This window comes from Camelus dromedarius, chromosome 27 (assembly GCF_036321535.1).
Source record: "Camelus dromedarius isolate mCamDro1 chromosome 27, mCamDro1.pat, whole genome shotgun sequence".
In the NCBI taxonomy this organism is placed as follows: Eukaryota; Metazoa; Chordata; class Mammalia; order Artiodactyla; family Camelidae; genus Camelus; species Camelus dromedarius.
In genome coordinates, this window is record NC_087462.1 from 5,735,534 (window position 1) to 5,790,182 (window position 54,649).

General features: G+C 51.4%; 5 protein-coding genes across 15 annotated transcripts; 2 read left to right on the plus strand and 3 right to left on the minus strand.

The window, feature by feature from the left end:
• Positions 1–2,755: 2,755 nt before the first annotated feature.
• Positions 2,756–9,371, minus strand: PLPPR2 (phospholipid phosphatase related 2). Of its 4 annotated transcripts, none has more exons than XM_031437205.2 (9): positions 9,320–9,371; positions 8,379–8,458; positions 7,676–7,864; positions 7,403–7,538; positions 6,300–6,571; positions 5,191–5,367; positions 4,536–4,658; positions 4,195–4,246; positions 2,756–4,071 (listed from the first exon to the last, which is right to left on the minus strand). In XM_031437205.2, exons 1-9 carry the CDS (start codon positions 9,360–9,362, stop codon positions 3,728–3,730), a joined length of 1,416 nt encoding a protein of 471 aa, XP_031293065.1. In that variant the 5' UTR covers positions 9,363–9,371; the 3' UTR covers positions 2,756–3,727. The 4 variants fall into 4 exon arrangements, with proteins under 4 accessions (XP_031293065.1, XP_031293066.1, XP_031293068.1 ...); XM_031437206.2 differs by having other exon boundaries at positions 9,263–9,351; XM_031437208.2 differs by lacking the exon at positions 9,320–9,371 and adding an exon at positions 8,768–8,833.
• Positions 9,372–11,404: 2,033 nt separating this feature from the next.
• On the minus strand, positions 11,405–17,473 carry CCDC159 (coiled-coil domain containing 159). Of its 6 annotated transcripts, none has more exons than XM_010978301.3 (13): positions 17,350–17,473; positions 15,722–15,840; positions 15,398–15,624; positions 14,645–14,678; positions 14,255–14,343; positions 14,065–14,146; positions 13,683–13,878; positions 13,023–13,090; positions 12,868–12,944; positions 12,417–12,538; positions 12,110–12,192; positions 11,643–11,756; positions 11,405–11,478 (listed from the first exon to the last, which is right to left on the minus strand). In XM_010978301.3, the coding sequence occupies exons 1-13, from the start codon at positions 17,358–17,360 to the stop codon at positions 11,474–11,476; spliced, it is 1,227 nt and encodes a 408-aa protein (XP_010976603.1). In that variant the 5' UTR covers positions 17,361–17,473; the 3' UTR covers positions 11,405–11,473. The 6 variants fall into 6 exon arrangements, with proteins under 6 accessions (XP_010976603.1, XP_010976600.1, XP_010976601.1 ...); XM_010978298.3 differs by having other exon boundaries at positions 11,417–11,478; positions 11,582–11,756; XM_010978299.3 differs by having other exon boundaries at positions 11,417–11,478; positions 11,582–11,756; positions 17,343–17,473.
• Positions 17,474–17,615: 142 nt separating this feature from the next.
• Positions 17,616–20,038, plus strand: TMEM205 (transmembrane protein 205). Of its 2 annotated transcripts, none has more exons than XM_010978303.3 (4): positions 17,616–17,771; positions 18,323–18,431; positions 18,535–18,698; positions 19,670–20,038. In XM_010978303.3, exons 2-4 carry the CDS (start codon positions 18,332–18,334, stop codon positions 19,973–19,975), a joined length of 570 nt encoding a protein of 189 aa, XP_010976605.1. In that variant the 5' UTR covers positions 17,616–17,771; positions 18,323–18,331; the 3' UTR covers positions 19,976–20,038. The 2 variants fall into 2 exon arrangements, with proteins under 2 accessions (XP_010976605.1, XP_010976606.1); XM_010978304.3 differs by having other exon boundaries at positions 17,651–17,870.
• A 1,179-nt stretch (positions 20,039–21,217) lies between these two features.
• RAB3D (RAB3D, member RAS oncogene family) lies at positions 21,218–30,718 on the plus strand. 2 transcript variants are annotated; one of them, XM_010978305.3, is made up of 5 exons: positions 21,218–21,391; positions 22,735–23,010; positions 23,663–23,781; positions 23,864–23,988; positions 27,807–30,718. In XM_010978305.3, the coding sequence occupies exons 2-5, from the start codon at positions 22,783–22,785 to the stop codon at positions 27,992–27,994; spliced, it is 660 nt and encodes a 219-aa protein (XP_010976607.1). In that variant the 5' UTR covers positions 21,218–21,391; positions 22,735–22,782; the 3' UTR covers positions 27,995–30,718. The 2 variants fall into 2 exon arrangements, with proteins under 2 accessions (XP_010976607.1, XP_010976609.1); XM_010978307.3 differs by having other exon boundaries at positions 21,218–21,339.
• A 2,782-nt stretch (positions 30,719–33,500) lies between these two features.
• TSPAN16 (tetraspanin 16) lies at positions 33,501–45,089 on the minus strand. The gene is given in 7 exon segments (XM_031438222.2): positions 33,501–34,258; positions 36,135–36,287; positions 38,048–38,080; positions 38,082–38,134; positions 41,079–41,088; positions 42,859–42,992; positions 44,866–45,089. Coding segments are annotated over 7 exon segments (642 nt in total). The 5' UTR covers positions 45,011–45,089; the 3' UTR covers positions 33,501–34,144.
• Between the last annotated feature and the right edge of the window lie 9,560 nt (positions 45,090–54,649).

Genomic DNA, 54,649 nt, shown 5'->3' on the forward strand with positions numbered 1-54,649 from the left:
TTTGATTGCCTCTCTCCCCACTAGAATGTCAGTTCCACCAGAGTAGAGTCCATCTTTCTTTAACTGCTGGGTCCCCAGCTCCTAGAATAGCACCTGGCATACAGTAGATGCTCCTAAATGTAGCTGAGTGAGTACATTGCAGAGATGCAGACATTCAGTGTATCTCTCATGAACACAGTACTTCTTTCTTTCACTTCTCCAGATCCCATTTTCACATCCTGATAGAAGGAACCTTACCATAGAGGGACTCCCTGAAGGAGGCAGGACTGAAGGGTGAGGGTACAGGGAAGTGGACAGCTCAGGTTCAGTGTGTGCTTCTCCTTGGTTTATCAGCATCCTCCAGTGATTAGTTCATTCATTTAGCAAACATTTCTTGAGCATCTACTGTGTGCCTGGCCAGCTCTGTTCTAGGCACAGGGGTTCAGCAGTGAAAAGACAAAAATTCTCTGTCCTGGAGGACTGACATCCTAGTGAGGGAGGAGATAATGGCCACCAAGCATAAAGAGAAGTTTAAATAGTCTATGAGCAGATGATAAGTGTGTGAAAGAAGAAAAAAAGTTAGCACAGGGAAGTTAGAAAGGCTAGTTGTTTGGTTCTTGCAATTGTGAATAGGATGGTAGGGGCAGGCCTCACTAAGGAGGTAACATTTGAGAAAAGGTTTGAAGGAGCTGAGGAGGTGAACCATGCAGATATGTGGGAGAAGACCATTCCAGGTGGAAGCACCTGCAAGTGTAAAGGCCTGGATGCACTGGGAGAACTTTGGCTTTTACATAGAGTGCCATGGGGAGCCCTGAGAGGGTTTGAGCAGAGGAGGGTTGTGGTCTGACTTACATTGTAAAGCAGAGCTTGGTTTTGGTCCCTTTGAGTTTGACAGGCTATGAGACCCACTGGGTCAATTAAAGAAGCCCTTTGAATAAGAAAGCACACTTTAGTCTGGAGTTTCTACCTAAGAGTTTCCAGCCTAGGGTGGGGTGTGGGCAAGACCAGGGCTGCTGTCTCCTCTGGCGGCCCCGACTTTTCCCTTTCCTAGCTCGTGCTTAGCATCAGAACCATGGACAGCGCCAACTGGGTTGGCTGGTGGGCGCTGTCCACCGTGCTGAAGTCTTGCTTCTTTCCCTGCCCGCAGTGGTAGCAACTGTGCAACAGGAGGGACCACGGGTCTCAAGGGTGCAATCCCTGGAAACAGGAGCTCTGGGCGGTGAAGCAGGGGACTCCATGATTCTGTCCCTCTTCTGCCTTCAGCCCTCTCATGCTCCCATCTAATTCCCCTGGGGCCCACAATCAACCCCACCACCTCCCCCACCTCCTCTCCCTCTGCCCCTCGCTGGCTCAGCTCCAGCCACACAGGTCTCCTCACTGTTCCGTGAACACAGCAGACACGTTTCCACTTCAGGGCCTTGGTTCTTGCTGCATCCTCTGTCTGGAACTCTCCTCCGCCCCTGACCGCGCATATTTGCCTGGCTCCTCTCCCTCCCTCCTTCACACCTCATCTCCAGTGCCAACTCCTCCAAAAGAACTTCCCTGACCACCCTCTTTAAACTGCAAACCGTGTCCCTATTCCAAAGCTGCCCCATTGTGTTCTCTAGCTTGAGTTTTCTCCTTATCACTTATCAATACCTAACATATCAGAGATTTCAATCCCTGACCTAAATCCTTGATCCTAGAGTTTGGAGTTCAGAATTTTTCAGATTTTCAAAAGACGTAATGCTATGTACTAACACCCCTAGTTGGACCTGGGATGACATTCGAAACCAAACACTATCTGCAACAAAACATAAGAATATTCATATAAAGTTAAATTAATAAAAACTGTAATAACCTTATGTCAGTTCAGGCCAGATATTGCCACAGATGAGTTATGAAAACATTTTTGGTTTTCAGACCTTGAAATTTGGAATTGTGGTATTATGTATAACTTATATACCTTGTTTATTGTCTGTCTCTCGGGTGTTAGAACATGAGTTCCATGAAGGCAGGATCTTGTGTCTGTTCTGCTCACTTGCTGCAGCCACTGTGCTTAACTAAATAGCACCTGGCATGTAGTAGGTGCCCCACAGTGTTCGTTGAATGAATAAGTGGGTGGATGAGTGAGTAAACGAGGAACAAAGGAAAGCAGACTCCAATTCCTAGTTTCTGGTTGACTCTGCCCCGCATGGCCTGTCTGAAGCTGCTTAGAGCTAAAATGTTTGTGGGGAGAGGGGGGTCTGTGGCTCCCTGTTCCTACTACCTTCCCTGGTCTCTGTTGGGTCCTCAGGGGTTGGTTCTCAGCACAAACTCATGATCAGAATCCCTGCTGTAGTCCATGTAGTTCAAGGGTTCAGCTTGGAGGTTCCTATCATCCTCAGCATCCCCTTCACCATTAGAACATTTAGGGTCCCCTCACCCTATTATTCCCTGTGTTCTCTGCACCCTGGTCATGGTCAGAAACAGACCAGCCATCTGGGGAAAACAGTCAAGTGAGGTCCCTCACAGTGTGTTTGTGTGCCTTACATGTGGCTTGTGGGGCTGCTCGCATTTGACAGATGAAGAAATAAGGGCACAGAGAAGTTAATGAACTTTCCTGAGGCCACACAACCAGAAAATGCTGAGCCAGGATTTGAAGCCAAGTAACAGATCCCACAGCCCTACAGTGCTTCTCCACAATCGCCCTTAGATACTGTGACAATACCTCCACATCCAGCCTCACTGATACCTAGACCCACAATTAAAGTCTTCCACACCCTGCCACCTGGGAGAGGAAGGCAGGTGGCCAAACTTCTGTTACAAACAGGTCTTTATTAAAGATGAGGAGCGGGCAGGAAAGGGGGGGGCAGTGTCTCCCCTGCCCACAGCCTTTGGCTGCCTAGGGTGGAGAACCCTCTCTGCTCCACCCATGCCTCTGTGATGGCACAACTGTATGAGGCTGAGGCATAGGTGGCAGTGTGAAGAACAGGGGTGGGTTCTAAGGGGAAAAAAAGTCCTTTCCCACAGCCCTAATAAATAACAGAAGGATTTGAGGTGGCCTGGGCACAGAGAAGGGGAGACAGCACCCTGAAACCCAAAACCTCTGAACTGGGGCAAGCCCTGCATAAGTAAGGAGTCAAGAGGACTGGGTGAGAGATTGCATGTGGGGGAGGGGCAGAGAGGAGAAGGGGCACCCCAAGGACCTTGCCATGGGGGAGCCTGCCCCCTACCCTCCAACTGGACTCTGATTCTGAGGAGAGAGTACCCAATGACAAAGGATGACCCCATCTCCCTCCTCTCCTTTGTATATGCTTAGACATGGGTGGTCCCCCATTGACTGGAATCATACCCACCCACCCTAAAAATTCTGAGAACCAAGGACCCTTATTGGTTGTTCAAACGCTGAACACTGGCTGGAGTTGCCCACTTGCCTGAGGAGTCTAAGAAGTAATGGGGAGGCTACTATTGGCTGGAGTAAACTCCTTTTGGTTAAAATTCTGAGAACTGGGGGGGCCCCACTGGCTAAGCAATGGCCGGGGGGGGGGGCTTTGGCCCTTAAAAGGTCAATCCTAGGAGGCAAGAACCCCCCACCCAATTTTGCCCACTTGGAAGATGTCCCATTGGGCAAGAGAGGCAGGGGGTTCCTCAGATGTCCTTCCAGTCATCCTCTGATGTCTGGGCCTGGCTGGTTTGGGGACAGGGGCTTTGGCACTCACACAACACACGCACACACATGTGGCAGGGAGAAATGGGGACCGGGTAGATTCTGGGTGGGTGTCAGGCCTCACAGCAGGTGGTCACGGCTGGCAAATAGATAAGGGCTGAAGTTGTCCCGGTGGAAGGGGGAGGGATAGAGTCCGCTAAGGGTATACAGGTCCCGCAGCAGGGGCGTGGGCAGCAGCAGCTTCCGGCCACGGCCACCCCCCCCACCTGGCCCCCCAGGCCCAGGGGAGGAGGGGGAGGGGCCCTGGCTGGGGGTTGGCGCTGGCAGGGGCAGGGGCAGAGGCAGGGGCGTCGGCTCAGACCTCAATCGAGGGCGGGGCACACGGGGCGACGAACACATGGCTGGAGCCCTGGACGACACGCAGCTGGGAATCAGGTGGCCACGGCGGGCGCAGTTCTGCGGCTCTGGGGATCAGGAATCAGAAGTCAGGGGATTAGAGGGGGGCCACAAGAGCACAGGTGAGACCTCTGTGGCAGTGACTGCCATCTGGAGGTCCCCCCACTTCCCCGCGTTCCCTTGACACTCACTGGATGGGGTGAGCCGTGCCGGTGTCGAATGCGGCCTGCAGGCCTCAGGTTCCTGAAGCAAAGAGGCAGAGGGAAGGGGCTAGCGGCCCCCTGGGCCCCGCTGGCCACAGCCACGAGGGGCTCATCGGGCAGAGAACCCAGTGGAAAAGACGACCAGTTTTCAGGATTAACCAGGTCCCCTTGGGAGGGAGAAGGGGGCACACCTGGATCCACAGAGATAAGCGATCTCTCTACCTATCCATGGCCCTGAGACCCCCCATCTCCTGCCTGACTGTCTACCTCCGTGGTTGCCCTCCACCCACCACCCTCTCCAGCCGGGAGCAGCCCCCAGCCCCCCTTACCTGGGCCACACTTAACTTTTCGAGGGGGCTATCCATGGTGGGGGCTTGGCTCAGGTCCTCCCAAGGAGAGAGCCTTCGGCCAGAGGGTGGCCGGCTCTGGAAGTTGTGCACGACACAGGTGACCTGTGACAGAGGGAGAAGGGTGGGCTGAGGTCTGAGGCTAATAAGGTAATTACCATCCCCATTTTTCAGACAGGGAAACTGAGGCTCAGGTTTTCAAAAACAACACTTTAATGGTGCTTACTATGTGCAGAACCCTGTTGTTCCCACTTTGCTAAGGATAGATACTATCATTATTTATTCCACAAGGGTGGGGATAAGCAAGGCCAAGTCGTGTACCAGCAGGATCTGATCCTGCCCTCATTTGAATCTTTGATGTTTTGGACATTATGGGCTTTTGCATTAATTTTTAAAAATGCTTCATTAAAATAATATTTATCTTTATTATTGAGTGTTTTGGCACTCTTAGGTTCTGTACTCAAAGCGAGGGCCTCACTTGCCTTATCCTGGTCCCAGTGCCGTTATCCCATTTGACAGATGAGAATGTCCAAGCTAGGTAAGGTTAAGGGACTAGCCCAAGATCACACAGAGTCCACACCCTTCACCATCATATGGTCCTGCCTCTTGGGACAAGGACAGATGTTAAGAGGCTCACCAGAAAGGTGGCGATCGCCGCCCCGGTCAGGAAGCCGGCCAGCACGTCGGACCAGTGGTTGCGATATTCAGCCACGCGGACCACGCCCACCAGGAAGGCGGGGCACAGCAGGGCCAGGCAGAGTGAGGGTTTGACCAGGCGGGAGCCCTTCACACGGAACACAAGTGTCACGTACATCTGCAAAAGCCAGATGGGTCAGAGGACACACGGCAGTGGCAGTCGCCAAACGCAACCGAACACTGCGTTCGAGGCTAGGGAGCATGGCCAGAATCCTGAGGAGCCGATGAAGGCTCTGGCTAGGGGCTCCAGGGAACAGAGCCAGGGGGACAGGGGCTCAGGGAGTGGAGTCATGGACCCCCAGTGGGCCCTTGCAGGGATGGGGTTGTGACCAGAGCATTAAAGAGCAGTGGGTAGGGGCTCAAGTCTCTGGAGGACCAGTCCCAGATGGGGAAAGATGCATACTGGGTTGGGGTGTGGCCACAGAACCAGAGAGTGGAGTCAGGGCCCAAGAGGCAGGTCCAGGAGCTCCAGGAGGTGGTCCCCAAACCCCTGGGGACCATAGGGTTAGAAGCATAATCCCCAATGCTAGAAAAAGGAGTCAAAGCAACAGGGGGTGCAACCAGGGAAATGCAAGGGACAAAGTCAGGAAGTTCCAGCAAAATCGAGTCAGGTGCATGGCCAGATCAATAAAGGGCAAGGACAAAGTGAATGACAAGAGATCCAGGGAATGGAGTTGAAAGCTCACTACCCAGTCACCCAGCAAATATCCAGGACCTATAGCATCGAGGGGACATAACTTGGCGTCAGGAGATGGAGTCCTGCGCTCCAGGCCCTGTGGTCCAAAGAACCAATAACCTCCTTCAGGCATGCCACTAGTAGGTCAGGAGGCGTGGGCAGATACCAAGTGATGCAGTCAAGACTACAGCCAGACTCAAGCTAGGGGCGTGGCCAGCGGGTGAGGGGAGGAGTCAGAGCCTGAGCTGAGTAGATTCCGCCCCAGGGGCGGTGTCACAGCAACGAGGCGTGGCCTCAACCCTGTAGGCTCTAGCCCTGGGGGTCCACTGCCCGCAGGCCGCCCCGTACAACCCTGCCCCCATTTCGGGGCTCACCGCCGTGTAGGTGACGGCGTAGGCGCAAAGGGCAGCGTCCTTGCAAGGGAAAGCTCGGCGCGCTGCGGCCACCAGGCTGGGGCTGCCGGCACAGGCGCCTTGGTCAGTGACGAAACGGTCGGGCCCTGGCCGGTCCGGTGACGGTGGCAGGCAGCCCAGGGCCGTGTAGTTGGGGCGGCACACGGACAGGAAGTGCGGCGTGGGGTTGCCGGTCACCACCTGCCCCGCATTGGCGAAGATGGTTGTGGTGAAGAGGCCGAAAGAGTAGACCCCTGCAATCGGATGGGAGAAGGGGTTCATGCCAGGGCCCTGATGCCCCAGTGGCTGTCCTCCTGTGAGTCCTCTATGGCTCATCTGGGCCCCTGTCTCCTTGTTCCTATGCCTGCCATTAAGGCACACCTGGGACTTCCCCTAACACCATACCCCATAATAGTGGGGCCATGTTCCTCTTCCCTTGGGACCACCATGATGGCACTCTGGGCCTCTAGCCTCTGTCCCTCTGGGATTACCACTATGTCAGGAGGGGACCCTCCTCTGGAACACATTATAGCTGGGCTGGGACCCCTCAGTAGCATTACATCAGGACTGGACCCATGCCTGGGACCTCCTAGGACCACACTGATGGCAATTCTGGGCCTCCTATACCTGTCCCTGGACTCGCTATTGATTGCTGAATTGATCATTTTTCTCCTGGATCATCAATCAGCCAGAGCTGAATCTCCAGCCCTTTGCCACAAGGACCACTACTTTGGACAAGCTCTGCCCTTCTGCTACCCCAAGTCCACCAATTGTGGCTGGGACCAAATTCATAGCACAACCAGGGTCCTCATCTCCCTGCCCCTGTGGCCCCCTGGCATTTGTCCTATGTCTTTTCTGCCTGAGACTCTCCTTGTGGCAATTTGGGGCCCTCCTCTTATAGGTGTCAGCATGGCTTGCTTAGACGCCCCCCCACCATGTCCCTAGAACCTCCACTATGTCTAACCCCTTTGCCGCATGAAGTCACTATCATGGCAGTTCAAGGCCCTCTTCCCCCTGGGATTCTTATGATGGCTGAGCCCGGCCCATATGCCTTCATGTAGCTGACCCCTGGCAGAGTCACTCACCCAGAAAGCGGACCAGCCTCCGCAGCGGGGGGCTAAAGCGGCAGCAGGCCCCGGACACGATGGTGCTCTCCCCAATGATAGGGATGGCTGAGGGCGGTGTGGGGAAAAAGGCACGCGCCAGCTCCCCCAGCAGGATCTGTGGGCAAGACCAAGGTGTTGGGGTGGGGGCTGTCTTCCTGGCCTTCAAGCCCAGCCCCCATCCACCTCCACCTGGCCCTCCTGCCTCCTGGGAGGCTCTCCCCACAGTCCAGGCCGGGCTACCCCAAGTCTCACTGTAAGTGTGGGCCCAGCAGTGACCAGCGCATAGACCAGTGCCGGAGGCACTCTGCTGGCAGCCTCAGGTCCCGGGTAGGGCTTGGCGTATGTACTGTCATAGCAGAAGAAGCCCTGGGTGTGCACAGGGAAGGTGTCCGTGAACTCCAGGCGGTAAGCAAGCAGGACCACGATGCCCAGCAGCACCGACTGTCGCCCAGCCAGGGCAGGGAGAGAGATGGAGAAAGGAGAGAGAGGGTCAGGCCTGAGGTGGGCCACGGAGATGGAGACACAGAGATGGAGACAAGAGACAAGAAGGAGAGAGACAAGGAGAGATGAAGAGGAGATAGGAGATGGAACTAGGGAGAGGGAGAGAGAACAGGGCCAGTGCTCAGAGAGACAGTGGGTGTTGGAGGGACTGACTAATAGAGAAAGAATGAATACTACTGATATAAGTACTAGCAGCCTTAACGCTTCTTGTGGGCAGGGCATCACACCAAACCTCTTCCATGAATTAATACATTTTACTTTCATAGTAGCCCCAGGAGAAAGGGACTCAAATTATGCCCATTTGACAGATGAGGAAACTGAGGCTCAGGAGGGTATATGAGGTGCCCAGAGTCCCACTGTAAAGATGGGCAGAGCTGGATTGGAAGACCGGGAGCTCCACTTCTGAAGGTGCCCTTGAGGGTCTGGCGGGGAGGTACCAGCGCGTGATCCTCACCTCCACGAAGACAAAGCAGGGAATAATGGAGAAGCTCCTCTTCAGCTGAGGTCTCCCTCCCGCCATAGTGAAGGCTGGGCCTGTGGAGATGGGAAGGGAGTGGGGCCGCCAGGGCAGGGCCTCGGGGGAGGCTCACTGTCCCTTGCTCAGGGAGTCCTCTGGCCACACCCTAGCCCCCATCCCTGGAGCTACAGCTGAGGAGCCTGGCTCCGCCCCCTGAGGCTTCTGGCCACGCCCCTGCAATCCAGGTCTTGCCCTCACCCTTGCTCATTGGAGGCATGGGTCTCCCCTGACATGACCTGCTCAGCTCAGCCTCTGCTGGGGACCCCACAGGTTGTATCGTGGTCTTCTCCCCCCACAGCCTACATAGGAGGGTCACACCCCCATACCTTTTAGGAGGGCACGTCCTCCTTAGCTTGTGGGACCCCTTCCTTCAGTCTTTAGCAGAGACTTCTCCAGCTTAGTGGGAACCCCCCCAGCAAAGAAGGGACCATTTAGAAGGGTCCTCAGCCTCACTAGTTTTCAGGAGACCCCATCCTCTTTCCCTACATGCTTTACATGAGACCCATACTCCCTGTTCCCCACCTCCACCAGGCCCCTCCCCTGAGCTCCTTCCCCCATGGCCCACAGAGTCCTCTCTCTCCTGTCCCCATGGGCTGTGCCTGACTGGTTTGGGCTGATGGCCAGGCCCTCCTTCTCTCACAGATGCCTCTCCCTCCCTCCGTTCTTCCCCCTCCTCCCAGTCTGTCTGCCTCCCTGTATCGCAAGGGGGGGGGCTATCTCCCCCTCAGTGCTCTCCCTCCCCCTAGTCAAACCTCAGTCCCCAGCACTGAGGGGCCAACACAGCCACACCTGCTTGATCCCTTCTCCCAGCCTGACCTCACCTGTGAAAGGGCCCTATGGCTTCCCACAGGCCACTGCTGCCACACCCACAGACTCACAGCCGCTCCTGGTGGCCAGCAGGGCAGGGATGGTCACCCCCATTGCACAGATGTGGAAATGGAGGCCCAGGCAGGTGAGGGTAGGCACTCTGAGTCCAGTGCCCCATCCAGTGGCTTGCTCTGCAGTGTGACATGTGGGGTGAGCGTCATAAGAGATCCCAGATGCCTGAGATGCCCACCTGATCATGGCTCCCTCCGCCTCCCAGAGACACAATCACACACACTGGCTCCCCCAGAGTACACAACTCACCAAGAGCCTCCATCCCAAACACCACACACACACACACACACACATACCGTGGCAGAGCAGTTGTCCATCCCACCAACAAGGATCAAGGGCCTGCTCGGTTCCAGGCACTGCCCTGGTTACCAGCCTTGTGGTGAACAAGACAGGCTCGCTCATTCAGACAGGTGCCCAACACCCACTACACATATAACTGCACACTCACACACAGCACAGTGTGCACACGGCCTGTCACAAACACCCACACAGATCAAACAATCTCCCCCAACACACTGGGAGTCACTGGGTCACAACAGGAGGTCCTTCACACACCTCACAGCCCCACATACAGCCCCACTGGAGCCCTCACTCCACCACCATCAGGAACATAGACTCGAGGCTGCCAACACACTTAAGAGCCAGATCAAAAAAAGTCACCACACACAATGGGGGCGTCACAGAACTGGTCACAGTGTCACACCCCCAATTACAACGCACTCAATGACACACATTAATGGTCTCTCATCCACACTGGTAGTCATAGGAAAGCACCGCTCCATCCACAACCACAGCCACATGGCCACACAAGGGCACATACATGGACCATGGCACAGACTTGCACACAGAGCCACACGAGAAAGGCACAAGATCACAGCCACATACTGGAACACAATAACGGCCCCCCACACACCATCCGAAGGAACACACAACAGCGGTCACACAATGACAGTCATAGGCACACAACCATACAGAAACCAAGACAGCCACACAATCACTGGAATAGCAGTCACACAGCCACTCAAAGGTGGCCACAACCACACAGCCAGCACACACACACACACACACAATCAGAGTGATACCCACGGACACAGCTGCACAATGACAGCCACAGGAGACACAACCACACAGGCACCCCTGAAGCCGCACAATCAGTCATACAGCCACACTCTGACACATAACGACAACCACACAATCACCGCCAGCCTCATCTGGGTCCCCTCCCCGTGGTCCCCTCCCCCAGCCCGGTCCCCAAGCCTCAGCTCGCAGCCTCCCCTCCCCCTCCCAGCGCTGGACCCACAGGAGACCCGACCCACAGGAACCGAACCCTGGCCAGACAGACAGACCGCGAGGGTCGGAAGCCCGCAAGAAGGGGTATAGGGGGCACCCCGAGCCCTTACCCCTCACCGGGTCGAGACTGCCTCCGCCTGAGCCCCGGCTCCGCCTAGACGGCCCGGCGCGGCGGGACGGACTGACAGACAGAGGGCTGGCCAGCGGGCCAACGCAGAGATGGAGATGCTGCCTGCCGGCCCGGCTGCGCCGCGCAGACTCAGCGGCGGGGCGAGGGGCGGGGCCTCCGGGAACATCATTTGCATAACCCGTGGGGCGGGGTCTCGAGGTGTCTCATTAGCGTGATCCGGGGTGGAGCCTCGGTTGTTCTTGGGGGCGGGGCGTGTCAGAATAGATTCAGGAGGGAAGGGAGATTGGAGGTTGAGAGGGAGGACCCAGGCAAGTGCTGAGAGGAAAAGGAGGGTAGGGTGTCAGAGCATGACCTGGGGCCACGACCCTCCCTCCCTGGGCCTCAATTTCCCCCATTTGGGCAGTAGGGACAGTAGGCCAGATAGTCAGGACACCCCAGAAAGGAAGGCTGGTGGCTTGTGTGGAACACCTATCTGGCCACTCATATCTAAACAGACTGATCCCTGACTTTGCCATATTGTAAATGCAGCCTCACACTGTCCCCTGACCCTAGGCCTACACATCCCACACAGCCCCTGAAGTCTCCACACCCTCCCCAAGACTGGGTAGTAAATTTGAGGTGGGGTCACTCTCAGGCACAGGAAACAGCAGGAGCAACAGTCCACAGGTGGAGGAGGGTCTCAGCTAGTTTATTTTCTCTCTGGAGGGGTCTTCGGGAGAGCAGTCCCAGCTGCTCAGGCTGTGGAGAGAGAGGGTGTGTCAGAGCCTGGCCTAGTCCAGGGGACCCCAAGGATGGAGGTCAGGGAGCAGACGCCCAGGTTGGGAGCTGGGAGGGTCCATACTGTGGGATTCCAGGGCAGGCCAGGAGGGGAAGGCTGGGGTGAGGCAGGGGAGGATCCACACCAGGTGGGAAGGAGCGGCTCTTGCTGAGCGGTGGCTGGGAAGGGTCCTGGTCTGAGTCTGAGTCTGAGTCCCAGGAAGGGAGTGGAGGGCTCAGGCATCGGTGCCCCTTATAACCTGCAGGAGGGACAGGTGCAATTCTGGCATGAATCCTGAACGGGATCCTTGAGCGACCTCTGAATAGGGGCCCAGTGCCCTTGGTATTATACTTAATGATCTTTGATCATAACCCTTGAATATGATATAACACCAAAGTATGGCCTTGATGACCCTTGCATTTTACCCCACTGACCCTTAAAAAAGATCATGGTGACCCTGAGAAACCCCTGGATGAAACCTCCAGGAACTAATGCAACCCCAGAATAAGACCCAACAGATGTGACCCCCAAATATGGCCTCTGAACATGACTTTCCTGTGTGAAGTTGGAGAATGACCCTCCCACCCTGGAGCAGTGTGCAACCCCCCTCACCCCTGAGGCTTGCGGCCTTGGGGCGGCCCCCTGAGGATATGGCGAGGCCATCAAAGGAGTTCTGTAGCACGTGCACAGCAGACCTGTGGGGAGATGGGGATCTGGGGGCCCTGGGAGACTCTAGACTGCTCAGGGCTGGGGTAGGGGGGCTGTGGTGGGGGCAGGGGCAGAGATGAGTCTTGGGAGAAGAGGGAGATCTAGACTTAGGTGGGTTCCAGATTCTGGTTGTTGCCTCTTGATCTATTGGGAGAAGGGCAGGACAAACGAGGGTCATGGGTCAGAGGTTAGAGTGGGAGCTGGGCATCACCATATGTCACCCAGTTCCTTCTGGAGGTCATCCCTCCAGGAGCCACTGCCTCCTGGTTTCAACTCCTCAGTCTCTGGCCAGTTGGATGTCTCATACCCCTGCTGTTTCATCTTGGTCAGGACCTGAGGCCGGGGGGAATGGGAAAACAGTAGTAATAACAATGATGATGGTGAAAGGTGTAATACAGCATTTATTACGTGCCAGGGTGCCTTAAAAGTGTTTATCACTCAGTTAATGCAACTACTGGGTCAAGTAGGGCTGTGTTGTTATATCTATTGTACAGATGAGGAAACTGAGGCCCAGAGAGGGGAAGTGATTGCCGACAGTCACAGAGCAGTAAGTGGCAAGGCTGAGATTTGAACCCAGGCCTTCTGGCTCCAGTCTGATGGTAGAGGCCGACAGAGATCCCCATGCCCCCAACTCATGCAAGGTCCCTGTCCTCTCTGCTCACCTTGCGACACTTCACCTGTGTCTTCTGCATCTTTTGGATGTTCACCAGGTTCTGTGTGATTTCCTCTTCCTGTGCCTCTGTGGGGAGAGGGGACTCAGGAGGGCTGGAATTGCAGAAGGACCCCCCTCCCTTGGCCATGGGCTTTGGGCACTCACGAAGCTTCTGATAAATGAAGGTCACCTCCTCTCGCACCAGCTCCAGCTCCTCCCACAGGAACTTCTTGCTGAGGGGACAGTGCAGCCTAGATCCACACTCTCTGTCCCACCCCTGGCCTCCCATTTCCTGGCCTACCTGCCTTCCCAAGGCCTCCTCCATCTCCCATGTCTCCAGGTGTTCAGTCACCATCTCCCAGGCTCTGCTCTCTCCCCCAACCTGCCTACCCACCTTTCCCTTCCTGGCTACTATCCCCCACCTCCTAGCCGTCCCCAGCCTCCTGTCTTCTCCTCCTGACCTCCAGCCTCCCACTCCCTCAGTCTCCCATTGCCTGGCTTCTGCCCCTCAATCTTCAACATCCCCAGCTTCTTCCCCCACAACATCCCCTCCCCTCCCAATTTCCATGCTACACCCCAGCATCTGATCCCCTGGCCTCCCTTCCCAACCACTTCTTGTCTTCCCTTCCTCTGGCCTCCAAGTCTCCCACATACTCCCACTTCCTTCCATCTCTCCATCCCCTCCTCTTGTCCCCCCAGGCTTTCCCTGGCCCCCAAGTCTCCCTTACTCTGGCCCCTCCTACTTTCCCATCCTGCTTGTGGTTCCCTCTCCCTGGCCTCTCTTCCCTCCTGCAGCTTCCAGGCTGCCCTCCTGGCAACACCCACCTGTCCCGGATCTCCTGGGCCAGCAGCTGCAGGCAGCGGGTGGTGCGGGCCCGCTGCACCTCCTCGCTATCACGCAGGCTCTTCTGTAGCCCTTGCAGACCTTGAGCCAGGGCCCCATATAGCTCCTGCCGTCCCTCCTCCAAGTCCCACTTGTGCCCCTCCTTGTCTGTCTGGCGGCTCGTGGGGGCCAGCACCTCTGCAGAGACGGTGGGTACTTAACTGAGCCCCACCCCCACCCCGAGCCCAGTTTTAAACCCAGATTGCCCTAACCCTGACCAGACCCCAGCCCTGAACCCAGACTCACCCAACTTCTCTCCCGCTGGCCTGACCCTGACAGGACCAGCAACCTCCAGACTGACCCTGACCCTTGGCCCGTCCTCACCTTCAAGCTGTTGGATCTTGATTTGCTGCAGGCAGCTCTCCTTCTCCAACAAGGTCACTGAGTGGTTTAGGAACTCAAAAGCCTAGGGGAAGAGGTCAGGCAGGTCTGGGGGGCAGGGAGTGCAGTGGAGTTGGAGGGGTGGGAAAACAGAGGCAAAGATCGCCAGAGGGGGTGGTTCAAGGTGGCTCACCTTGGTCTGGGCCTGTAGCTGGCTCTTGAGTGACTCCAGTTCACATCTCAGAAGCTTCTGGGAGTCGGGGATCATCACGGTGGGCTTAACTGTGAGCAGAGGTGAGGGTCAGCCAGGGCTGGGAGGGGCAGAGTCAGGGGTAAGGTCAGGGTGGAAGTCAGCAGAAGCTAAGGGTAGGGGTGAGGCAGAGGACAAGGTAAGGAGCTGGGGGAGGCTGAAGCAGAGGTAGAGGCAGGAGTAGGGGTCAAGGTCAGAGGCAAGAGTCAGCTGACAATGGGGCAGGGATGAGCAGGCAGCAATGGCGGACTTCCACTGAGGTTGCGGCAGAGGGTGGAAGTAGAAAATATCAGGGCTTCCACCCACAGTCTGGTTGGGAGGGAAGGTTCTCACCTTTGGCTTTGGAAGAGCCGGTCTCCGAGGACTTCTAGAGAAGGGGGACATGAGGGCAGTAGAAATTCATCCCTGGGCTGTCTCCCTGCTCACCCCAACTCAGCGTGTGGGAGTTAGACACGATTTGGGTTGGCTGAGTTCTGGGTGTTCCAGACCTCCGAGTGCAGGCAAAGCTGCCTCCAGGCACATGCAAGTACCCATCCACTCACTCACCCCCACCCCCAGCCTGCACATGCTCAGAAGTGCATTTGTGTGACAGGTCAATGGGCTGCCTCTGGTAGCATGGGTCTTCTGAGCCCTGTCTCTGGCTTGGGCTCAGGTAACGGCCCTCCTCTTTAAGGGCAAACAACATCAACAATGTCTGCAGGGAGCACCAGTAGTACATGATGTACAACGACACACAGTCATGGAAACACAACCAGACACATAGCCTCAGACTCAACCATGCATGCGAAATCCTAAGACCCAAGGCACCCACTCATGTCCATCTCAGACACACAGACACACAGGCAGTCACACCCAGAGACAATCACAGACAGGACCCCATTAAGATACACAATCATGCATCCGTTTCATTCATTCAAGACATTTTCAGTGCTGCAGCCCTGCTGAGCACTGGGCGCTGTTCTGGGTGCTGAAGACATAGGGTATGAGGGCTCTTGAAGTGGACTCTCTGCCCCCACAACCCCCTCCCTAAGCCCTGCAGGGGTAAATTGCAGTGTGGCAGGAAGGGGTTTCCCCGGTGAGAATGACCTTAGCGTTGCTGTGATGCCTCTTTGGAAGGTCCTGGTCATTACAGTGCTCCTGTGATTCTGAGTAGGGGAGTGGGGGAGATCCATTTGACTGAGGCCCCGGATCCCTCCCTGGCCTCCAGTCACCAATTGTGGCTGTGTTCTCAGATGCAGGGGGCTCCAAGGTCTCTGGTTCTAGGGTCCTGGACCAGTGAAAAGTATATTCCAAGGTCTTGTCTGAGGAAGAGCCTGAGAGGAGGGTGTAGAGTGAGGATTTCCTGAGGGCCAGCCCAGAGTGCTCCAGCCTATCCTGCTCCCCAGCCCCAGGGGCAGCCCCTCAACGAACCCCAGCACTTGTCACACTTCTTGTTAGCAGGCAAACACTCGTTGGAGGGTGAGGGATGTGAGCAGTAGCAAGGCACGGAGCAGTCAGGGTCCAGGGGTAGGCCGGCCAGAAGAGGGTTGCTTTGAGTAGAGGGGATAGAGGGGGCTGCACTGAGACCAGCTCCCAGGTCCTGACTCCCAGACCCTCCCTGACATCCCAGAGATGCCTCAGCCTTGAACACAGGGCCTCTTAGTTATGGTAGGAGACAAATCTGGGTGAAAGATGATTCCAGCCCCGGGGGTTGGGCTGGGCAGTGAGAAGGGATCCAGAGAGGGGGACCCAGAAGACCCCACAGGAGGAAGTGAGGCCTGAGAAGAGCCTAAAAGAAAAAAATTCTCAACATTGGGCCCTAAAGGAAGGACATCCCTGGCAGGAAACAGCATGTGCAAAAGCTTGGAGACCTGGAACCATGCTCTCTGTGCTGACAAATTCAGGGTGGCTGGAGGCAGGGTCCAGGAGGAAGGAACAGGAAGTTAGAAAGGCAGCTCAAGTAATGTATGGGAAGCCAAGAAGGGGAGTTTCAAACTGGCTCCCCAGGTAAATGGAAGCCATTGAACATGAGCAGGAGAGGCAAAGGGTATCTATTCAATAAATGTTAGCCGAACTGGGGCCCAGGCCTGCACTAGGTGAGGCTGGGAACAGGGAAGAACTCAGCTCTAGGTCTCACAACCACACCCCCTGCCCTTCCAGTGTAGTCATGGCTGGCACAGCTGAAGAAACCTGGGGCAGGTCTGTCTGGAAAAACTTCCAGGTGAAGGGCATCTTGCCACAAGTCACGTTCAGCCAGAAGGCCACACTACAGGCCTTTCTCTTTTTCTGTCCTTGCTGGGCCCTCTGGTGTCTTTCCCCTGGCCAAGTCCTCCCGAAAGACTCCTATACACCTTTCAAAACCCTATTCAGCATCTCCTCTGTAAAATCTTTCTTAACTCTTTTTTATGTTCGTATTTTCTGAGCATCTTACTGAGTGCTGGGCACTACCCTAAGCCCTCGCTGGGTCTTCACACTCACCCTGTGATGTAGGAGTTACCATTCTGCCTGATATGTTCTAAGCTACCCCTTTAAGAGTTACTTCCTCAGGGATGTCCTCACTTCCAGAGGCAGTACAGCATGATAATTAAGCAAGGAGACCCTCCAGCTTGATGGCCTGTTTTCAAATCCTAGCTCTGCCCCTTTCTCAGCTGTGTGATGTTAGATGAGTTACTAAACCTCTCCGTGCCTCAATGTCCCCAACTATAAAATGGGATGTCATACTATCCATCTTACTGCGTTGTTGTGATTAAGTAAATTAATCCATGCCAGCGCCTGATATGGTAGTGGGAAGCTCAGTGTGTGTCCTTGAATGTCACACTGAGAACCTGGGACCTGGGGGACTTGGAGGGGAAAAGGGAAAATGCATTTCTGAGTAACAATTGCAGGCAGGTCCCCAGTCGAGCCCCCCTCCCTCCCACAACAGCTGTTTCTCCCTCAGTCCTTCAGGTTAGAATTCGGGGGGAGGGGGCGGGGGTCATTTGTCTGGGCCCCGCCCCCCCGGGCCTTGAATCCTGGTCCCGCCAGGCTCCCGACCCCTTCCACCCCCACCTACCACATACCACCTGCTCATGCTCTCCCATCGGGGACTGTGAAGCCAGTCCCCAGCTGTGACGGTGAAATTTGGTCCTGTGGGGACACCATCGCATTAAAACGCGCGGAGCCCAAAGGTAGAGTCACAGAGAGGGGTGTGGCTGGCGTTTTAGCTCCGCCCCCGCAGATGCAGCCGAAGGCCTCATTGGCGCCTTCTGGCTTCCGCAGCTCTAGGAGCGGCGGTGTAATTGGATAAAAGCCTAACGAGGGGGCGGGATTCCAGGTTGGTTTTTGTTAATCGATTAGTCGATATCTAAGAGGACTGTACAGGAGGCTGCAGATCTCCGATCTGATTGGCTTCAAGCTTAGCGGGGAGGCGGGACGAATTCTTGTTTCCAAGAGGGGAGGTGGCCGAGGAGGTCCGCGTTCCAACCGGGAGCGCGGGAGTGAGGTACTGAGCCCAGTCTGCCAGGTCCCCGAGATCCGGCCCCGGAGCCTCTGGTCTCGGACTCTTGAATGCTCACGGTCGAAGTCCGGGTCCAGTGGTGGGGTCGGTGTCCTCGCGATGAGATCTGGGGTTTCCTAGGATTAGATGGCGCCTCCGGAGGGTGCTTTGGGGATCTTCAAAGTGATGTCTGGGATCCTGTTACGAGAGGAGGGCTATCTGCTGTTAGAACTGGGTCCCCGGGGTGATACTTGGGAGTCATTGGCGGGGGTGATCTCTGAAGACCTAGGGCTCCGATCTTGAGCTGCTGGGGCTGAAATTTGGGGGTCTCGGAGGTGGCTTGGTTGTTGGGGACCAGAGAGCCTTAAGATCTTGAGGGCTGACATTTGGAGAGATGGGGTCTGGGGATGTCGTAGGACTGCCTTGGGCCTCTCCCCCACCCCTATTCCTGGGCTTCTACCTCTGAAACTGTGTTAGATTGGCTGTGACCCTCTCACAGGGTCTAAAGGCCACAGGACAAAGGTAAAACTCTGACCCACACGGTGCCTCCTTCCCAGGCCAGCAAGATGGAGGAAGGCGGGGACCCAGGAAGCCTGACTAAGGTGGTCCATCTACTGGTCTTGTCAGGGGCCTGGGGCATGCAAGTGTGGGTGACTTTCATCTCAGGTAGGGACCCTCGGCCTGGACATGGGTATCCAGGGTGGGGACAGGGATGAGAGGGGGAACCTGGAAATGTCCTAACAGGCATGTGGTCCCCTGTGCCCCACAGGCTTCCTGCTTTTCCGAGGCCTTCCCCGACATACCTTTGGCCTCGTGCAGAGCAAACTCTTCCCTTTCTACTTCCACATCTCCATGAGCTGTGCCTTCGTCAACCTTTGCATCTTGGCATCACAGCACACCTGGGCTCAGCTCACATTCTGGGAGACCAGCCAGGTATGCAGGCTTGGGCTTCACTACCCTCTGGAGAGTCATTCCCAGGACCCAGCTGAGCACCTATGGCTACACCTTTAGGAGAATTAAAACAAAACCCAAAAAACTGCCCCTCCTTCCCGATGGATACAAAGCTGGGCTCTGGATACCCTTGAGCAGTGCACATCCTGCACAATGATCCCCAGCAGCCCCATCTATTCCCCAGTGTCTCTCCTGGCTGTTGCTCCCTCTCCTCCCCCTAGCTGGGCCTGCAGCCAAGCTGCGGTGACTCAGCTGGGCCAGGGCACTGACCCTAGCTCATTGTTTAAAAACCAGCCTGACTGGGAATTTAGAGTCCCCCACCCCCATCCACACACTTTCCCAGCCACAAGGCAAGGAACCATCTCTGCATCTCATATTTCTCTATCCTGCCTTCCCCCTGCCCCTATTATATTGCTCAGATGTGGGCAGGTGAGGCCTGACAGGGGGTTCGTTAATCCTACAGACACAGGAGGGATTATGGGTAACTGGAACTTCGAGGACATTTAATTCACTCCCTTATGGGCCCAAAGTCAGCTTCTGGGGTCTAGACTGGGGCCACAGAGGAGATGGGGAATGAGGGGACAGTTATGGTGCTCTGTCCCTACTTGGAAAAGAGAGGTTCTGCCCTGAGATACCCTCAGTTTGGGGGAACAGAAGTCAGGAAATAGGCTGTGTTCTAGAAACTTCCAGTCTGGGTATCAGAGGAGAGGAGGTTCAGAAGATTTGGGGGAGAGGAGACAGCAATGGAGCCTTTCCTCAGGACCTGCTGGTTTCAGGGTATGAGTGTTGGAGCTCTGTTTGAGGCTGCTAGTCTGGGTTTGGGTGGGGAGGTAGGAGGCCTGGCTTTGACCCAATGCTGTCCCCTCTGGGCTTTGAGGATGCAGAATGACCCTCCTTAGGTTCCCTCCTGCCTCCCAGGCATGGCTCATCTTGTCCTCCCTCCGCCCCACCAGCTCTGCCTGCTACTCCTGAGTCTCACACTGGCCACCATCAACGCCCGCTGGCTGGAACCCCACACCACGGCCGCCATGTGGTCCCTGCAGAAAGTGGAGAAGGAGCGGGGCCTGGGCGGGGAGGTGGCTGGCAGCCACCAGGGCTCTGATCCCTACCGCCAGCTGCGGGAGCAGGACCCCATGTACAGTGCCCTCCGCCAGATCTTTTTCCGCTACCATGGCCTGTCCTCCATCTGCAATCTGGGCTGCCTCCTTTGCAATGGGCTCCACCTCGCAGGCCTCGCCCTGAGCCTCAGGAGCCTCTAGTACCCACTGACTCTTTGTCTCTGCTGGGGCCCCAAATGTCAATAAATCCTTCTTTGGAAATGACTGCTGTCATTTTGTTCCAACTGGGAAGCAGCGGGGAGGGGCAGGCAAGGGTAGAGCTGAGGGCTTCTGCTTCTGGATTCATGTGGCACAGTGATTTGCAATGTTAGCTGTTGCCGCCCCTCAACTCTTCCTATAACGGTGCCCATTTGTTGAACACCCACTGTGTGCCAGGCGTGGCGCTACCCATTGCATGTACCACCCATTACTGTGACAACAGCTGGTTCTGATCCCTAGAGGACAAGCGTATTTCCCACCCCATTGACATTGGGGGTGGCCATGTGACTTGCTTTGGCCAATGAAATATAAGCAGAGTCACTTCCAAAGAGAAGTATGCAAGCCAGTGCATGACTTGCCACATCATCCCTTCACTGCAATGAGCAGTGTGAGTGAGAAGCAAACCTTGGGGGTTGGCTGCTGTGGAGGCTGTAGGGCTGCTTGTTACTGGGCATATGCCAGCCCTTCCTGACTGGTGCAAGTCATCTCAGTTCATCCACAGCAGCCCTTGGAGGCAGCTAATGTTCCCATGAAGGAATGGGGGCTTAGAGAAGTTCAGCAAGTGGCTTCAGGTGGAGTCATTGGGATTTGAACCCTACCAAAGCCTGAATTATTATAACTGCAGATCCTGTCCTGCTGGCTTGAAGAAAAGTCTGAGACCTCAGCTGAGCCTGGATGCCAAATTTCCTTATCATGTGGCCTCAAGCAAGAGGCTGCCCCTCTCTGATCCCCAGTTTATCTGTTAAGGGATGTTAATTATAAGGGCCCTTAAGAGTATTTAGAAAGGGGGGTCTAGCCCACTTTAGGGCCAGGCGCTGCACTTGACAAATACTAACTCAGATCGAAACGTTCACACAACCCTATAAGGTGGGTGCTCTTGTTATGGACCACGTGATGGATGGGGAAAATGAGACCCAGAGAGGTTAACATGTCCAAAGCGACAGGGCTGGAAAGGGGTAGAGCTGGGATTGGAAACAGGCTCCAGAGTCCGCGCTCTTAGCAGCTGTGGACACAAGTAGAAGTTCTAAGTATGGTTTAGTTAAAATGAAATGTTTATTGTTAAGGGACGGATTTTCGACAGCTGCGCACGCGGTGCTGCTTCCAGCCCCTCCCCCGCTCTCCACAAGCCCCGCCCCGCCCTTAGCCGGGAGCGGCCCCTCCTACCCCCGCCTGGGCGGAGCCGGCGCGGGATCCGGGTGGCTGCGGGCAGCGGCGGCGGTGGCGGCTGCGGGGTCGGGGTCGCAACCGGGGCCAGGCCGCAGCGAGTTTGGAGGCAGAACCCCCGCGGGCAGCACCCCCCACGCGAGGTGACCCCTTCGGAGGGAGCGCAACCAGACCCACACCTCCGCGTCCCAGCAGGTCTTGGGGCAACAGGGGCTTAGGGGGAGGGCCCGGGGCCTGGGAACAAAGGCAGGCGGCGGGGGACGCCTCTTCCCTCGCCCCCAGCCAGCTGGGCTCATCGGGGAGCCTTAATGGGGCGCGGGCGGGGCAGACAGCCCAGCTGGGGACTTGAGATGGGACCATATGGTGATGGGAGGAAGCTCCTGCACTCTCCTGCACTGGCTGGGGCGCCCCACATCTAGTGATGGGGGACAAGGCTGAGCCCTCCGGGTTTCTCACCTAGTGCCAGGCGTGAGGGAGGGTCCGCAGATGATCAAAAAAAGTGGGACCAGAGGCCAAACAGGTGGGCTGGGGCTGGGGGTGGGGTGGGGCGGGGGACCCAATCTGGCAGCCCTGCTCGGCATGGGGAAAGTCTTCCTGCCTCTTCTCTTCCCCTCCTGAAACTCGTTCTCCCGGAACATGGGGTGGGGCAGAGGGCTGGGCAGGAAAGGGGAGGCCGGTTGGGTCCTCCTTTAAAATGGAAAAAAAGCCACACGGGCAATTGAGAAATGACTTTACCAGGGGTTCCTCTGCCGGTTGCCCATTCACCCAGGCCTTCTGGAGCCTCTCTGAGAGGCTCAGGGAGTAGCCGTAAACTGTTGGGGGAAGCTGAGGCCAAGGGACGCAATGAGGGCTGAGGGGATATGCTGGACCAAGATGAAGCAGCCCAGCTGTGGGGACAGGTGGCCGGGAAAGGCAGGACCAGGTGGTCGTGGTGGCGGCTGGGGTGGTTTCCTTGGATTTGGGGACCGTCGCTCTGGCCTCCATGGGCTGGAGCTGGGGTGAGTCAGCCCTACCAGGAGGGAGATGGGCCCGGCCCTTTTGACAAACAGAAGATGGCAGTACCTACTGGGGGGTAGAGCTGGGCTTTAAACCTGGGCTGTATCCACTGAAACCCCCCTCCCCATGGGGGTCATGGAAGGGGTTAAACATGGCTTCGGTAGGAGCAGGCAGGTGGCCAACACCTGCCAAAGTCAACACCCAGGCCCTGAGGTGGCGGGGGCTCTATCCAGCTGGCAGCCCCTCCTCCCTCCAGCTCACACCTGGGCCACGCCGGCTGCTCACCCCGGGGCAAAGTCCACACCTGTACCTTCCACAGGGTCTGTTTCCTCAGCCGCCCTACTGGGCACCCCATGCCTCCTGCCCCAAATCCAGGTCCTTGAATTTGACAAACATCCCCATTGTCCAGAAAAGGACACTGAGGCTGATAGAGAGCAAGTGCTGCATCGAGGGTCACCTGGCTTCCAAGTGACAGAGTCAAGATTTGAGCCCAGGTCCGATGTAGACACTGGAGCCATTCCTGGCATTTTATTTCCCTGCAGGGCTGCAGCCCTCCCCACCTCCGCCCCCTCAGGAGGCTCCCTGTCAAGATGGCATCAGCGGGAGACCCCCAGACGGGCCAGCGGGATGCAGCAGACCAGAACTTTGATTACATGTTCAAGTTGCTGCTCATCGGCAACAGCAGCGTGGGCAAGACGTCCTTCCTGTTCCGCTACGCCGACGACTCCTTCACGCCCGCCTTTGTCAGCACCGTGGGCATCGACTTCAAGGTCAAGACGGTCTACCGCCATGACAAGAGGATCAAGCTGCAGATCTGGGTGGGCCAGGCAGCTGTCTGTGGGTCTGTTGGCCAGGCAGGACCTAGGGTTCCTCATGGGAAGTCCAGGCGACAGTGTCGGGCTGTGGGGATGGGTCCCAGCTGAGGGAGAGTGGCCCAAAGTCAGGGAGGGGGCTCGGGGTAGGTGTGAAGAGTGGTGTGATCTACAAGATGAATTCATCAGGGTGGGGGGGACGTGCCCTGCCCTGTGGGGTCTGAGGGGGAGACAGTACTCACCCAATGTGGGCTGCAAGTCCTGGTGACCAATGGGGAAGAGGTTTGGGTACCCTTTCTGGGTAAGCCAGGGGTGCCCCCACTGAGCCTGCCTGCTCTTCAGAGCCATGCTCCTGCTCCCCCCCAAAAAAAATCACTCCGGCTACTAGTGGTTGTCATGGTAACGAGCACCAGGCTGCCTGCGTCAAGGTGGCGCGCTCTGGCCCAGGTGGTTCTTGTTTGTTGTCGTGAAGTTGGTTCTTGGAGATGAGGTCAAAGAGGTTGATAAATCCCTGAGAGGCTACTGACCCCTTAGACTGGGAACCCCTCAAGGTAGGGGTCTGTGTTTCTCCCATCAGACTGGGGCTGTGACAGGGTCCTGCAGGGGTGAGGTAGGAAACAGAGTGACTTCTAGATGCCTGACCCTGCTGTGTGCCCAGGACACGGCCGGCCAGGAGCGCTACCGTACAATCACCACAGCGTACTACCGCGGAGCCATGGGCTTCCTGCTCATGTATGATGTTGCCAACCAGGAGTCCTTTGCCGCCGTGCAGGACTGGTGAGTGCTTGCTGACCCCTCCCGACCATTGCCCTCTCCCCCTGACCCTAATCTCTGGCTTAACAGCCCTCAAACTCCACAGGGCCACACAGATCAAGACCTACTCCTGGGACAATGCTCAGGTCATCCTCGTGGGGAACAAGTGTGACCTGGAGGACGAACGTGTGGTGCCCACTGAGGAGGGCCGGAGGCTCGCCGATGACCTTGGTTAGTGCCCAGCCTGGGCCACAGTCCCTGGACCTCCCAGAACAAAACCCCCATCCCCGTGCTCGAGTCCCAGATCCTACCACAGTCATCAACCCTTTGCCCTTTGAAGATCTGCCCAGAAGAATACCCACATGTATATCACCTTCTCCATTTAATTTCAGAGGATTCACCCACAGGTACTCCTTACTTCCCCACTGCCCTGGGAACCCAGACTCAGCAAAACCATTTCTGGAAATTTATCCTACAAACATCTGCACCTATGTGGGAAGTGGCAAGTATATCAAATTATAGTACCGTTAGTAGTAGAAAACCTTGACAACTTCCCAAATATCTCACAGTGGAGAAGACAGCTACACATGAAGTATAGTGCTGTGGTGGAATATTACACAGCTGTTAAAAAGGATGGGGACATTCTTTATGTTCAGGGGTCGCTGTGGTATATGGTTAAATGGAATAAGCAAACTGCAGAATAGTGGTTATGGCCACTTCCTTTAAGTCCAGGGATCAGCAAACTTTTTTTTTTTTAGCAAACATTTTCTTAATGGGCCAGGAAGGAAATATTTTCAGCCCTAGGGTCTTTGTCATAACCACTCAGCTCTGCCTGAAAGCAGCCATAGATAATACGTCAGTGACTGAGGGTGACTATCTGCCAGTAAAACTTTATTTACAAAAATGGGCAACAGGCCAGACTTGGCCTGTGGCTCAAAGTCTGCCAACTCCTACATTAGCCTATAAAATGGGTGAGAAGAAGGATGTATACTTAGGTTTGCTGAAAGGAACTCCAAGAGGATACAGAAACAGTGGTGAGCTTTGTGTCTGAGAACTAGGAGGCCAGGGCACCTGGGTGGGAGGGGAACTTTTCAGTCCACCTCTCTGAATCAGGTGAATGGATTAGTGATTCAGTTTAAGCTAGAAGAAAATCTTGTCCTGGAGTATCCTAGTATTCTAGGCCCTCCCCTGGACTTCCCTTGCGGGAGGCAGTGTAACCACTACAGGGGAGGGTGGGTTAAGGATCCAGACTCTGGAGCTAGAATCCCCTTCTGCAACCCACTAGCTGTGTGACCTTGGGCACCTCGCCTACCCTCTCTGGGCTTCTATGTGTTCATCTAGGAAACAGGTGAAAACTATGTCTCCTTTTTAGGGCTGTTAGAAAGATTCAATAAGCAAATGCTCTGATTGAACATTAACTCGTGTTATTTCTTGATTGCTTTGTGATCTTGTACTGGTGACTTCAGCTCTCTGGGCCTGCACTTCCCCATGTGTGAAATGCAGATAATAACAGCCCCACCTCATCAGGTCGTCAGGAGGGTTACACGAGGTATGATGTATGAAGCGGTTCTAACAGAGCCTGGCAAACTCTTAGGTTGCATTCAGGTGTTAGCTAGCATGATTGTGAACTATTGCTGATGCTTGTGCAGAAAACCTAAAACATTTACTCCGGTCTTTTATGGAGATGGTTTGCAGACCCCTGGACCATAATGGTCCTCCTTCTTCCTTTCTTCTTTTTTTCCTTTTCTTTTTTTCTTTTTTGTTTTAATCTTTTAAATTTTTAAATTCTTTTTGGTGGAGGAGGTAATTAGGTTTATTTATTTATTTACTTTAATGGAGGTGCTGGGGATTGAACCCAGCACCGCATGCATGCCAAACACAAGCTCTACCCTCCCCCTCTTTTTTTTTTTTTTTTTCTTGCCATCATTTATTGGAGAAACTGGGCCTTTGTTCTGTGGAATGTCTCCCATTTGGGGTTTGAGTCTGCTCCCTCATGGTGCCATTTAACCTGCTCCTCTGTCCCCTGTGTTTTCTGGGAACCTCAGCCTGGGTCTGATTTCCAGATGTGCTGGGGATTCAGCTTTGGGGGCCTGGCCCTGGGCTGGAATACTTGAGGATGCTCCCCACACCTCCTTGCAGAAAACAGCTAGTTCCTGGGGGTGAGGGGAGACTCCCACTCTCCATTAAATTTAAAATATTACAATACAAAGTGGGAGATAGAATTTGACCCCCATGTTGTAAGAAAAAGGCCACATACTTGCACACACATGCACATACCCTCTACAAACTGAACCCCAACAATTGTGTATTTATATTTTCAAAAAGAGTGGAAAGTTGATCATCAAAGCGCCAATAGTAATTGTTTCTGGGTGATGAGGTTACACTTTTCTGTCTTGATATTTTTCAGTAGTTTCTAGTTTCTCCAGTGAATTTCTTCACTGAATATTTATAATCAGAAAGAAAAAAGTGTTCAAAAAGAAAAAAGTCCTCAGCTTATTTGAGGCAGAGCCAGACACAATTAAGGAAATGCCAGCTTTGCCTAGGAAGACAGGGGGGCGACACTGATGATCACCAGGCTTAGAGGAGAGATCTGTGTTGGTTCCCTGCCTCTGTCATCCATCCATCTATCCATCCATCCATCCATCCATCCATCAATCCATCATTTATCAAGTACTTTTGAGTACCTGCTCTGTGCCCAGCACCAAGCTGCAGACGTGGACAAGGCAGACAGAAATCCCGGCCTCTTGGAGCTGGTTTTCTAGTAGCAGAGACAGTAAATGGATAATTACACACATAAATAATTACGAGTACATTTTTATAGTGCAGCATGATACAATGCTGGGGTAAAGACCGTTTACCCTGTTCTGTATGCAGTAGGGTGGGTGTTTGTCTGAATTCCTGGCCTACCTTGGCAGGGATGGCAGATGGGGACACATGGGGGACCATTCAGGGTCAGCTCCCAGCAGGCAGATCCTGAGCCAGCCTTTTAGGGGTGCAAGAAGGACTGTTATGTACACCCTTATTTGTAGGTTGAGCGGTCACTTCTATAGCCCAGGGACCTTGGGCAAGTCCCCAAAGCATTTGTACCACTTCTCACCTCTAGGGGTATAAACATTTTTTGAAAAGGAGAAACAGGTTATGACAGTCACTGTGATGCTAAGAATATATTCAAAACGACCTCACCATCATCTCCCTCCCCAGAAGTCAGCCAGCCTGCCCTCCCTCCTGAGGCCCCAGGTGACACAATAGGAATGTTTAATCTTTATTATTCCCAGCCAGGCAGCCTGGCTGTGCTACCTGGGTGAGTTTACATGAATGACTGTTCTTCCGTGCCTCAGTTTCCCCAACTGTAAAATGGGCTGTAAAAGTCTGAACCTCAGAGCATCCTTAAATGAGTTAGTTTACATAAAGTGCTTAGAAAAATGCCTGCCACGTCATAAGCGTGACGTCAGCACTGCCTATTAACATTAGTATCACCATTTTTAGTGCATTCTGTAGGCCAGGGACTGTGCACATGTATACTCTCTACAAAGTCTGAAACCCGCCAGCCCCTGGGCTGAAGCCAGCCCTCAGCCACTGCTCAGTCCTCTGTTTCATTTGACCTGGAGCATTATTTTCCAGAACATGTGAAATACTTGGCTGCATTAAAAAAGTCCACATAAATATCTGGCTTTGTGGGCAGCCTGGCTGTGCCTTCCTGGGCAGCAGACATTGGATGGAAAATGAACCCCACTCACCCGGGCACCCCCATACCTGCTGGACACCAGAATGTTACAACCAGGACTCTGGCCACCACTGCCTTGTGACAAAGAGATGCGCAAAGTAGTGCAGGCAAGAGCTGTTGCCACAGATTTTTATCAGCATCCAAAGCATCATTGTTCCCACTTTACAGACTAGCAGACTGAGGCTCAGAGAGACTAAGAGACTCAGCCAAGGTCCCACAGCCGCACAAAGGGCAGAACTGGGCTTGGAACCCAAGTTCGGGTGATGCCACAGCCCAGGCTATGCCCCTTGAGGTCTCATAGGTGTTCCCCCTTATGTCCCTCCAGGTTTTGAGTTCTTCGAGGCCAGCGCCAAGGAGAGCATCAACGTGAAGCAGGTGTTTGAGCGCCTGGTGGACGTCATCTGCGAGAAGATGAATGAGTCCCTGGAACCTAGCTCCAGCCCGGGCAGCAATGGGAAAGGCCCGGCCTTGGGGGACACCCCACCCCCGCAGCCCAGTGGCTGCAGCTGCTAGAAATGGTCCCCCATCCCCCCACCCCCTCCTGCCTCGGCAGGGACTGTGACTGAGGCATGAGCCACAAGGGCTGTTTCCAAGCTCAGGGCGCCCCCTCGCCTCCCCTCAGCCATCCCCAAGTCCTGCATGGCTCATTCGCTGGCCATGGCCACCAGCCTGCCCAAGCAGCCGCTGTCACAGGCTCCAGACCCTGAGGACCCTGCACTGTGGGCAGAATCTGGGGATATGGGCGTGCACGAGCTTGCTGCTTTCAGGCGTTTTAATGGGGGTAGTGTGGGCAGCGTGTCCCTCCCCACCTGGTGGAGGGACATCCACAGTGCCTTCTGGGTCAGAACCACTGTCCACTCCATTCCGTGTTGGTCATGGCTTGGAGTTCACGTGCTGGCTGAAGATGGTTCATCTGTCTCGTGCAGTGTGGGTTCTCATCCCTGGAGATGAGGAAGGCGGCTCTGCCTGTGAACCTTCTCAGACCTCAGGGCTCCGAGGCGGGGCAGTGGATTTTGGCCCTGGGAGACCCCTCCCTTCTGACCTGCAGCTTCTCTGCCTGTGAAAGCAGTATTAAAGCGGCTTTTCCCATTATAAAGGAAGAGGGGGTCAGCCCTCCCCTGCCCCACTCCACTCGGCTTCAGGGACCCCAGAAGTGCCTTCTGAGCTTCCCCAGAATTCCACATCACTCATGTCCCTGCCACTGTTTCAACTTATCCACTGGATCCCTGATCCAGAATGGGATTTTGGAACTATGGGCTGCATCGGGCCAGGCAGAGAATTACTCAACCCCTGGCATTCCTGCTGGGGGCTTTTTACCAGGAGTTAACTCAGGAGCCAGGAGCATGGGGCTCTCCTACCCAGACCTGCCACCCCACTGCCCCCGCCCCGGCCTTCTTTGCCTGGTAATGTTTTAAGCAAGGTCTTTCCACATCTGACATCCTGCTAGAAAAGGAAATTGAGTAACATTCCTGTAGCTTGAGCTGCCGGGACAGCTTTTCCGATGTGAGGACTTTGGCTCCTCCGACTTGAAAACCCTAGACCACTCATGGCTGGCTTCCCAAGCCATGTCACCGCAAGGGTCCAGTGATGTTTTCTGCTCATGGAGGAGTCATCTAAGGAATGCTTTGGGGTTGGGCTGGAGAGGCGAGGAGGCAGGGTTGGTTGACGGCTGTTGCTGCTTGCACTAGGCGATACACCTTGGGAGTGGCGCGCTGATGGGGTATGGGCGGGGAACCGGTCTCCCAGGTGGAGGCACCAGCAGGGAACTGGCCCAACTGGGGTCCTCAGCTGCCAGGGGCCCCTGCTGGGAAGTGATGCGCAGTTTGGAGATCTATATCTTGATGCCTCCCCGCCCCCCACCCAACTCAGCAGCTCTTTCTACCCACCAGAGTCCAAATTCTGGTAGCATGCCACCTCTATCTGCCCTGCAACACTAACACTCCAGAACCTGACACTGTGCGGATGGCCAAAGCGAATGATTTGTGTTCCCGTTGGCAGCCTCCCAGCCTCTGCCTCCAAAACAACTTCCCGTAGCCTTGAAGAACTCAACCTCCTCCCAGGAGTGGGGAAGATCTGGTTCAAGTTCAACATAGCTCTTTATAGAAGCTGAAGATTGAGTTTATGTCTACAGGGCTCCGTTCACCCCATACTGGGGGCTGTTTTTAGAGCTTCAAAGTGGGGATATTTGTCCACCAAGTTAGACGACTGTAGTGGGAGGGACAAGTTCCTGGAAATGCATCAGGTGAGGGTACCTGAAGCTTTGGGGTGGGAGTCAAGCATGTTAGTTGCTTTAACATAAGGGAGAATTTAAAGCAACTATAAAAAGGCTTCTTAAGATGCACCACCGCCTGTCAAGATTCTGTTGGACTGGCCAACAGACTGTAGCCAGAAAAAATACAGCAGGTCAGAGTGCCATTATCTGAGGGACAAGCTGACTTTTCCCATGTGATAAAACACAGCTTTGGCTGCATCTAGTCCCTGACCTGGCCTAAGGTTTCTGTTTACATAAGATTTTTCAGTAGTTCAGCTTCAAGTAGTGACTGAGACAGCTGCCTCTGGGTTCTCTCGAGACTGGGAATGATGTAGAAGAATTTTTTTTGTTGTTTCCTCTAAAAATAATGCAAGTTTTTATTTTACGATGTTTGAAGGGGAGGTTTCACTCCTGATGGTCTCTGGGAAACTGAAACATACATGAAGATCGCTGCAGGGGATGGAAGTGTGTTGAGTTTACAAACAGAAATTAAGCCAAAGGCTGTGGGAAAACAACTTCCCAACTCCAGGGAGGCTGGGATCTGGGGAGGTGACTTGAGGCTGTTTCCTGCATCCACGCTGTGCCTTCTTATCACCTGCTTTCAGGAACTTGTCTTTCCATAGGCAGTTTCAGTGGGAAATTGCTATGACTGCTATTTTGGGTTTGGGTTTCTAGTTTTTTTTCTTTCTTTCTTTCTTTTTCTTTCTTTGGCTTCTCCAGGGACCATGTTCTTGTAGCTTTCTCTCCTACTCAACCAAAAAAAAAATAAGTAAGGGGTGAACATTTCGGTCTCTCTGTTGAAGCACTGATTCTGCTAACTGGCTTCTTCCCAATGATCCCAAAATACTCTATGGCTCAAGCTTTGGACCTGGCCATTTATATCCTGGATGTGGTTCTCCCATATAAGCCATTCTTTGATGTCCACTCAGAAAGGTGTGCATTTTTCTCCACAAAAGAAAAAGAAAATTAAAGTCATTATGTCCATATGTGGTGGTTCTTTTATTTCCATTAGTGAAATGCAGTTTCCAGGAAGAGGATGGTTGAAACACAGCCAAGTAGATGGTTGGTCAAGGGCTGTGTGTCATATAGTAGAACCCAGATCAGGCCAGGGAGCCTCAGATGTGGGGCTGCCTCTAGCTGGGCCTCGTGGCCACCACCTTGACCCTGGAAAGTTTCAGTGCATGGAGGGCAAGGAAGTTGATGTTTCCTCAACCAATTCTGGCAAGAAGTTTGGTCCCCATAGCAGCCAGAGGGCACCAGTGAATACCTGAGCCAGGTCAGGTCCCTTGTCAGTTCGGAACCCTCCATGGCTCCTACCTGACTCTGACCCAAAAAGCCCTGCATGATCTGACCTGTCACCTCACTGCTCTCCCTGTCACTCTTCCCACTTGCCCCCTACACTTGCTCTGCTCCTCCTTGCTGCTTTGAACACACCAGGCTCCTGCCTCAGGGCCTTTGCACTGGCTGTTCCCTCAGCCTGGAGTGACATGGCTCCCCTCATGCTTTTTGTGCAAATCTCACCTTCTTGTTGACTCATCTCCCTCCCCACCCCCCTAGTTAGTGCTGCAACCCCTCCCCAGCATTTCTGATGCCCCTTTCTATGTGTCCTCCTCCCCATAGCCCCTAGTGTCTAAAGTACTATATAATTTACTTGCTTAACTTAATTTTATGTTTATTTATTTTCTGGGGGGAGGTAATTCGGTTTACTTTTTTTTTTTTTTAATGGAGGTTCTGGGGATTGAACCCAGGACCTCATACGTGCTAGGGATGTGCTCTACCAGTGAGCTATACCCTCCCCTCTTGTTTAACTTAAACAAGTGTTTCTTCACTATAATATCAGCACTTCAAATGCATGGATTTAAAAAATTTTTGTGGCCACATCCAGCTCTTTCCTGTCTGATACAACAGAAAAGAAATAGTTGGATTTTGGTCCTGGTTTTTCTTGGCACACAGCTCCTAAAACCCTTGGAATCTCCGGAGTGATAAGAGTGTCTTTTGTATACAAATGAGAAGACAGCCTAGGCTGGGGGCCCCTGGGAAACTTCAGAATGGAAGCTGGTCACCAGAAAGACCAAATCATGATTAGAGGGTTGAAACTATCAACCCCAGCTCCTGGGAGTGAGGGTCCAGGGAGGAAAGGGGCTGGAGATCGAGCCAATCACCAACTGTTGGTGATTTAATCAACCGCGCTCACATGATGAAATCTCCATAAAAACCCTGAACAACAAGGTTCGGAGAGATTCCCGTTTGGTGAACACACTGAGGGAGGGTGGCACACCCACAGAGGGCATGGAAACTCAGGGCCCCTTCCCCATACCTTGCCCTGTACATCTCTCCTATCTGAGTTACATCCTTGGTAATAGTAAGTAACTCACTTTCCTAAGTTCTGTGAATTATTCTAGTTATCAAACCTGAAAGGGAGGGGGGATTGCAGGGGCCCCCTGATTTTGTAGCCAAGTCAGAGAGGAGTATGGCATGTCAGAGGGGAGAACAAGCCTGACTCTGTGTCCCACGTTTCTTTTACTTTAACCTCTGTATTCTCTTGCTAGTTAATCACTAAAGGGACATTGCCTATAAGCCCATCTCTGGGAATCCTGCTTCCCAGGTAATGACCATTAAGTGAAAATGCCTTTTTAGCTCACAGGAAACATTGTGACCAGGCCCACCTGTGAAGGCAGGAAGAAATTAACAACCCCGAGCGCAACAGGAACCGGAAATGCTTGGCTTTACTCCCGCCCCTTTCAGTAGAAAAGAAGCCTGAATTCTAATGCAGGCAAGATGGCTCTTTGGAGGCACTAGTCCATCATCTTCCCGGTCTGCTGGCTTTCCGAATAGGGTTGCTCCCTCGCCTCAACAACTTGTCTCTCGATTTATTGGCCTGTTGTGCAGCGAGCAGTACGAACTTGGATTTCATAACGAGTACTCTGGGGACCCAATACTGGTGACCGGCATCTGAGGTGGAGGGCGGTCTTGTGGGACTGAGCCCTTAGCCTGTAGAGTTTAGGTAGGGTTGGAATTGAACTGTAGGACACCCAGGTGGTGCCCACAGAGAAGTGGTGTGGAAAACCCCCACACATTTGGTGTCAGAAGTGCTGTGAGTAAAAACGGTTCTTTTTTTTTCCTTCCAGTTTTATTGAGATGTAATTGACATGCAGCTCTTTATAAATGTAAGGTGAATAACATAATGATTTGACTTACACACATCGGGAAATGATTACCAAATAAGTTTAGTGAACATCCGTCACCTCATAGACACAAAATTAAAGAAAAAAAATTTTTTTTCCTGATGTGAACTCTTAGGATTTACTCTCTTAGCAACTTTCCTACATAACATACAGCAGTGTTAATTCTATTTATCATGCACATTGTATTCCTAGTACTTTTTATCTTATAACTGGGAGTTTGTACTTTTTGACTGTCTTTATCCAGTTCCCTCTTCCCCCCATGCCCTGCCATTGGCGGCCATGAATCTGATCTCTTTTCCTGTGATTTTGTTTGTTTGTTTGTATTTGAAGTATAACTGTCCAACAACACCATGTTAGTTCCTGTTACACAGCATAGTGATTCGCCATTTCTATCCATTTCAAAATCATCACCACGATAAGTCTAATGACCGTCTGTCACCATACAAAGATATTACACAGTTACTGACTGTATTCCCCACACTGTACATTTCATACCCCTGACCCATTTATTTTGCAACTGGAAGTTTGTACCTCTTAATCTCCCTCACCTCTTCCTCTCTTCCCCCCACACCCCTCCCCACTGGCAACCGCCTCTTTGTTCTCTGTATCTATGACTCTGTTTCTGTTTTGTTATATTTTAAAATTTCTGGCGGGAGTAGGGTATAGTTCAAGTGGTAGAGTGCATGCTTAGCATGCATTAGGTCCTGGGTTCAATCCCCAGTACTTCCTCTAAGAGTAAATAAATAAACCTAATCACCTCCCCCGCAAAAATTTTTGAAAATAAAAATAATTTTAAAAAATTAAACCCTTCTAACGGCTTTCCATCATACTCAGAATAAAAACCAAACCCCTCTCTGTAGCCCACAAGGCCTTGCCCTCATCTCCCCCTACCACCCTCCTCATCCACCCTGCTCCAGTCATAAAGTCCTCCTTGCTGGTCCTTGAAAAAGCCAACCTGAGGGCCTTTGCACCAGCTCTTCCCTCTGTCTTCTCCCATATACACACACATGGCTTTTCCTCACCTCCTCAGGGAGGCCATCCCTGATTCCTTTCCCTATCTCATCACCCTCTTTTACTTCCTTCTCAGCAGGTATCTTAAACCAAACAGTCATCCATCCCCACCATGTCAGCTCCGCCATGGCAGGCATTTTGTCTTTTGTCACTGCTGTGTCCCCAGTGTCCCGAACAGTGCTGGGCACACAGTAAGTAGGGGCTCGATTAAAGAGCTCAGTGTGTCGCAGAGGAGCTGGGCCATACCTGCACTGCTGCTGCCCCCAGGGAGACCCCACTCAGGTTGATGCTCTGAGTCTTGGTTATTTTCAGGAGCTTAGGGGAACAGCCCTGTGGATACAAACATCAGAGTAAGCAGGACCTGGTCAGGGACTTGTGGATTCCAAGTCCCCATCAACCCCCCGCCAGGCAGACTACCAACATTCCTCTCAGATTCAGGGAAGAGAAAGGGACACAGTGACAAGGACCTTGGCTCGTTCTTGCTGGACTGCTTCCCCCACCCCAACATCTTCCCTGGCCTCCTCATTCCTTTACCCCACTCCAGAACATACCACTTCCTCCCCAGTGTCCATTTGTGCTAACATCCTAGTATGGTGATTAAGAGCAGGACCAGATGTCCCAAGCTGTGTCCCAAGCTAGCTGTGTGACCTTGGAGAAATCACCACACCTCTCTGTGCCTCGGTTTCCCCAAGTGTAAATAGACCAGTAGGATCTGCCTCACAAGATTTTTGTGAGGTTTAAGACAGAATCTACAGCAGTGGCCTGACCCATAGTCGGCATTCAGGAACTGTCATTTCCGAGAGCTCTTTACATATGAACAGAAGGGCTAACTGCATCCACCACCTTCTCAGCCATTTACATGTATTTTCTCACTATACGCCCCATAAGGTGGGCACTAGTCTATTCTCTGTTTTACAGATGAAGAGACTAAGGTTTAGAGAGATCAACAGACCAGACAGTGAATGGGCAGAACAGCCAGCCACTTGCAGGGGATGGGCCCCCGCTTCCCTTCCTGTGGTCGCTGAGATGCTCCTCTTTCTTCTGGAAGCTTGACTGGCCTTGAGCTCAAAGGGTCAGTGTCCCCCTTTTATTTAATGGGCATTTATTAAGTGCTCGCTCTGTGCTGGGCACTGGACTGGGTGCTGGAGACCCAGCAACATACAAAATAGACATTTCCGCCTTGATGGGGTTGAGGGGAAAAAACAGGTAATACACAAGTACAGTAATCACATTGTCAGGTGGTGATTAAGTGCTGGGCAGACCCTGAGGCAGGGTAAGGAGACAGAGTGTGATGGTGACTGTGGCAGTGTCCTTTTATAGATAGGGGGTCAGGAACAGCCTGACAATTGTACACAGGCTTGAAAGGGGTGAGGTAGGAAAACATTTAGAGGAAGAGCATTCCTGGAAGAAAGAATAGCCTGTGCAAAGGCCCTGAGGCAAGCATGTGCCTGGTCTATCTGTGCAGCAGCGAGGAGGCCAGTGTGGCTGGAGGGGAATGAGTGATGGAGTGAGTGGGAGAGGAGGTCGGGAGCTGACAGGCAGGCTGTGCAGGCACAGTGAGCCAGCGTGTAGCACCATGTCCATCTCCGAGGCTCTGGCCTGGCACCCAGCAGGAGCCATTCAATATGAAGGGATGAATTAAGAAATGACTCTTATTTCTTCCCTCAGGGGGAGAGCCTTGGGTTCATTCATCTGCAGCAGAAGTTAGGGGTTTGGAAGCTAGGGATGGGGTTTGAAGCCCAGCTCCACCTCTCTCTGGCCATGAGAACCTCTCGGTGCCTCAGTCTCCTCATCTGTAAAATGGGAGAAGGGCAGTCCCCACTTCAAGGGGTGCAATGGAGACTGAATTCACAGCAGGAGTGCCCAGTCACATGGCAGCCATCACTATGGTTAGAACGATTGTTTTCCATTATAATTGCTAGAGCTTAATATCTTGGTGAGGGAGGCAGTGTGGCCCCGGCAATGGACGCAGGCCAACACGGATCCAAATTCAAGCTCAACCAAAGCCACGTGACCTTGAACCAATCCCCTCCCCAGGCCTCAGTTTCACCATCTGTGAAATGGGGATAGTAACCTTAGGTTGTGTGGTCGAAATGAGCTGAAATTGTGGTTGAAATCACTGGCGTTTCTGCCAAAATGCAATTTTTGTAGAAGTCACCAGCCCTCAGGGTCTACCCAGGTGACGCGCAACAAAATCTCAAGTTACTTTCTGGTGGATGACATCTGTGGACACATTGCGCCCATCACAGGCCACGGTCTCAATGGATTTACAGCAGCTCCTGGGGTAGGTGTGGCCAGTGGTCCTTTCAAAGGAGGAGCCAGCAAAATCTGTGTAGTTCCTCACTCCACAGCACTTTAGCTGCAGCGAGGAGAATAGACACTTGAAGACTCCCTTTCAATGATCAAAATAATTGAAAACAATAGAAATAATGGTCTACTATTAGAGCAGTCACCACGTTCCAGAGCCTGTGCTAAATACCTCCTTTCACCACCCCGTCATGGCTCCATCTTATTTGGGGTAAAAGCTGAACTCCTCACCATTGCCCACAAGGCACTGCACGATCTGCCCTGTCACCTCTGGGCCCTCATCTCCCCTCTCTTCCCTTTAACTCACTCAGCTCCAGCCACGCTGGTCTTGATACAGGAAAAATGTTGGGTAAGAGGATGGCCATGTCCCAGGTCTCGGTTGAGTCCCTGGGACACAACCCAACAAGTGTGGGTCCTTGGCTTTGCACAGGAAAGAATTCAAGAGTGAGCCACAGTTGAGTAAAAGCATATTAATTCAGAGAGATACATACTCCATAGACAGAGAGCAGGCTGTCTCAGAAGGCAAGACAAAAGCCATGAGGTGTAGCGCTGGGTGCTCAGTTTAAAGTAAAAGTAGATACACAGTCCGTAAACAGATTGTGGTCCATCTCACTTAGAAGGGAGAGTGGCTACAAGGTGTAGGGGTTGTTGGTTTTTATGAGCTCGGTAGATTTATATGCTAGTAAGTGGGAAGATTATTTCAACTACTTTGGGGAAGGGGCTGGGATTCCCAGGAATTGGGCCACCGCTCACTTTTTAGCCATTTATGGTCAGCCTCAGAACTGTTATGGTGCCTGTGGGAGTGCCATTTACCATGTTAATATATTACAAGGAGCATGTAATGAAGCTCAAGGTCTACTGGAAGTTAAATTTCCCACCATCTTGGGCCTCAAGGTCTACTGGGAGTTGAATCTTCCACCATCTTGGTGTTAAATGCATCACTTAGCCCAGCCTGACTGATACAGGGGTTGAGGATAACTTGGAAAGAGAGGGCAGGGCAGGCTTTCCTGGGAAGGGACATTTGAACAGAGACCTGAATGAAGTGAGGGAGGGAGCTATGCAGATATTTGAGGGAACAGCATTCCAAAAAGAGGGAACAAGCTGTCAAAAGGCCCTGAGGCTGAAGCTTACTAAGTGTGTTTAAGAAACAGAGAGGAGGGGAGAGCTTATAGCTCAGTGGTAGAGCACATGCTTAGCATGCATGAGGTCCTGGGTTTAATCCCCAGTATTTCTACTAAAAAAAAAAGAGAGAAGAATGAGACAGGAAGGAAGGGGGCAGGGCACGGCCATTCAAAGAATTACACAACATTTCTATCAGATGACTGTGTTTGTACACCCATGTTCATAGCAGCATGATTCACAGTAGCCAAAAGGTGGAAGCCACTCAAGTGCCCATCGACAGAGGACTGGATAAATAAAATGTGGTGTCTCCATACAATGGAATATTAATTCAGCCCTAAACAGGAAGGAAATTTGGACACATGCTACAACTTGGATGAACCTTGAGGACATGATGCTCAGTGAAATAAGCCAGACACAAAAAGGCAAATACTATCTGATTCCACTTATAGGAGGTCCCCAGAGGAGTCAAATTCCTAGAAACTGGTAGAACACAGGACAGTGGGTGCCAGGGGCTGGGGGGAGAGGGAAGGAGTGTTACTGTTTAATGGGGACAGAGTTTCAGTTCCGGGGATGGTTGCACAACCACGGAACACACTTAATGCCACAAAACTGGACACTTCAAAATGGCTAAGATGATCAACTTGAGTTATGTCTCTCTTACCACAATAAAAACAAAGATGTGACTCTCACCTTCTCCACGACCAAAGTCCATTCCATGGAATAGTTCATCTGGCTCGTTGTAACTTCTGTAGTTCTTCCTCAGTGTCACGAAGGCCACTTTGTGACCCTCAAAGATGAAACGGAAAATGGTGAACACAGAAGACACCTAGGTGCTCCACTGGGTGAAGTTTCTGGGGACCTGGGGTTGGGGAGGGGGGACTTCCCTTCTGCTTCCTTCACGGCCCCTCCCCCCAGCCCTGGGTCTGCGCCGGAGGAGGACGACGAACTCAGGCTTCCATTGCCCGGAGAAAAGGACACGGGGATGAGCGTGGGTCTCAAGCCCAGCGCATCTGGGTGTACCCACCCTCACAAACGAGTTTGAATCATCTGCTCTTTCGAGTCGCCCACACGCCTGCTACGCCCCACCCCGGATTTGGCTGTAACTCGATTAAAGACTTGAATATCATCTTTAGCAACTGAATCTCTCTGCACAAAAAGGGCAACTTTAATTTTCTATTTTTTAAATAGAGACCTAAATTAAAACAAATTTTTTTTTCCAATGAGGTGAAATAGTCACATGGTTCAAAATTCACAAAGCACAGAAGGGTAGACCATGAAAAGTCTCCCTCCCACCTTTTTCTCCCAGCCAACAAGTTTCTCCCACTCCACCACCACGACTGTTACTGTTTCCTGTGTCCCAAAAGAGACCTGCTATGTGTGTCAAAGCATATTCTCAGTATGGTTCGCCTTGCTTTATACTACTCTCATGGTTCTGCACGGGGCTGTTCTCAACAAGAGTAGCAGTGCACTTGCTCAAATCCTGGTGGCTTCTTTCATTTCTGTGCACGCTCCCCGCCAGCTACCGAAGTTCTCGCTGCGGCTTCTCAGCACGCATGCGCCTGGGAGCAGCCCGCAAGCAATGACTGATGGGAGGCGGCGGATCAATACTGCGGCTCCCTCGTCCCTGGGATGGAGAAAATAGTTGCATGCTCCTCGCTGCATCCCAGACGTCCCCGGACAGGACTGAGCACTGAGTCCAGTTGCCCATAGTGTCAGCTTTTAAGGGCTACATGCCCTTCCCTGCCTCACTGCCCCAGTCCTGACAGGTGCTTCTCGGGAATCATCTGTCAAATAAACCACAAGCCTTCAAATCTTTGTCTCAGGGTGGGCCTCTGTGGGGACACAAACGAGGACAACACTATGTCCTGGAAAATGGACCGTCTCCTGTATATAGAGCCTCCTTCTTTCCATCTGTGTCGGCTTTGCTTATGTGGATTATTATACATTAAACCCTCCCCACCACTGATGCTCCCTAGGCTGGAAGCAATCTTTTGCACACTCTGGTATGTATGTCATTCTTCGTGCGAACAAGCAAATCCTTGGTTAATTCCTAGAGACCAGACAGTTGGGTCAAAGGATCCGTGCTTTGTCATTTTGATGGATTTTGCTAAATAGCCCTCTATTTTGAATACATTTCAAAACCCCAACAACTTTTACAGCTGTTCCCATTACTCCCTCAGCCTCACCCCAAATGCAGGAGAGCTGGTCAAATTAACTCAACAGGTTTCTTGAGGGGAGCCTTTAAGAAGAAGGCTGAGGTTTTTGGGCCCATCTCTGGAGGCCCAGTCTACCGCCATCACCGGATCTCAGCGAGCGTGGGTGCCTGGGAGGGGGCCCCAGGGCTTCTATTAATTCTGTGGATTTCTAATGCGGAGTGGGAAAAGCTGTGCTGTACTTAACTATCAGGAAGAAGGCAAGGACCACTGTGGCGACTGTGATTTCCACCATGAGAATGATGACCATGAACAAGAAACACTGGAAGACACAGAGCGGGGCAGAGGGAGGCTGGGAACTTGCTGGGAGTCCTCCCACCCCACCCCAAGGCCACCATGGCCCCTCCAGTTTGCAAGAGCTCAGGCCTCGGGGCAAGGGGGAGTGTTTTATTTCTTCCATGTGTTGCTTTCCTGAATGTGGTCCAAGATGCTGGCAGTGGAGTATTCTTAGGAGCTGCTAGTTGGAGCCCCACTTCAGGCTCAGCCCTTTCTGGGAGTCTGGGAGGCTTAAGAGGGGACCTGCGGGTGAGGCGAAGGCTGTGTGTGCAGACAGCAGGGGCAGATGGAGAGGAGGACAGGAGGGGGACTGAACAAGGCAGGAAGAGGGGAGGAGAGGCAAGGCCAAGAAACCCCAGACATGCAAACTGCAGGGAGAGGTGATGAGACTGAAGAGGAGATGACAGATGACAGGTCGGTGGAGGCCGCGGGAAAATACCAACATATGCCGCCTCATGTTTCTGATAAAATCCACATGCCTGGGGGGAGGGCAGAGCTCAGCGGTAGCGTGCGTGCTTAGCATGCACGAGGTCCTGGGTTCTATCCCCAGTACCTCCATTAAAAATAATAATTTAAAAATAAATAGCTAAACCTAATTACCCCCCCAAAAAACAAAAACAAATCCAAGAAAGCAAAAATATAAAAAATAAAAATTCACATGCCTGGTGGGAAACAGTGGGAAATACGGTAAGCAGAGGGGAGGTCTTCAAGCTGCTTCTCTCCCTGAGCCTCAGTTTCCCAATCTTTACAACGTAGGGGTGGGGCCAGCTCAAGGGGTCTCAGTGGGTTCTGTGGAGCTTCTAGAAGCCAGATTTGGGGAAGGGGGCAAAGACAGGTCAGTTCCTGGTTCCCCTTTGATCTCTTTCCAATTATGTCTTTTATTATTATTAAAATCTCTGATAACTCAGGCTTTGAGTCACCAGACTGGCCGATGGCTGGGCTCATCTGCCCTTGACATAGAGAATCAGGAAAGCACAGTGGATACACACCGCAGGTACCCGCAGCCAACAAGGACAAACATGGAGGCAGTTGTGAGACCCCAGACGAGTGGTTCCTGTATCAGATTGTAAGGATTCATATTAATATTAATATCTCCCAACACCTGCGTGACTGAGGCATTCCGAGGACAGATATCCAGGCGTCAGCAAGTCCTACTGGCTCCATCTGCAGAATCTATCCCGACTCTGCCCACTTCTTACCCCCTCCACAGCCCTACCGCGTCCAGCCCCCACCATCTCCCACCTGGACCAGCACAGTCTTCCATACTTGTCCCCGGCCCTCTGGTCCCCCGTAGCCGCCAGAGGGCGCCCTGAGCACCTGAGTCCATGCACAATTTTGCTCAGAACCCTTCGTGGCTCCCAAGGCCATCAGGACTTTACTTTTCTGAGTGTGGTCTCTGAGGCTTTGGATGGGACAGAGGCTGAGGGTAAAGTTGATTGGATTTGCCAATAGGTTGGACTTAGGGTGTGAGAGGAAGGACTCTTTGATTCTTCCAAATTGAACTACAGATCATCCATGGAGGGGAGGGTGTAGCTCAGTGGTAGAGTGCCCGCTTAGCACTGGGTTCAGTCCCCAGTGCCTCCATTATAAATAAATGAACAAAACTAATTACCTCCCCCCAAATTTTTTTTTAATTTTTTTAATTCAAAAATGAGTGACCAAAAAAAAAAAAAAAAAAGATAATGTCGACATCCTATTGAAGATAAACTATTGTAGGCAGAGGACCCGTTCAATAACTATTTGCTGAATGAGGTAATTAAGAAAGAAAACGAGAGGGGGTTGAGCCAAGATGGTGGAGACTCACAGCTCGCCCTCTCCCACAAATGCACCAAGAATTACATCTACAAACCCACTGAATTGCACAGAAGCACCTACAGAGTCGGATCTAGCAGAGTGTCTCTCAGTTCGAAATACAAGAGGAGTGTCACAAAATCAGATAAACAAGTTTCTACTGTATAGCATGGGGAACTATATTCAATATCTTGTAGTAACTTATGGTTAAAAAGAATATGAAAACAAATATATGTATGTTCCTACATGACCAAAGCATTGTGGTGTACACCAGAAACTGACACAATATTGTAAACTGACTATACATCAATAAAAATATATTTAAAAAAAAAAGAAAGGAAACAAGAGATGATGGAGATTCAGGGAGGAGGAGGGCGAGGACGGGCGCTTTAATAACCATTGAAGCTGTTTATACTCTGAGGGGTGGCTAGATGCTGGAGCAAGGGTCTCCCTGAAAACCCCAAATTGAAATTGCTGGAGTTTTACAACAATACCATGGAGGAAGGGAAACAAACGATGCTGGAGACAGATTAAATTTAGGATGGGATGATCAGCTCAGACACAATTCCAAGGGAAATAGGAATGGGGATGCTGGGAGCTAGACTTTGGGGAGATGCCTGGTCACAGCTGTGTATGAGAATGAGTGAGACACATAAAACCTGTGACATGCTAACAACTGCGTGATCATGCTTGAAATACACACCCCATGTGTTTAAACGTGTACTGTGCATGCCTGGCAATTACCATAGTGTTGTGGTCGTAGGGGACATACATATGTACTGATGGAACTGAGCAGCGTGCCCAGAACAGACCCAAGCATAACGGAAACTAGTGGAGACAGAGGAGGACTGGATGAGCCAGTCAGTCAGCGCAACAATATGTCATACAACTGGGGAAGAAAAAACACCCAAATCCAACCCTTACCTCACACCACACACACAAATGATCAAACTCTCAATAAAGAGTTAAGAGTGAGAAAGCAAGACTTAAAAATTACGGGAAGAAAACCTAAGAGAGTGTAATTTATGCACTTGGGTACGGGAGTTCTAAATGAGACACATCGTAAAGGAAAAGGTGGATTTGCTGGATGCCACGCATCAAACGACACGGTTAACACTGTAAAATAGGAAATGACAATCGAAGGAGTATGCAATGTGTGCAAGGAAGGATTCAGACATGACGAAGACATGGGAGTTTGAGGGGGAGCTGTGGGCAACTTACAAACAAGAGGGTGCCTCTGCTTTCTTTGGTTGCTCCATAATACCCGGCGAAGCCAAGCAGCGCCGTGACGCAGCCCTTTACCAGGCACAGTTAGTCAGCGTGAAGCAGGCATGCAGAGGACCACCGCTCGGAAACTGACAGAGGTGTCCAGGCAGATGAGGATCACGCCAGAGAGCTGCAAAACAGGAAACAGACAGGGAAAAGTGATCCAGTAGCTGCGTACGAAGAAGGCCTCTCCCCAGGGGAGAGGAAAGGAGGAACAAAGGCCAATAAGATCAGCAAAAACGTTTCAAAAATGATAATACCCTGAGTTGGCAAGGAGGATGTGGAGAAACATTCTCCTACATTGCCACCAGGCAACAGTGTGCCCAAAACAGACCCGAGCATAACAGAAACTAGTGGAGACAGAGGAGGACTGGATGGGATGTCAAGCCATGGAAAGACGCGACTTACAAGACTGTACTTCGCTCACTCCTGTTGTAGGAGAATGTTTAGTGATACAGAAAGATGTTTTTTAGGCCTGAAGTCTTTTAAAAAGTAGACTGTCGGTGGGGAAGTGTATAGCTCAAGTGGTGGAGCACATGCTTAGCATGCATGAGGTCCTGGGTTCAATCTCCAGTGCTTCCACTAAAGATAATCATATTAATAAATGAACCTAATTACATCCTCCCCTCCAAAAATAAGTAAATAAATAAATAAACCTAATTACACCCCCCCCCAAAAAAAAGAAAGTAGACTGTCCACAATCACGCTCGTTGGTGTTTATTAACAGAGTTGAAAACTTACGTTCACTCAAAACCTTCACATAGATGCTTCTCGCAGCTTTATCCATTATGGCCAAAAGTTGGAAGGCACCAAGATGGCCTTCAGCACAGGAATGGATTAAATAAACTGTGGCACATCCAGACAGTGGAATATTAGCACTAAAAAGAAATGAACTATCAAGCCACGGAAAGAGACAGAGGAAATGTAGACATATTGAGTGGGAGAAGCCAATCTGAAACAACTACATGGTTTATGATTCTAAGTATATGACATTCTGGAAAAGGCAAATCTACGGAGGCAGAAAGATCAGTGGTTGCCAGGGGCTAGCGGGGACGGAGAGAAGATGGGTGGAGGATTTTTAGGGCAGTGAAATTATTTATGTGATGCTGAGATGGTGGCTGCATTTGTCAAAAGCCCTAGAATATAGAACACCAAGTGAGACCTAATGGACTTTGAGTAACAATGATATCAGTGTAGGTTCATGATAACAAAGGCACTGCACTGATGGGGAATGTGAATAATGGGGGTGCTGTGCGTGGGAGGGGCGGGGCTTACACAGGAACTCTCTGTACCTTCTGTTCAGCTTCGTTGTGAACCTAAAACTACTCTTCAAAAATACAGTCTCTTTAAAAGGAAGAAAACGATTTTTTAAAAAAGAAAAAAAATGAGATTTGTTAAGCAATAGCACCCCATGTTTGTTTTGCTGTTTTTAAAAGGTACAGAGAAAAGTCTGGGAGGCTGTAATGATGATATTCATTGAGCAATGTTCCCAGAACAGGCACAAGCCCTTTAAATGCATTATCCTGCTTAATTCCTATCAAAATGGTACAGCCCAGGTAAGGAGAGGAGGAGTGAGATTTAATTTCCTTCTCTTTCCTGGCAGCCTTTCCTCGTACTGTTTTACTATTAAAACAATGATTTCTTTAACAGTGCACATTTCAGGTTACTTTTAGAGAAAGGAAAAAAAAAAAGATTTGAAAAATGGAAAAGACCAAGAAAGGAATCATTCCCTCCTGCCTTCCCAAACAATGTCGTTTTCTGCAGGATTTGCCTTAGAACCAAATTCTTCCACCGCAGACCCCAGGTCCCCCAGGTCACACTCCCCTGGGCTTGATGTCACCAGCTCTGGGTCGATGGAGGCCACGCCTGTTCCCAGTGTGTTCTGCTCCTCGTCAGTCTGCCCTACATCCCTTCAGCTTCCCTGAGGACCACAGGTCCGGGTGCCAGTGAATTTGGATCAACTTATTTCTGTCTTTGAAGGAGCCAGCCATGGAGGAAGGGCTGCAAAGCCCCAGGGCCTGGGTTGTGACATACTTACAGCCACGAAGCCATTGAAGAAAGATAACAGTTTCTTCAAGGAATAATACGGAGTGTGCATTTCAGCCATGTTGGCCAGACTGGGTTGCCCTGACTACTTAAGTCAGCATCGTCCTAAACCTCTGAGCTACTGTTTCCCAAGATGGTAGAGGTCTGGGGTGGGGGGCACCAAAGCTGTCTTGCTCTGCCCCTCTTGCTCCTGTCTGCCTGATCGTCTGCCAGGGAGAGGTGGGGAGCCCAGCGGCTGCCCCTCTTCACTCATAAGCCTTTATCACACCACAGTCGGATGCTGCAGCAAGGCTCCCTGTGCCAGGGAAGCAGGTGCCCCAAACTGCACCCTGCTGGCTCCTCATCCTCCAAATAGGCCACGCCAGCAGTGGAGAAGAGGCACAGTGTGCTGCTCTGGTGTCCTCCAGATGCCACTCAGGTCCTGTGGGCACAGCGCTCAACACTGACCACTCGTGTGGTCAATGCCCCTGCTATACTTGGGACTCCAAGTGGACAGGGGCCTGGGATCTCCCCTTTATGGCTGTGTTCCCAAAGCTCAAAAAACTGCTATAGAATGAATGAATGAAGAGGTTCCATGAAGCAGGAATCGAGGTTTGAGCCATCAGGTTCCCCAAGGCCCTGCCTACATGTTAGCTCACTGGCTCATCCTTCTCACGGGGCTCAGAGAGGCCAAGGTAACGGTCCAAGGCCACACAGGAAGCAGGGCCAAGGCTGGACTTCGGAGCTCCAATACTGACATGAAGTTGGGAACTTCTTTTTTTTTTTTTTTTAATTTATTTTATTTTTTTGAGGGGGCAAGTAACTAGGTTTACTTATTTTTAGAGGAGGTACTGGGAACTGAACCCAGGACCTTGTGTATGCTAAGCTTGTGCTCTACCACTTGAGCTATGCCCTCCCCCCCGAAGTTGGGAACTTCTGATCCCTCCCCAGCTCTGCTCTTTCTCCGTCTGAGGCCTGCTCAGCCACAGCTGGTGAAGATATTGTCCTTGAGCCCACAAATCATTGATCACTGGGCCTCTCTTGATATGATAACAGAGGGCATTTCAGGGCAAAAATGTGCATGTAGACACTGAGGGCCCCTAGGTAAGGAGAGGAGGAGTGAGATTTAATTTCCACTTGAATTAATTTAACGAATGTTCGTCAAATTGCCTGCTTCTTAGGACATGGGGAACTAAGCAAGATTTTCACGGAGGAGTGACTATCTTCTCCCTGGACCACAGGCCACATTCACAGCTAGGAGTGTGTCCATTCACATCTTTCTCTAAAAGGTCATTTGAAATAAGGAAACTCAGAGCTAGAGGTCCTTCAGGCCCGAAAATGGGGAGGCAAAGGAGGGTGAGAAAATGGGGGCAAAGCAGTTCATGAGAGGGGTGGCGTAAAGGAGGGTGGGAAAATGCAGGACAGATAAGGGCAGGGAGGGTGGGAGGCAGAGAGCGGTGCAGACCTAGAGGCAGGGTAGAGCGCCTACCTTCGAAGGCGAGCAGCCCCAGCGGGAACTAGAGAAAGCAGGACCCTGTGCCTGCATTGCCCCTCCGAAGACCCGCCCCCGAGGCAGCCCCGCCCCTGAGGCAGCCCCGCCCCGGCGTCACCGCAAGGCAGAGGCCCAGGTCCCGGCCTCGCGCACCCCCTGGCGGCCATCAGAGGAAGCACGGCCCTACGTTCGCCCCGACACCGGCGTCCCCCAGCCAGAGACATATCCAAATGTGCCTACGTCCCCGAGAGCCGCCGCTCAGCCTGACAGTGTGAGGAAACGAGAGGCAAGACCCACCTCCAAAGCCTCCCAACACACATCTATTGAATTGATGCGAAAAGACAGAATAGTGCAGGCATCCGGCCAATTGCAAATGCAAGACATGTGGCAAAAAAAAAAAGCATGCAGAAAACCAGTGCAATTTATCTGTAGCAGATCAAAGGTTCTAGAAAACAGTGAAAAGCTCCTCTTGAAGTGGCGCTACAGAGCGATTAGGAGGACACTGAAATACCACTGTAGAAAACAGAAGAGCCACTCCAGTATTTCCTTAATTATAGGGCTTAGGGTGTACTGAGAGTTCTAGTGTATTTCTCCACATGCCTTGGTCTCCTTGTATTTTAGGAGATTTTTTTTTAAAAATACGATTTCCAAGAAAACGATATGTCTTAAATACACACAGTATTTATTTCAATAACCCATGTTTATCTATGAGCTGTCCTTAAATTGGAGTACTTGCCATCAACAGCAACAACAGGTGGCTCAGGAGATAGGTTCGCTTGGCCGATTGTTCATGTAAAATTAGTAGCATTGATATATTTGTGTGTTAAGTCCCCACAAAACCTGGATCCACCCTGACAAGGGGACATTTTACGGTTTAAGGTATTTTAGTAGCAATCATTGAAGGAGGAGGTGCCAAATCAGAATCTACCATCCAACAGAAAAGTCTGGAGCACAGGAGAGAAAGGTGCCTGTTCAGGATGTAGCTGGTCCACTTCCTTGACATTATTCATTTGCTCTGGGGCTCCCAGGCCATGGACCTCAGCCTTTCACAGGGATGGAGGCATGGGTGTCACCAGGTTATAGCATCACGGGCTGAAATTTTTGACAAGATAGTAAAGGATCATAGTGACAATCATTGCTGCCAACTGAAAAGGAAACGAAAAGCATTTCCACCATTAGGGATTTTTTTGTTTGTCTTAATAGTTTTTAAAATCCATTTGCTTCATCTTTTTTTTACATTCTGACTTATTTTTGAGTCTTTATGCTTGCTCTGAGTGCTGAGAGCCTGTGGGCTAGGGGGTGACAGGGAGGCAGGTCCCTGTCCTGTAGGGGATACTCACTGCTCTCCAAGATTCTCTTTTTCATTACATAAAAATCTGGAATTTCTACGCCCTCAGCCTATCAGAATCTTAGATTCTGGAAAAGAGTGGAATAAATCAAGAAGCACTGAAAGATTCTGGATTATATTCAAAATACTCAGCCACTCGGCTGGAACTGTCCTTCCTCGAGAGGAGATGGCAGGCAGGGACCATCCACCATTGAGATCATTCAGAACCTGATCACTTGCCACCACTTTCCAGGTCCAGCCCCTGTCCTCGCTGCCTCCTCCCAAGTCTGAGTTTCCGCCGTCCTTCCCACAGTGTGTTCCCCTCGACCGCCGCCAGAGGGCGGGTTTGGGCACCTGAGTCATTTCAGGCCATCCTCTGTTTAGAACACACACCCCCTCCTCCGCCGCCCCCTCCCCCCGTGGCTCCCACCTTACTTGGAGCAAAGCTTACAAGGCTCTGCTGTGTCCTCAGGGCCCAGAACAGTGCCTAGGTGCTCAATAAGTGCTTGTTGAGTGAGCAAATTAATGCAATGAGCAGATTTCCACATCTTCTGATGATTATTGTAAACCTGCGACATGAGATATCATTGCCCAGTCAAGCTACTGCACATTCAACTGTGAGGGTGTAACTATTTTTGTGTCCATTTTAGAGATATAAAAACTGAGGCCAAAAGGGGTGCCTTACCTGTCCAAGCTCATCCAGGGAACAAATGACAGAGCCAGGGTTTGAACCAAATGTGTCTTTTCCTCAACATTTCACTTCTGTTATAGGTCGAATTCCTCAAGTAGATTTGCTGACAAGCCTTCCAGACTATTGCTCATTGTCGGCATGCATCTCCCCAGGGGTTTTATCCTCCTGTCTGTGTTCTGGGCTCTAACAAACTAGTCACCAAGAGACAGACCCACAGTCAGGCCAGCATGCTGAGATTCAAGGTCATTCACCAGCCAGGCAGCAAAGTTAGGCAGGGACGTGCCATATTCGCTTCACTTCATTTTTAAATTTTTTTTAATTGAAGTATAGTTGATTTACAATGTGTTGATTTCTTGTGTACAGCACAGTGTTTCAGTTATACATTTATATATATATTCTTTTTCATTTTAGGCTATTACAAGATACTGAAGGTAGTTGTAGGAGCTTGTTGTTTATCTATTTGATATATAGTAGTTTGTGTCTGCTAATCCCAAACTCCTAATTTATCCCTCCCTCCTCACTCCACTTCTTTCTATCATCAGAATCTGAGATCCTGCAGGACCCTGCTCCAGCCTCTACAGGCCAAGGGATGTATTTGTATCTTCTGCGAAGAACGCTAAGTCATGAGCATCAGCCTAGCTGTCGTATCCACAGCATTTCGTCTGAAATGGAGGAAGATTTATTTGTGACCTTGAACTAACAAGTTGCCCTGGAGTGATTCAGCAGTTGATGGTGTCGATTCCGGACCTGCCTCCTTGCACAGCTCTAGGGGGCGCTGCTCTCGTGGAGGGGGGGGAAATATATATATGTATATATTATATCCCCTCCTGGAGATTTCTAGAGCTGCAGTTCCCATCTTAGATGTACATACCATTCCTTCTGCCTGTGTCAGACCTTCCCCAGACACTTCCCTCAGACGGCGGTGGGTGGGGAAAACTTTTCTTCTTAATTGAAGAGGAAACAAGCCACAAAGCTTATAGAAGTCCCCTCAAGAACGCATCTCGCTCATTTTACCGGAGGTTTGGGAAGCACTCCAGGCCAAATCAGTCCCTGGAAATCCATCCAAGAGGAGTTAAAATAGAAGGTCAAGCAGGGTGTAAATTGTTACATTTAACGGAGGGCAGGTTGACGGGAGGTATTGAAATTGACGCCTTCCGAATTCCACTTCTCCTAAGGAAGCCCAAAACTGTGACTCTGGAGATGTTCGTCCCGTCAACATTTATAAACATGAGAAGGGCGAGCGACCTAGATGCCCATCAACAGGAGACTGATGATGACTGCTGGTTAAAGAAAGAGGCTGTATGTTAATTCAGATGTTACTTCTGGGGAGGAGAATTGGTTGAGGAGGAAACTTAATGCGTATTAACAGAGAAAGGTTAAATGCATATTGCTAAGTGAATGAAGCCAGTCTGAAAGGGCTCTGTACCATGCATCCTGGAAAAGGCAAAACTATACAGAGAGTAAAAACATCAGTGGTTACCAGGGATTGGGGGTGGGGGCAGGGAGGAATAGAGGTAAGCATGGGGGATGTTTAGGGCAGTGAAACTGTCCCCTGTGATACTGTACTGGCCCATCTAGGACACTGTGCATTTGCCGAGACCTGTAGAATGTACACCACCAAGAGTGAGCCCCTAATGTGAACTATGGACTTTAGTTAATAGTAATGTATCAGTACTGGTTCATCACTTGTTGCAAGTGTACCACACCAATGCAAGACGTTAATAATAAAGCCAACTAGGAGCTGGGAGGGAGGAGATACGCGGGAACCCAACTTTCCATTCAATGTTCTAAACTTTTGTCTTTTTTTTTTTTAATCACTCTGGGCAATTTTTTTTTTTTTTAATGGAGGAACTAGGGATTGAACCCAGGACCTCATGTATGCTAGGTATGTACTCTACCACTGAGCTATTTCCCTCCCCCTGTAAGCCTAAAACTTTGAAAAAATTAATTCTATCAATTAAAAATACAAAAGCAGGGGAGGGAGGGGTAAATTAGAAGTTTGGAATTTGCAGATACAAACTACGATCTATAAAGTAGATAAACAAGGTCCTACTGTACAGCACAGGGAACTATGGTCAATATCTTATAATAACCTATAATGAAAAAGGTTATGCATATAAATGTATAACTGAATCACTATGTTGTACACCAGAAACTAACACAACATTGTAAATCAACAGTACTTCAATTAAAAAAACAGTTCAAAAAACAAAACAAAAGCAAAAACCTGAGAGTGGCATCTATTTTTTTGCTCCAAACTCGTTTGTACTGTTTGACATTTAATTTATTTTTAAATCTTTTTTTTCACAAGGACATAGAACACAAATACAGAAAGGGTCATAAAACATGTATACCGGAAGTAATGAATCACGGCAAAGCAGACAACTTTGCTGTGGGGTGCGTGTTTTGTGATTTAACATAAATAATATAGTACCAGAGGTGTGATTTTTTTATGACTTGCTGGGGAGGCAGTGCAGTGTGTTTCTTAAGAACATGAAAATCCCTTTTCTGCAGTTGACTCACTGGGGGCCCCAGCATTGTTGTGAGAGTAAGTGGAATAATATATACCCATTTTACAGATGAAGAAACTGAGGCACAAAGATTAAAGCACTCTCATAGAGGGTGAGTATAGCTCAGCGGTAGAGTGCATGCTGGGCGTGCATGAGGTCCCAGTTTCAATCCCCAGTACCTCCATTAAATAAATAAATAAATAAATAAACCTAAGTACCCCCCCAAAAAAAACCCAAAAAAATACTATTAAAAAGAAAAGCCTCACAGAGTCAGAAAGTGGTGGGAGCTAGAATCTGACCCCCAGGGCCTCAGTATTAACCACCACATAGAAGTTTTGTTGTCCATCCATCCTTCCCCCCATCCCTGAATATACAAAATCTTTCTTATCTTAAAATACAGACTCCATGATGGCCTTGGAGAGTCACTGGTGTCAGAAAACCCAGATAGGAAAATCCAGATGTGCTGCTAAGAGGAGGTAGGCAGCAGGTTCCAAAGTCATTTGTTCAGAACAATCCCAACTTTTGAAAAGTTAGAACAGATACCTGTTCTGTAGGGAAAAAAAAAAAAAAAAAAAAGACCAGAAGGAAATCCACAAAAATACCGGCATTGGTGGACTTTGGGGCAACCTATTTTTTTTCGTCACATAGTCTTTTCTGGAAAATGTTCACAAATTGTCTACAGTGAGCATGTAATCCTTCGGCACTCGGAATAAATTGTTGTCAAGAAAATGGAGGGATGTTATGATTGTTTGTGCAAGGTGACCCAGAGGACCAGAGGATGGGCAGCCTCTTCCGCAGGGACCTCTGCATTCCTGGGAAGGCTTCCCGCCCTCTCAGCGATGCTCCTTGCCGAGCCTGGCGGGGATGCTGGAAACTACGACCTCATCTTGGACCATGCAAGTGAGAGATGATCTGCGGAAACAAAAAACAGCTCTGACCCGAAACTTAGCCAGGATCTCAGGGGTCATGGAAAACAGTCCCGCCCAGCACAGGAATTTGCTTTGCAGGCTGCATGCAGCCCATTTTCTGTGGTTCTCTCTTAAAAGATCTGAGATAGTTGGTGTAGATGTTTCTTGGAGCCCTCACTTCAGCCCAGATGCTCAGCAGTTGGTCTGAACATTGCCCTCCCATCCTTGGAGGTGGGTGCGGTTGTTACAACCATTCTACAGATAAGACACTAGAGGCACAGTGGGGGAAGCAATTGCAACATTGGACTTGGCTTCTCTCCGAGAACACTGGATGGTGGGGATCTCACTACCTGACAAAGCAACTTGGTCGGTTACTGGCGGACTCCAGTCTGAACCCCTTATTCCTTGGGCTGGGAAGCCTGGAGGCTTCCATGAGGCAGAGGGGACTTTGAACCCACAGGTGTCCCCTTTGGAAGTCCAGCCTTCCATCTGCATCCTCAGACGGAAACTCCTCTTCCTGGGCCTGGCTCCCAGAGCTCTTCATCTGAGCACGTCTAACATCCAAAGACCTAAGAGGCATCTCCTGACATCTTTTGTGTGTTTGATGTGGGCAGATGTAACTGCTGGCACCAAGTATTTAAAAACAAAATGAAGTCTGGCCATTTTTCATCATGCAAGACGCCTGTGATAGGATTTCACTTATATGAAACACCTAGAATGGGCAAGCTTACAGAGACAGAAAAGAGAGTAAAAGTTACCAGGCTCCTGAGGGCAGGGAAGTTCTTCCTAATGAGTGCAAAATGTCTGCTTGGAGCGATGAAAAATTGGGGGGCTAGACGGTGGTGGTGGTCGCATGACATGGTGAATGAAATTGATGCCACTGAACTATACACTTTAAAAATAGTTAAGGGGGAGGGTCGTATTGCTCAGTACAAGAGGTACTAGGTTCAATTCCTAGTACCTCCATTAAAAAAAAAAAAAGAATATGATCACATGTTATCTTATCCCTGTCTTATGAATGCCCAGGAGAGTAGGTTAGTGGTTGCTCAGGGAATGGGGACAGGGGACAGGGGAGTGAGAGCTAAGGGAACAAGAGTTTTTGAGGTGATGAAAATAGTTTACAATTGACCATGATGAGGTTTGCATGTGTCTGTGATTAGATTTTTAAAAGCCATTGAATTGTACACTGTACACGGGGCACTGTATGGTATGTGAATTATATCTCAAGAAAGCTTTTTTTTTAAAGAACAATTTTTGCTTCTGAGCTGGGGACGAGGAGAAGCTGCACGCCGAGGGCAGCCCAAGGTCTGCTGTCCATTCATGGGAGCAAATCTGAGAGACCGAGGAGGGAGGAGACGCCTGCAGCTCAGCCCCCAAGGCTGAGGTCAGGTCAGCCCATCCCTGAATCAGTAACAGTTTCCTTTGTGGCCTTGGAGAAACAGGCTACAACCTTACTTAGTGGCCTGAACCCACAAAGGAGGTTCCTGTTGTGGGATCTCCCCTCCCACATCAGAAGTTTTTCCTTGTGGGTTTTTGAAGCAAGCAGTGTGGCTTTTGTGGCTCTCAGGTCTGGCCCTGCCCACCTTGAAGACCGCCTGCCCTCTGCATCACTTGAGCTGGCCTCGTATTCCCAGTCCCCCCAGACCTTCGTCTTTACCCAGGGGTGGCTTTGTCTTCATTGAACCTCATTTTAACTTATCTCTTTAAAGACCCTGTCTCCAAATACAGTCCCACTCTGAGGTCCTGAAAAGTAGGGCTTCAACATATGACTTGGTGGGGAGTAGGGAGGAACACAATTCAGTCCATAAAAGGAAGTGAGACAGGCAAAGGAAGTAAAGGGGGTTTTAGGATAGGGAAACAGCAGAGGACACGAACCTCAGGCATCCCACCAGGAGGCGAGGGAGCGGGGGTATTTATCCACCACCCCAACCTCCCGTCACCACTGGCTGAAGTTTGCTCCTAAGGGGACATGAGTTCTCAGATATTTCTCCCCTGCTCTGTGTAACCTCCAGAGAAAACCATTTGACAAAGTCATCTGGATGTTGGAGGATCTCAGCGGCCAGGTCCTCATCAACCATACTTCTATTCATCCCTCAGCTTTTAGTGTCACCTCCACAGGTGGCCTTCCTTGATTTCCCTACCTTTTTCATGTGTGCTCATTCAAACCCAGGCCAATCTGACCCCAGAATCTGAGCACTTAATCCTGTGCCATAGTTGTCCCCAAGGTCACATCAGGGGATAAATGACCACTTTGCTGAGTCTTGGTGTCCTCAACTGTAAAATGGGAAGGATGTACCAGTGAGAGAAGGAAGCCAGGCTAGGTTCACAGCACAGGGCTGAGCCTGGCCTGCAGCTGCTGGGGTGGGGTCCCAGGTCCATTTTGCCACCCATTGCAGAATCTCTCCTCTACCTCCAGGAGCCACAAGCAGGATGGTTATGAGCACAGATCTAGAGTCACATAGGACTAAGTTCAAGTCCCAGCTTGGCCTGCTGTGTGTGGCCTTGAAACGATGACTTCATCTCTCTGAGCCTGAGGCTGATTTGCTGAGCAGCTACTGTGTGGCAGCCTCAGTTCTAGGACTGGGGACACAGAGGTAAGCAAGGCAGACAAGCATCCCTTCCCTCCTGGAACTGACAGCCTCGTGGTGGAGGCGGTGGTGTGGGAGATGGGGTCTGGGGGAGACGATAATCAGATGTGTGATATAATGTAAAATGTCAAGGGGAGAGACATGCTGTGAAGAAAAATAAAGCAAGGGCAGAGGAGCACTGTTTTTTACTGGGTGGTCAGGAAAG

Bases quoted from the DNA above. Each gene is read 5' to 3' on its own strand.
- PLPPR2 (XM_031437205.2), bottom strand. From the start codon at position 9,362: ATGGGGGTGACCATCCCTGCCCTGCTGGCCACCAGGAGCGGCT. The intron at 8,459-9,319 runs GTGAGTCTGTGG...CCATCTCCACAG, and splicing joins GCTGGCCACCAGGAGCGGCT to GCCCAGCCTTCACTATGGCG. The intron at 6,572-7,402 runs GTGAGTGACTCT...ATCCGATTGCAG, and splicing joins GAGGCTGGTCCGCTTTCTGG to GGGTCTACTCTTTCGGCCTC.
- TMEM205 (XM_010978303.3), top strand. From the start codon at position 18,332: ATGGAGGAAGGCGGGGACCCAGGAAGCCTGACTAAGGTGGTCCATCTA. The intron at 18,432-18,534 runs GTAGGGACCCTC...TGTGCCCCACAG, and splicing joins GTGGGTGACTTTCATCTCAG to GCTTCCTGCTTTTCCGAGGC. The intron at 18,699-19,669 runs GTATGCAGGCTT...CCGCCCCACCAG, and splicing joins CATTCTGGGAGACCAGCCAG to CTCTGCCTGCTACTCCTGAG.
- RAB3D (XM_010978305.3), top strand. From the start codon at position 22,783: ATGGCATCAGCGGGAGACCCCCAGACGGGCCAGCGGGATGCAGCAGAC. The intron at 23,782-23,863 runs GTGAGTGCTTGC...CAAACTCCACAG, and splicing joins TTTGCCGCCGTGCAGGACTG to GGCCACACAGATCAAGACCT. The intron at 23,989-27,806 runs GTTAGTGCCCAG...ATGTCCCTCCAG, and splicing joins GAGGCTCGCCGATGACCTTG to GTTTTGAGTTCTTCGAGGCC.
- CCDC159 (XM_010978298.3), bottom strand. The intron at 14,344-14,644 runs GTGAGAACCTTC...CTCTGCTCACAG, and splicing joins CGGCTCTTCCAAAGCCAAAG to TTAAGCCCACCGTGATGATC. The intron at 14,147-14,254 runs GTGAGCCACCTT...CTCTTCCCCTAG, and splicing joins AGCTACAGGCCCAGACCAAG to GCTTTTGAGTTCCTAAACCA.